Source organism: Triticum urartu, chromosome 3A (genome assembly GCF_056163025.1).
Source record: "Triticum urartu cultivar PI428250 chromosome 3A, HENAU_Tu73, whole genome shotgun sequence".
Taxonomy (NCBI): domain Eukaryota; kingdom Viridiplantae; phylum Streptophyta; class Magnoliopsida; order Poales; family Poaceae; genus Triticum; species Triticum urartu.
Genome location: NC_141875.1, coordinates 57,275,302 through 57,347,390, shown reverse-complemented (window position 1 = coordinate 57,347,390; position 72,089 = coordinate 57,275,302). Strand labels below are relative to the sequence as shown.

The following is a 72,089-nucleotide window of genomic DNA, read 5'->3' as shown; positions in this document are numbered from 1 at the left end:
GAACCTGGGTAAAACATCGTGTCCCCTGCCTCCTGTTACCTTCCGGCCTAGACGCACAGTTCGGGACCCCCTACCCGAGATCCGCCAGTTTTGACACCGACACCTAGTTTATGCATTACTTCATAAGGGGCTGATTTGGATCCATATGTTTCATGCTATGGTTAGGTTTACCTTAATACTTTTGTTGTAGTTGCGGATGCTTGCAATAGAGGTTAATCATAAGTGGGATGCTTGTCCAAGTAAGGGAAGCACCCAAGCACCAGTCCACCCACATACCAAATTATCAAAGTACCGAATGCGAATCATATGAACGTGATGAAAACTAGCTTGACGATATTCCCATGTGTCCTCGGGAGCGCTTTACATATGAACGTGATGAAAACTAGCTCGTATGAACGTGATGAAAACTAGCTCATGAACGTGATGAAAACTAGCTCGTTACAAGTTATCTTATCACAAAAACTATCTGTTACCACTTATTTCAGTACTTGCAGAGAATACCTTGCTGGAAACCGCTTATCATTTCCTTCTGCTCCTCGTTGGGTTTGACACTCTTACTTATCGAAAGGACTACGATAGATCCCCTATACTTGTGGGTCATCAACAAAACTCTCCCGTGAAGCTCTACTAGATCGGAGTTCGTGGGACATCATCGAGCTGAACGTGTGCTGAACTCGGAGGTACCGTTCGTTCGGTACTTGGATCGGTCGGATCGTGAAGACGTACGACTACATCAACCGTGTTGTGCTAATGCTTCCGCTTTCGGTCTACGAGGGTACGTGGACACACTCTCCCCTCTCGTTGCTATGCATCTCCATGATCCTATGTGTGCGTAGGAATTTTTTTGAAATTATTATGTTTCCCCAACAGAGACATATTGGGGTTCAAAGTAGGAGATACCTTTGAAGCCTTAGCCATAAGGCATAAAGCAATAGATGATGATGTAGGATCCCTTGAAGCACCATCTAAGAACACATCTTGTTCCATGAAGTGTTTGGTTTCCTCTACATTGTTAGCACAACAACTCGACGAAATACATGCATTTTTATCATGGCAACAAGATATAGTAAGCATATCATTATGAGATTTAGTCAAGCAATTTCTACATGATATGCACGTACTATCAACACAAGAATGTGAAACATGTAATGTGCACGAAGTGTTAAAGTCCAAATATGGAGCATTGCCACAAGATAGTGATGAAGAGTCATCAACGATAAGCACACTATCATCATTGCAATGACCAACACTACTCACCATAACATTACCTTGTGGCAACCCACATGTAGGTGAAGTAGAAGAAGTTGAGAAGGGAACACGGCCTGTCGTGGTTTTGTCACGGCAGATGTCCTCGTGAAAGGACTTAGTCGTGGAGCCATCGCAACGGGTTATCTTGGAGGGTTTAAAGCGGACAAGGGACGCAAAGAGTTATACTGGTTCGGCCCCTTACGGTGAAGGTAAAAGCCTACGTCCAGTTGTGATGGAATTGCTTGGGTTTCGATGACCAGGGAGCGAATCCGCTTTGCCTGGCTCTCGAGTTATTGTTTGTTGTCCCTAAACCGCCGTCGGGTCATCCCTTTATATACATAGGTTGACGCCCATCGGTTTATAGAATCCCGAGGCCAGCTCATAAACGTGTCCGGCTCGGTCTCTACTCTTTCTATCTTACAGCACAAGTTTACATATCAATGTCGGTTTATGTCTACAGGCCTTAATCCGCCTTTGGGCCCTGGGCCTTCATAAAGCGCCACCGTCTTTGTCTTCATGGGCTTCAAATATAATAACTCATTATGGGGATAACCTGGCCTCTCTTGGCCGGTTTATGCCCAGCAGTAATATCCCCAACATTAGGCCCCAGATTGATTTGAACTGGTTCATGTCAATCTACAATACTTAGGAAAATTTCTTCTTCAGCACCTTCACGTAAGTCTCATAAACCGCCATGACGTCATCTTCCAGGATCATGATAAATCGCCATGTCGTCACCTATTTATTAAAACCGAAGATACCCTTCATTAATGATCCTCCAACAATAGAGGCAACAACTTTGCTGCATATCCATTTTTTGGGCTCCTCGATTTCCGCGCCTGTTGCTTATCTTTTTGTCTTATAAATAGGGTGGAAGGTCCCTTTCCTTTCCTCCCGTTGCCTCTTCGTCTCTCTTCCATCTTGCGTCGCCTCAACACTCGAGCGTCGCTGCCATCGTCAACCTTCGCTTCTGCCTCAACTTCGGCCGCTGTATCACCCTGACCGTACCAGAAAAACGTGGCGTGCCTCCGCGGCTTCAACAGCTTCAGTAAGTCGTTCTTCCTTTCCTCTATAGATTCGCTAGGGTTCACACGAGTTCATAGAAAAACTTCATGGTGTTCTTCCCTTGTTCTTCAGTAGATCCTATGCAATGAACTCCAAATTTGATGTACTTTCATGCAGTAGTAATGATAACCCTTATTTCATCATCAAACCATGTTCTTTGTGCGTAAAAATCCGATCTGGAACTTCACAAACTGCTCAGGCACCAACCTTTTAGGTCTAAATATTCTTCTTTTCCTGACATGAGATAGATCTGAATTTCCAATGTGAACCTGTGAAACTTGTTTTTCCTCACTTAGTCGTTTTTTGCTTCAGATCTGTACTCTCATCGTCTTCGCAGGCGGTTTATCTTTTAGAAAATAATCTGTCATATACCATTAGTCCCCTCGTAAACCGCCAGTCGCCTTACCATTTATAATAGCATCAACCTCCGGTTTAACAATTTTGCATGCTTGAATGCTTTCTCCTTAACCTGCTACACCTTATGCTTGCTAACCATGAGCCTTAAACCGGCATCAATCCTTTCCAGCTCCTTATTCGAAATGGCCAAACATTTGTATGCTTGTAACTGGGTCCCTTCCTGGGTTACTGAAGAGCAATTAGATGGATGCGTCAGAACTGGCGCTTTACCAAAACAAAGTGAGATCCACTAGCGTATTCCCGGTCCAGAAAATCCTCCTACCCCAAAAGACGGCGAGGTAGTGATATTTGTTGATCACATGAGCCATGGTTTTAAACCGCCCGGATCCAAGTTTTTCCGCGATGTGCTTGCCAGCTTTCAGATCCACCCTCAAGATATTGGACCCAACTCTGTGTCCAATATTTGCAACTTTCAAGTGTTTTGTGAAGCCTATCTGCGGGAAGAGCCAACTGTTGAGTTGTTCCGGGATTTTTTTTTTCTATTTAAACTGTCATACTAAATTCGTAGACGGGCCCAACACTGAACTTGGCGGCGTCTCCATTCAGAAAAGGAAGGATGTTAGCTTTCCTCATGCCAAACTTCACAGTCATCCTAAGGATTGGAACCAGACTTGGTTCTACTGTAAGGATACCTCCCCTGAAGATGAGAACCCTCTACCGGGTTATCGTGCTCACCAGCTTACCAACACACACCCACTTCCACAATGACTCACTGCTAAGGAACGGGCCTCATACGCACCACAACTCGCCAAGCTCAGAGCTTTCATGGCCAATCGTTTGACAGGGGTGGACTTTGTTCGTTGTTGGATATCTTGGAGTATCTTGTCGTTAAGCCGCCGCCCCGGTTTAATGTGTGAGTACTCAGGGAACTCAAAAGACTCTCAACGTCATATTGACATTCCGCTAACAGAGGCTGAAGTTACTGAGTCTGTCCAGAAGATGCTGAATGAACCGGAAGTTGTCTGCAGTAGGACCGGGTTAAGTCCCTTTTATACATTGAATAAACCGCTAGCTGTAAGAATTGCCTCACTCCTACTTTGTACCTGATATTGTTAATTGTGCAATCTTTTATATCCTCTTTCCATATTTTTAACAGGGCGACAACCCATTCTGGAAGAAGAAGCCGCGGGATAAACCGGCTAAGACCCCTTGACCTAAGACGAAGGTTGTCAAGAGACCTACCAAGAGAAAGGCAGCTGAACCCATCGGTTTAGACCTTGATGACGACCTTCATGATCCGGACGCAGAGGTAGAACTTGACTCTCTTGGCTCATTTTTCATACATCTCATTGACAATGATTATTATCAGGATGACGTTGAAGGCAGCCAAGCCGATGACGTAGAGGTAATTATCCTTTCCTCCGGTTCAGACCCTCTGCCAACACAAAAAATCCGTCAAGCAGTCCGGAAAGTAAGATTTTCTCCCCCCTAGCTCACTTGGACCCAAACTTTTTTTTGAAGAAGCAGCAACACGAAGCTCACTGCACAACCCAGCACAGCGGCCAAGTAGTCACTTCGGACGGTTTGCCGAACACGCCAGTTCGGAAGCGTCGATCTGAGGTCTCAAACACTTCCGATACTTCTTATCCCAAGGTGGGTTATTTCCGACAGCCTCTTAATCCATCTGATTCAAATTATCAGGGAACGCCTCTTTCATCATCCGGCGAGTCAACGGCCACACAGCTCCCTCCTCTTAAGACTGTCCCTGGGTAAACACTTTAAACTTACTCTCCTTTTTATGCTTTATACTTGCGTGCTATACTAACCTTTATATCTTTTCCTTTCAGAGCCAAGGCCAGACCCAGCAAGAAATCTTGGGTAGATAAACCATCTGATGACAATGTGGCTACTTCAGAAAACTCCAGAACCGAAGGGAGCAAATGTTGATGCCATGCTTGATGATCTGCCACCTCAAGATCATGACTTTGTTGAACAAGTAGAAGTTGATACAACAGGTCATGCTGATAAACCGGCAAGCTCGGTCCCAACTGATGATAAACCGTCAAGTCCAGCTAAGCTGTTGATGAATCGTCAACTCCAGAAAAGGCTATTGGCAACAAGGAAGATGATATTATAATCACTGGCGTTGGCCACACCACCCCTGGCAATCCTGTTGCATTATCAAAGCATAGTGCCAAGGAGGAAATTTCTGCTATGGGCAAAGGCAAATGGAGCACAGACTTGTCAAGCTACGCTCACCTCAACCCCCAAGAACTTCATTCTGGTTTTTTAAACCGTCTGTACACAAACCGTGACTATGAAGCCGGTTTAGTGAATCTGATGAAGGAGCGTTATGAGGTAACTACATAACCTTTTCTCTCTTATGTCCAATTTCAAGTACCAACTCTAGTAGCCCCCAAGGGCCGATTTATGATGCCAATCTAAACCAGGACTTTGTAATACCTCAAATTTGCTTGCTTATCCTCCAAGGGCCAGTTTATCTTTTTAAGATGAACCGGTACTTTATCATTGTAATCTTTTAACTTTCGCCTGTGTAGTCCCCAACGGCCGGTTTATCTTTCCAAGCTAAAGCGAGACTTTAACCAATGTTACTTTGAGCAAATGTACATTAGCCCCCCAAGTGTCAAGAATAATACTTGTATTGTGCTTGGGACTTCGAATATTCACTGCCACCTCATAATATGACCTTCTCTTATAGGCTGAGCTGAGCAAAAAGGAAGCCCAAACCGCTGATCTTCAAGAAAACATCAAATGTCAGCAAGTGGAAACCTCCAAAGCCAAAGAGGAATTGACCAGTGCCTTAGCAGCCATGGAGAAGCTAAAAGAAGCTTTTAACAAGGAACGGGCGGATTGGGGCACCGAGAAAACCGGATTACAAAAAAGAGCTGAAGACGCAGAAGCAGCCCTTAAACCGGTGGTCGAAGAACTGACCGGCTTAAAGCAGCAAATAAATGCCATGACCTCTGCTGTGTTTGGTAAGTCTCCTCATCTAAATTTTTCAATATATATTATCTCATCAGTTGACTGGTTTACTGATACTTGCAATGACACAGGAACCCGCATTACCCACCTGGGCTCTGACATGCGGATGAAGCTGAAGGTCGCCTATACTCTGATAGAGCAGTTATATTCCGGAGCTCAACGGGCCATCTGCACTGCTGCGCATAACAAACCGCATCCAACTTTCATAAAGGAAACCATTGAGAAACTGTCAATGTTGCTTGCCCATTTGGACGAGTTAAAGAGATCAGGTGCAAGGGCAGGTGCGATGACTGCACTAATGCGGGCTAAGGCATGGATATAGGATCTTGACTCGTCGGATATCGGCAGAGGCTATCCTACCATAAAATAGGACGGCTCAGAGTTTAACAATGATGATCTTCGAAGGCTGACAAAAGAAATGCGCCCCATAGCGAGCAAATTGGCCGGAGAAATAGATCTCTCTCACTATCAGTCGGTTTATGACTCTGATCATAAAAGACTTCCTGCGCCAACACATGATGTAGAAGATCTTATTCCGCCAATCCGTAAGCACACCTATGCCCCTGATGTTGACCCCTCAAACCTTATAAGTGATGAAGCTGTGTTCCAAGCCTTAACTGGAATCGATTGGGAAACCATTGACTTCCAGCCACTGGGTAGAGAGGAGGAAGATGCACCAGCGCAGGATGATGCACAGCCTTCAACTCAGCCCGGTGACGAGTCATGATCCAGAGGCCGGTTTAGCCTTCTGCGTACTGTCACACTTTGTCGAAAAAAATTATTCGTTCAGGCATTTAAAGCACCTTGTAATAGGCTAGTTTAAAACACTTGGTCTGCTATGCCATCATGCATACTTATTTTTCCTGACATTGTTAATCCGCCACGCTTTATGCTCATAATCCATAGCAATTTATTCCAACTGTTCCTGCGTACATGAAGTTTGAAAGTATCCTGGCGGTTTACCGCCGGACGGGTCATGATGCCCAGATACATAGCCAGGGTTTATAACCAAGGCTGTAAAAAGATAATCAAATATGAAAATAAATGATACCTGTGACATTGAATCACAATGTTGGTTGACCAACTTTTGTAGTGAAGGCAACAACCCCAATCATGAGTACTGATAACTCCTTCCATATTGTGCCGGTTCATGATAAAACCGTACCGATTTATGATAAACACTAGATTATCCGTATGTAACACTGGCGACTTATAGTCGAAACCAGACCAGGTTAAAAAGCGCCGGATTATGCTTGATCATGTACTGACAACTTGTAGTTGAAAGTTGAGCTGGGTTAATGAACGCCGGTTTATCAAAACCATTATAAATCTCATCAAAGGAGAAAAAACTTGGCAAATAAAAGCATATGAAAACTTGTAGTCGAGGCTTTTCACGGGCTGCCAGGCCCCAAATTCGAGGCTTTTTATGGGCTGCCAGGCCGCTGAGTTAAACCATTTTACAAATCCTTTTAAGATGGACCTCAATCTTTAACCAATCGCCGTTTTAACTTTGACAAGTTCAGGGTCTATGAGATTGACTTGTCAAAAGTTCGGCGGGTCATACCAGGTTTACCTGGACGGAGTGGCTTACTTAAAAAGGCAGGCTAACCTGGGGTTTTAGGTGTATACACCAAGCTTCCAAGCCATGGCTTGATAGCCTATTACAAGTGTAGATTCTTTGTTCATTGCGAAGCAAAGAATCCCCAAGCAATATTTTGAGTTGTGCTCAGTGGGTGCCTATGTTTGAGTTGTTCTTTTGCAACACTCTCTTTGGCCCCTAAGTAATTTTCTTTTTGCCTTTGAGCTGATCAAGAGGTGTAGCTATGGTTCGAATACGACCAAGCCCCCAAGTGATTTTTCTGGTGGCCTTGCGCCGATCAAGAGGTGTAGCGATGGTTCGAGTATGACCAAGCCCCCAAGTGTTTTTTATATAAGGCTGTATAAGCTGAATCAAGGGGTACACCAGACTCCGCTTTATGAACAGAAGCCCCCATGTAACCACACATGATATAAGAAAAACAACAAATACCCCGCTTTAGCTGAGGCTCCGGTTTATTATATTGATCATAATATATACATTGTCATAACTATGTGCATAAGCAGAGCCTGCGGCTCAAGTATAGTAAGGCCGAAGATGAGCTATATTCCATGGTCGTTGGGTCTCCTCATCCGATTTACATGAGTCTTTATGCTCTCGAACATCGATAAGGTAGTATGATCAGTTGTGTAGATTTTTGCTGACCACAAAAGGTCCTTCCCAAGGTGGGGACAACTTGTGCATATCAGTTTGATCCTGGATGAGCCAGAGCACCAAATCACCTTCTTGAAAAGATCTGGTTTTAACCCGGCGGCTGTGATAACGTCGCAGATCTTGCTGGTAAATTGCCGAACGAGCCGCTGCAATATCACGCTCCTCATCTAACAGGTCCAGTGAATATTGGCGTGCTTTCTCATTATCAGCTTCAGCATAAGCCGCCACACGGGGCGAGTCATGACGGATGTAACTAGGGAGAACCGCCTCTGCTCTATAAACCATGAAGAAAGGCGTGTAACCCGTCGATCTGTTCGGTGTGGTGTTGATACTCCATAACACGGAAGGTAACTCCTCCACCCAACAACCCGGCGTCCACTTTAAAGGAACCATAAGCCGGGGCTTGATGCCTCTCAAAATCTCTTAATTGGCTCTCTCTGCTTGACCATTAGATTGGGGGTGAGCCACTGATGGTACGTCAAGCCGGATGTGCTCACGTTGACAAAATTCTTCCATAGCACCCTTGGACATATTAGTACCATTATCAGTTATGATGCTATGTGGAAAACCAAACCAGAAAATCACCTTCTTGATGAATTGAACCGCCGTGGCTGCATCACACTTACTGACTGGTTCTGCTTCCACCCACTTAGTGAACTTGTCAACTGCCACCAACAGGTGGGTCTTCTTATCCTTGGATATCTTAAAGGTCCCAACCATATCTAGTCCCCAAGTCAAAAATGGCCAAGTGATTGGGATCATCCTCAGCTCTTGAGCCGGTACATGAGCGCGTCGTGAGAATTTTTGACATCCATCACACCTTTTGACCAAGTCCTCAACATCAGCATGAGACATTAGCCAATAGAAACCATGATGAAAAGCCTTGGCTACCAGAGACTTTGAACCGGCATGGTGACCACAACCTCCTTCGTGGATCTCACGCAAAATTTCACGGCCTTCTTCAGGAGATACACAACGCTGAAATGCCCCTGTCACACTGCAATGATGTAACTCTCCATTGATAATAGTCATGGACTTGGACCGCCAGATTATCTGCCTGGACGAAGTTTCGTCCTCCGGTAACTCGCCCCGGTTCATATACGCCAAATATGGAACCGTCCAATTCGGGATAACATGAAGAGCCGCCACCAACTGAGCCTCCGGATCAGGAACAGCCAAATCCTCTTCTATAGGGAGCTTGACGGGCAGATTATGCAGCACATCCAGGAAAACATTGGGTGGAACTGGTTTACGTTGGGAACCCAAGCGGCTTAAAGCGTTCGCCACTTCATTCTTCCGCCGGTCCACATGGTCGACCTGATAACCTTTGAAGTGACCTGCAACAGTGTCCACCTCTTGACGATATGCTGCCATGAGTGGGTCCTTGGAATCCCAAGTACCAGACACTTGTTGAGCCACCAGGTCCGAGTTACGGAAGCACTTGACTCGGCTTAAATTCATCTCCTTAGCCATCCAAAGACCATGGAGCAAGACCTCATATTCAGCTACATTGTTAGTGCAAGGGAACATTAAACAGAGAACATAACAAAGCTTATCACCTCGTGGGGAAGTTAATATGACTCCAGCCCCCGAGCCTTCCAATTGTCTGGACCCATCAAAATGAATAGTCCAATAAGTGTTATCTAGCTTTTCCTCCGGTGCCTGCAACTCTGTCCAATCATTGATGAAGTCCACAAGTGCTTGGTATTTGATTGTTGTGCGAGGCGTATATTTTAACCCGTGAGGTCCAAGCTCAATAGCCCATTTGGCAATCCGGCCAGTTGCTTCTCTATTTTGGATGATATCCCCCAAGGGGACAGAACTGACCACAGTGATAGGGTGACCCTGAAAATAGTGCTTGAGCTTCCGGCTCGCCATGAAAACGCCATACACCAGCTTCTGCCAATGTGGGTACCTCTGCTTAGACTCAATAAGCACCTCACTGATATAATAAACCGGCCGTTGAACCGGATACTCCTTTCCAGCCTCCTTGCGCTCCACAACAATAGCCACACTAACAGCCCGAGCATTAGCAGCCACATATTGAGAGTGTGCTCTTTATCAATGGGAGCAGCAAGGACAGGCGGCTTAGCTAGCTGCCGCTTTAGACTCTCAAAGGCTTCATTGGCAGCCTCACTCCAAACAAAGTCATCTGTCTTCTTCAGCATCTGATACAAAGGGGTGGCCTTCTCCCCTAATCGACTGATAAACCGGCTCAAGGCTGCAATACGACCTGCCAAACGCTGAACATCGTTAATACACGCCGGTTTATCCAGAGATGTTATAGCTTTGATTTTCTCCGGATTAGCTTCAATGTCCCTGTGAGACACCAGAAAACCCAAGAGCTTGCCTGCCGGTACACCAAAGACACATTTGGCAGGATTAAGCATCATTTTATAAATCCGGAGGTTATCAAAGGTCTCCTTCAATTCATCTATCAATGTCTCCTCCTTTCTGGATTTGACCACAATATCATCCACATAAGCATGAACATTGCGGCCGATCTGATTATGAAGACAATTCTGCACACAGCGCTGATAAGTCGCCTGGGCACTCTTGAGCCCAGAAGGCATAGATACATAGCAGAAGGCTCCAAAAGGAGTTATAAAAGATGTCTTCTCCTGGTCCTTAACTGCCATTTTGATTTGATGGTAACCAGAGTATGCATCCAAAAAGCTCAAACGCTCATAACACGTCGTAGCATCAATGATTTGATCAATACGAGGGAGAGCAAAAGGATTTGCCGGACAAACCTTGTTCAAATCTGTGTAGTCCACACACATACGCCAAGTGTCGTTCTTCTTAAGTACCAGCACCAGATTAGCCAACCACTCAGGATGAAATACTTCAATGATAAACCCAGCCGCCAAGAGCCTGGCTACCTCCTCACCAATGGCCTTGCGTCTTTCTTCATTGAACCGACGGAGAAATTGCTTAACTGGTTTAAACTTGGGTCAATATTGAGAGTGTGCACAGCGAGTTCCCTCAGTACACCTGGCATGTCAGAGGGTTTCCATGCAAAGATGTCCCGGTTCTCACAGATGAACTCGATGAGTGTGCTTTCCTATTTCAGATCCAAGTTAGCACTGATACTAAACTGTTGAGATGAATCGCCAGGAACAAAATCAACCAGCTTAGTCTCATCAGCCGATTTAAACTTTAAGGCCGAATCATGCTCTGTAGTTGGTTTCTTCAACGAAGTCATATCTGCCAGATCAACATTGTCCTTGTAGAACTTCAACTCTTCTGTTGCACAAACTGACTCAGCATAAGCCGCATCACCTTCTTCACATTCCAAAGTGATCTTACGGCTTCCATGTACCATGATGGTTCCCTTGTGACCCGGCATCTTGAGTTGCAGATAAACATAACAGGGCCTTGCCATGAACTTGGCATAAGTCGGCCGTCCAAACAGGGCATGATATGGGCTCTTGATCTTTACTACTTCAAAGGTCAATGTTTCTGATCTCGAGTTATTCTCATCTCCAAAAGCCACCTCCAGAGCTATCTTACCAACAGGATACGCTAATTTACCAGGCACCACACCATGAAAAATGGTGTTTGATGGTTTAAGATTCTTATCTGTTAACCCCATGCGACGGAAGGTTTCATAATAAAGGATATTGATACTACTTCCTCCATCCATGAGTACCTTGGTGAACTTGTATCCTCCAACCTGAGGTGCCACCACTAATGCCAGATAACCCGGGTTATCCACCTGAGGTGGATGATCCTATCGACTCCACACAATGGGTTGTTCAGACCAGCGCAAGTAACGGGGCACCGCCGGTTCAACAGAGTTTACTGCCCTTTTATGAAGCTTCTGATCGTGCTTGCACAGATTTGTGGTGAAGACATGGTACTGCCCACTATTCAAATGCTTCGGGTTGCTCTGGTAACCCAACTGCTGCGGTTGCTGCTGACTCCCCTGATGATTATAACCACCTTGGTTGCCCTGATTGCCTTGATTGCCATGTCCGCTCTGATTACCGTGAAAACCGGAACTTCCTCCACCGTAACCCGTCCCATGAGATCCGAGGCCTGAACTGCCGTCTGATCCATGATCATACTGAAAAAATCTGAATTTTTGAATTCCTGCATAATATAACAATCCTTCCAAAGGGGCGTGTCGGGCTTATCCCGCGACCCATGCTTCGGGCAAGGCTGGTTTAACAGGTGAGACAGGCGCTCCGGATTGGGACTTGGTACTCCACCACGCAGGGGTGGTTTACCCTTACGACACTGGCCTTTGTCCTGCGCGTTGGTATTAGCCACAAAATCTAAACAGCCATCCACTTTATGCTTACCGCTGTTTCCGTGACCCGTCGGGTTATGCTGCTGCCCTTTGGTGTTGCTGCTCTTCTTTCCCTTCCCAGTCTTGTCGTCGCCAGACTCGGGGTCCTTGGTATTATCAGAGTCGGCATACTTCACCAGAGCTACCATAAGTGTTCCCATGTCATTGCAATGACATTTGAGCCGTCCCAACTTAAACTTTAGAGGTGCAAACCGGCAATTGCCTTCTAATGTTAAAATTGTTGTATCAGCGTTGATGTGGTCTGATGAATGCAAAATCTCCGAAACCCGGCGCACCCAACTGGTTGTTGACTCTCCTTCCTCCTGGACACAGGCAGCTAAGTCCACAATTGACATGGGCTGCTTGCACATATCCTTGAAATTCTAGATAAACCAGACCCTTAACTCGGCCCATGACCCAATGGAGTTAGCCGGCAGGTTTTTCAACCATGTGCGAGCTGTTCCCTCCAACATCATGGTAAAGTATTTGGCACACGCCGTATCGTCCACATCCAGCATCTCCATTGCCATCTCATACCTTTCAACCCATGACTCTGGGGATAAACCGGCAGTGTAATTCGGCACCTTACGCGGGCCTTTGAAATCCTTGGGCAGCCATACATTGCGCAGCACTGGGACGAGACATGGTACCCCCAAAGAACTGGAGGTAACCCCTGGTTCCACCGACGTTGTTGGACGAACCGGGGTAAGTTGGCGGGCTTCATGTTGCACCGCTAACTCGGCCTCTCGACATGCCCTAGCATGATGCACCACATCTTGAGCATCACCCCCGCCACCCGCCGGGTTATGGCCACGGGGCGGATTACAATTCTGCACACTGCTTGATACGGCCGGTTCATCCATATGCCTGCTGTAACTCCGGCTCGGGCGGGGAGTAGAATGAATCCTTTCGCGGCTATATGAAAAAGCCTGCTGCTGAGTCAAGGCCGTCTGAAGGAGCTCCCTAGCCCGCTGTGTCTCAACTGCTACTGGGGACTCGCCATCGATCGGGAGAGCTACCAATCGGAAGCGGCGGCAACGATGTTATCCAACAGGTTAGAGTAATGACCCGGAGGCGTTGAGACGTGCCATGATGGGACATCGTTCTGACGAGGCTGAGGGGGCGGATACATCGCGCGCGGCTGAACCGGTGCCCCTGTGCCAGGTGCCTCCGCCCGGTTTACTGCTGGCTGGTTGCTGGTGCCTGCTCCTGGAGTGTTAAAGAGGTTTCTTCCCTCGTAAACCGGCGGCAGGTGAGATCGGTACCTTCTCCTCATGACATCATCTGACACACTTTGGTCCAGCATAAGCTGATAGGCCTGTGCCTCTAATTCAGCCCGCTCAGCGGCCATCCTGGTGTTCTCCGCTGCCAAATCCACCTTAGCTTGAGCTATCTGATCCTTCACCTTTCCAATCTCCGCCTTATATTGATCCTGGTTTGCCGCGTCAACCTCCGCTGCTAGCAACGTTGCCAAAGTGTCGAACAAATCGGACAAAACCTGAGCCGGTCGTGGTGCAGAGCCCCTTGCTCCGGCTGGTGTTGCCGCTACTGAACTGGAAATTGCCGCTGCGATGGTAGAAGAATGTTGCATTGATTGTGTACTGGCCATGAAGATTGCAACTCAGCCCGGCGGTTCAAGGAGGTCCGGAATATTGTCGCCATCGGAACCACCACTAATCCGGCCATCATGCAGCTGATACAGCGACTCGGTTTCTCTGGTTGAAGACTCGTCATTAGAGTAAACGACGATTTCGCCACCAGATACCGATCTATCCTCAGATTCCGCTCCGTGGATGACTCCCAGAAAGGCACGCTTCACGGCATGCTGAACGCGGGCAGGTCTTGCATGCTGAGTCGTCTCGATGATGTCGGTGCAGACGTCCGGCTCAGGGCCCGGTTCACCGATCTTGCCAATGAAAACGTGTATTCCGCCAAAGGGGGCCCGGTACCCGTACTCAATCGAGCCGGCCTCGGGGCCCCAGCTTGCGTCGTTGATGTAGAGCTTGCCGCGACGACTCTTGGTCATCCGGCCCACAGCGTATCCCTTGAGTCCTTCGAAGTTGCCCTTCAAGAACTCAAAACCATCGTGCGATTGCCCCACGGTGGGCGCCAACTGTCGTGGTTTTTTCACGGCAGATGTCCTCGTGAAAGGACTTAGTTGTGGAGCCATCGCAACGGGTTAGCTTGGAGGGGTTAAAGCGGACAAGGGACGCAAAGAGTTATACTAGTTCGGCCCCTTACGGTGAAGGTAAAAGCCTACGTCCAGTTGTGATGGAATTGCTTGGGTTTCGATGAACAGGGAGCGAATCCACTTTGCCTGGCTCTCGAGTTATTGTTTGTTGTCCCTAAACCGCCGCCGGGTCGTCCCTTTATATACATAGGTTGACGCCCGTCGGTTTACAGAATCTCGAGGCCGGCTCATAAACGTGTCTGGCTCGGTCTCTACTCTTTCTATCTTACAGCACAAGTTTACATATCAATGTCGGTTTATGTCTACAGGCCTTAATCCGCCTATGGGCCCTAGGCCTTCATAAAGCGCCACCATATTTGTCTTCATGGGCTTCAAATATAATAACTCATTATGGGGATAACTCGGCCTCTCCTGGCCGGTTTATGCCTAGCAGTAATATCCCCAACACGGCCAGAGGTGGAGGGAGAACAATCATCCCCAAAAATCTTGGACACACCATATTTATCTTGAAGCTTTGTCCACATCTCATGAGCATCCCGGAATGGCATGAGTTGAAATATAACTACATTGCTCAAAGCATCGAAAAGCACATTAGAAGCTCGAGCATTGAGATAAGAATTTTTCTCATCCTCTAAAGATAATCTTTGGGTATCCTTTGGAGGAGAAAAACCCATATCTACAATTCGCTCTAAATTTGGGTCCATGACCCTAAAGAGATTAAGCATGCAAATTACCCAAACATCAAATTTTGTTCCATGGAAACTAAGTGTGTCAGAGAATCCTAATCCCCTAGTCGACATCTTTACTCTCTAGGCGGTAAAACCTAATAAGGAGAAATGAGGCTCTGATACCAATTGAAAGATCGTGGATGTCGCCTAGAGGGGGGTGAATAGGCGCTTTAAAATAATTATGGTTTAGGCTTGAACAAATGCGGAATAAACCTAGCGGTTAATTTGTCAAGCACAAAACCTACAAAAACTAGGCTCACCTATGTGCGCCAACAACTTATGCTAAGCAAGATAAACAACTAAGTGATAGCAAGATATATGACAAGAAACAATATGGCTATCACAAAGTAAAGTGCATAAGTAAAGGGCTTGGGTAAGAGATAATCAAGGCACGCGGAGACGATGATGTATCCTGAAGTTCACACCCTTGCGGATGCTAATCTCCGTTTGGAGCAGTGTGGAGGCACAATGCTCCCCAAGAAGCCACTAGGGCCACCGTAATCTCCTCATGCCCTCGCACAATGCAAGATGTCGTGATTCCACTAAGGGACCCTTGAGGGCGGTCACCAAACCCGTACAAATGGCAACCCTTGGGGGCGGTCACCGAACCCGTACACTTTGGCAACCCTAGGGGGCGGTCATCGGTACCCGTCAAATTGCTCTGGGCGATCTCCACAACCTAATTGGAGACCCCGATGCTTGCCCGGAGCTTTACACCACAATGATTGAGCTCCAAACACCACCAACCATCTAGGACGCCCAAGCATCCAAGAGGAACAAGCTCAAGGGTACCAAGAACCCAAGAGTAATAAGCTTCTCAACTTGTAACTTCCACGTATCACCGTGGAGAACTCAAACCGATGCACCAAATGCAATGGCAAGGGCACACGGAGTGCCCAAGTCCTTCTCTCTCAAATCCCACCGAAGCAACTAATGCTAGGGAAGAAAATGGGAGGAAGAACGAAGAAAGAGAACACAAAGAAATCCAAGATCTAGATCCAAAGGGTTCCCCTCACATAAAGGAGAAAGTGATTGGAGGAAATGTGGATCTAGATCTCCTCTCTCTTTTCCCCCAAAAACTAGCAAAAATCCATGGAGGGATTGAGAGATAGCAAGCTCGAAGAGGGTCAACAATGAGGGAAGAACACGAGCTCAAAGGATGGGGTCCAATGGGGAACAAGACCCCCTTTTATAGGTTCCCACGAATCTGCCCCTTATGTGCAGAAAACTATAGGACCGGTAAAACCTGTGCACGAACCGGTACAACCGGTACAAGTAGAGGAAAAACCAACCTGTAGGAAAAAGCCCTAAGTGGTACAACAGCCCGGGGAACCGATAGTACCGGTTAAACTGAACTAACCGGTACAACCGCTCCACAACCGCCCAAGAACCGCTCCACAACAGAACCCAGACCGGTGGTAGAGCGGTACAGGGCCGGTACAACCGCTCCAAACACCGGTTGTACCGGTCAACCGGTACAACCTCTCTAAGGGGCGGTACAACCTCTCTATGTAAAACAGGTAAGATCAAAACAGCCACAACTTTCGCATACGAGCTCCGAATTCGATGAAATCACTACAAGAAATATGTCAACTTGTGACCTTCTGTTAGTGACCCTGGAAGAATTGGTCATAGATCTATGACCATTTCAGACCAATTGGTCAAAAGTTGTTCGGGGGGCTCCAAAACCTAAACTATAACGACCATTTTGGTCACAAAGGTCGTAATTTCCTTACACGAAATGGTCATAAAGCAGATAGCACTGGTCCGCTGCATTATTTCTAGCTAATCATGACCAATGTAGATGGGCATAACCTTGTAAATTGTGGTGGGTTGCTATGACTAGGCGCCACCTCATCAGTTTTGCCTATGTGTCATGTCCATGTGGCAGTTTTTGCCCTAGGTTGTGAAGCAACCTATATTTCTGTCATTCCCAAAATTCCCAAAAATATTCATAAATTCTTTGGGTCATATCTTCATCAAATATGTAAAAATCCTTCCTTGCCTAGTTCAAAACTAATTCAACAATATTCATTTTCCTATTCTGTTCACGACAGCACTTTATGAAGGAAGTGCTATTTATATATTCTTGATTGCCCTCGGAATTTTTGGGCACTCTTTCCTATCCAAATCATTACCGCATGACAAAATTCAGCTCCACTTGCCTAGCAAATCTTCCTCGGCAAATTTCCAAAAAATTTGTCCACCTAGAAGCATTGTGAAGGAAGTAACTTTTTTATATATCCAAATGACATGAAATTTATACAGTTTCTTCATATGCCCAAATTATCACCCTCCTCCAAATTGAAGCTCGGGCAAATTATCTATGTGAGCCCAGGTTCAATTTATATTTTATGGCCAAATTGGCACGTTGCAAAGCAAGTGTTATCTAGACCCCTCCTATTAACCTCAAACTCTTTGGGCACTCTTCCATACCCAAATCATTGCCACATGATAATATTCAGCTCCATTTTCCTAGTCAATCTTTCTCAGGAAATTTTCAAAGTTTCTACCTCGAGAGAAGCTTTGTGAAGTAAGTACTAGCTAGGCTTACCCAAATGATCTGAAAATCTACCAAGGCATAACCATACCTATGTAACTTACCTACACCAAATTTGAGCTCATTTTATTCATCCAATTTCTCTCACTAGTTTTCCCAAGTTTCTGTCCATAGAAGAGCATTGTGAAGGAAGTACCACTTTGGCATGTCCAAATGGTATCAATTTTCTATGGTGCTTTCCAATGCCCAAGTAACCATCCTCCACCAAATTTCAGCTCAATCCATTCATTATTTTGAGCCCAGCTTCAACATTCATATTTCTGTCCAATGTGGTACTTTGCAAAGCAAGTACCACCTAGGATCCTCCTTTTGATCTGAAAATTTGCGAAGACATTCTTCTTAGTCGATGATCATCCTCAGCAAAAACTCACGCCCATTGGCCATGTGCATTTCCCGTACCGCTAATCAAACACTTGGCTGCTAATTCATGTTTGAGCATCGATCGGTCTCCTCGTGAGAATCTTATGTTGTAATTTTCTTCCTAGAACCTACCTGGGGAGTGACCAACCCACTAGACATGCCTAGGCTGCCCAGAACACATGGCAACGCCACTGTCACGCGGTGACCACGCGTCGGGCATGCGAGTTTACGCGCTCTAGAGTTGGGGGCCTTGGCCACCGCCCAAACCTCGACGTATCGCCATAAAACCATGTATTTATGATTAAATAGGTACTTATGTAACTATAAATTATTTTTGGAAAAAATAAATAGTAAACTATGAGGCAGCTGCAGTTCAAATTTGACCCGCTTCCAACTGAATCGGCGGGAATTTGTCTTTTTCACCAGAGGTGGATCAAAACTTTTGACGCCCAACAATTTTGTCAATTGTGCATTAAATATGGCCTAGTATTTTATAAAAATGATTTTGTCCAATTTTGCAACAATTATTTGGGAGGTCCTTCACAAAAAAACCTCCTTTTGGGCACTCGAAAAATGGAAAATGGTTTTTTCGTCCAAAGAAAATGCAAACTTCCTTAGGAAACATTGTTTGCCATTCCAATATACACCCTTGTGCACAATATGGGATCATTTGAACAAATTATGACATGAATGTGGCCATAAGATTGATCATTTGGCTTGAAAGCCATTGATCTCCACACGTGATAGCTCCTTTTTTAGAACACTTTTTTAAAATAATTGCCGTATTACAAGTTTGTTATTTTTCCTAGGAGCTTGGCCACATATAATGACACAATGCGAAGATTTCCCAATTTTTTGAATTTTTTTGAATTTTTTATGCCCGTTTCAAAATGCGGTCAAAACGGCGGGAATGACCGTTCTTAGCTAGTGGTTGAATCTTGGAATTTTTTTTGGTGTTTCTATGATTAAATATATACTTATGTACCTAGAAATGATTTTTGGAAAAAATAAAGAGCAAACTACAAGGCAGCTACAATTCAAATTTGACCCGCTTCCAGCTGAATCAGCGGAAATTTGTCTTTTTCATGAGAGGTGGATCAAAACTTTTTACACCCAACCATTTGGTCAATTGTGCATTAAACATGGCCTAGTATTTTATAAAATTGATTTGGTCCATTTTTGCAACAATTATTTGGTAGTTCCTTCACAAAAAAACCTCCTTTTAGGCACTCGAAAAATGGAAAATGGTTTTTTCGTCCAAAGAAAATGAAAACTTCCTTAGGCAACATTGTTTGCCATTCCAATATGCACTTGTGCACAATATGAGATCATTTAAGCAAACTATGTCATGAATCTGGCCATAAGATTGATCATTTGGCTTGAAAGCCATTGATCTCCACATGTGATAGCTCGTTTCTGAGAACACTTTTTTAAAATAATTGCCGTATTACAAGTTTATTATTTTTCCTGGGAACTTGGCCACATATAATGACATAATGCGAAGGTTTCCCAATTTTTTGATTTTTTTTGAATTTTTTATGCTCGTTTCAAAATGCGGTCAAAACAGCGGGAATGACCGTTCCTAGCTAGTGGTTGAATCTTGGAATTTTTTGGTGTTTCTCTGATAAAATAGATACTTATGTACCTAGAAATGATTTTTGGAAAAATTAAAGAGCAAACTATGAGGCAGCTGCAGTTCAAATTTGACCCGCTTCCAACTGAATCGGCGGGAATTTGTCTTTTTCACGAGAGGTGGATCAAAACTTTTTACACCCAACCATTTGATCAATTGTGCATTAAATATGGCCTAGTATTTTAGAAAAATGATTTGGTCCAATTTTGCAACAATTATTTGGGAGGTCCTTCACAAAAAAAACCTCCTTTTGGGCACTCAAAAAATGGAAAATGGTTTTTTTGTCCAAAAAAATGAAAACTTCCTTAGGCAACATTGTTTGCCATTCCAATATGCATCCTTGTGCACAATATGAGATCATTTGAACAAACTATGCCATGAATGTGGCCATAAGAGTGATCATTTGGCTTGAAAGCCATTGATCTCCACACGTGATAGCTCGTTTCTGAGAACACTTTTTTATAATAATTGCCGTATTACAAGTTTGTTATTTTTCCTAGGAACTTGTCCACATATGATGACACAACGCGAAGGTTTTGCATTTTTTTGATTTTTTTTTTGAATTTGTTATGCCGGTTTCAAAATGCGGTCGAAACGGCGGGCATGACCGTTCCTAGCTAGTGGTTGAATCTTGGAATATTTTTGGTGTTTCTCTAATTAAATAGATACTTTTGTACCTAGAAATGATTTTTGAGAAAACTAAATAGCAAACTATGCGGCAGCCGCAGTTCAAATTTGACCCGCTTCCAGCTGAATCGGTGGAAATTTGTCTTTTTCAACAGAGGTGGGTCAAAACTTTTTACACCCAAACATTTGGTCAATTGTGAATTATATATGACCTAGTATTTTAGAAAAATTATTTGGTCCAATTGTGCAACAATTATTTGGTAGGTTCTTCACAAAAAAAGTCATTTGGGGCACTCGAAAAATGAAATTTTTTTGTGTGCAATGCAATTGAAGACCACAAAATCATCATTATTGAAATCCTAAGATACACATATGTGCACAATATTGGGTCATTTAAACATACAACATGAGGCTAATATGTTGAGTGTTTACCCGAAATAAGAGGTTAAAAAATATAAAAGAGACAAAAGAAAGAAACACAATTACATAAGCTGGATTTTGATTGGTGGAACCATGTATGACACGGATCGATGACATGGCAGACATCCTACCATCCATTGCTAGCAATCCCACGTCCATCCATCCATCCATCTGAAGAAAGGAGAAAAAAACCCACCGCACCCACTCCTCGTCCTCGCGAACCCTACCCAACCACTCGTCGCTTCCTCCCCTTCCCATCCCCTCCCCGCCGCCACCTCCCTCCCCATCCCCTCCCCGCCGCCACCACCGACCTCGCCTGTCGCCGCCGTGCACCAACCTCCCCTCCCCTTCCTTCCCTACCTTAGTCGTCCGCCTCCATCTTCGTGTCTGACCGCACACAAACTCCCTCATCCTTCTCTGTTAGGGTTAGGGTTCGCGGTCGGAGCGGAGCAGCGCGGCACAGCGCTGATGGGATGGGTACCTGACGGACGGAGTTGGAGGAGAAGAAGGACCCCGACGTCTTCATCAGCCAACACCAAGACCAGCCATCCATCTTCGACGCCGACGGATCCGCGAGCGACCACCCAGGATCTGCGGCCACGGCGGCGCCAGCGGCTTGGTCCGCGGTTGGTCCCTTGCTCCCTGTTGTTCTCTGCGTGTTTGGTCCGCGGTTGATTTCCGGTCGCCCTTGGGCATTTGCTCCGTGCAGGTGTACAACGAGGGGACCCAAATCGTCATCCGGTGGTTCGAGAAGCCGATCATCTATGACGTCTGCGCACGACCCAACCCAACCTGGTGGAGAACACCTCCGGAAGCTGGGATTGGTAACGTTCTCCTATTCTTGATTCCTCTTTACCTGATCAGATGCGTGATTTATTACTTACCTGGGAGCCAAATCCATGATTGGGAGGGTCCGATTTTAGTTGGCCTTGTTGATGTTCTTTAAGTCTAGCATCTGAAAAGATCAGACACGTGAAGTGATTAATTTGCTAGCTACATGTGGTTGGGGTCTGGTACAAGTAAAAGGGCTTTGGCATTTGTTCATTTCTGAGCATATCCTGTAACTGTGGACTGTAACGGGTCGTGCATATAGCAATTTGGACAGGTTTATGGGGTCTGGTACATGCAAAGGGTTGTGGGTTGTGGCATTGTCATTTCCGAGCCCTGTAATAGGATCGGACTGAACACCTAGCCCACCTTGCCTGGTATGCTTGTATCTGCTACATGTTGTTTTCATCTTGATAGCTAGCAGCCTAGCAGCATGAACTTTGATTATGAAATCTCTATACGTTGTATAATTAATTGGGTCAATCTCGAATTTGTTGTGAATTGTAAGATGCTTTGAGTAAATGTTTTTTTGCCTTCTCGCGTGTAGGCAGTCAGGCGAGATAGCAAGCAGAGGTTCAGTCCGTTGGATTAGGATGGCGACCTACTGATTTGGGTTAACCAGGGGCAAACTATGGCAATATGATTTCTGCCTGACCATCCAGACCATGGGGAAGCAGAGTCGGCTGCTGGCGGGGGACGTGGGCAACGACCAGATCGTCGTCCTCTCCAAGCGAAGGGGACAACTCAACTAGGTCTGCAGCTAAGTCAACTTGACCCTGCTGTTGTTATGATTTCTGTAGTAGAAGCATGTTAAGAGACTTGGCTGTATTCATGGAGGTGCTTAAATATGTTCTGCTTAGCCTTAGGGCATGACTAAGGCATGCCATATGTTCTGTTTGAAGTCACATGCAAATAATCTAACCATATCAGCGGCTTCAGTAATTATATCATTATTGCCTTGTTTTGAGACTTGCACAAAATTACTTGATGGCCAATATTTCAACACAAAACGCTGGGATGTGAAGTGATTTTATGGGTTTCTGGGGTTCTATTGACTAAATCCTATTATTAGTATACTTTTTTGTTCAACACTTGAATATCCTGCTAGCATGTTCATCCGGAATTACTAGATGGTTTTTGTCTGTGCAAGTGGCTTAGCATAGTAAATTAGTATACTTTTTTGATATCCTGCTAGCAAATGATTATTAGCACAGTTGAGTTCCATATTTGTTTTAGGGGTGTGGGGGGTACACTTTTAGGCCTTTTTTGCTCCGATCGTGATTTCTGGATTCTGGCCTTGGGATTTGCCAAATGTTCCAAGTTCAGTTTTCACTAGAAATACTGCGGGTCGTAAGTACAGTAGTGCAAGCTATTCAATAATGGCAAATCTGCCGGTTATTAGCCGTCTTTGGTTAACTAGTTATTTGAGGGACAGTAGGGCGATAAATTACTGTAAAATGCTTAAAATGTGAAGCCTGTAACACTTGACAAGCATAATATACTAATATACTGTACATTACTAGTAGAATACTTTTGCTCTCATTACAGTGCAAACAATTCAATAGCAGGGAACGCAATTACTTAACCATCTCTGACTAATTAGCCATTCAAAAAGCATTACTTATTAGGGGAGGAGTGGGTCTATTACTGTGCAACACTTGAATTCTTAGCACTGGCTAAGCATAATATATTTGTACTAATTCGTGTGTTTTCTGCTGTCTTTGAGAATATAAAAGAGCTCAAGTCCTTCAGTTGTCATTGCTGTCTGTTGTTTGATTTGTCAAACCCCAAGTTCAATTTTCACTAGGAATACAGTTGCTCTTGTCAGCATGCAAGCAGTCCACTAATGTGAAATCTGCAAATATTTTACCATCCCTTACTAATCACCCATTTAATGGTTTAACATAGTGCATACATATATTTTATTAATTATCACCTCTTTTGGTGTCTTAACTAATAGTAGCAATATACAGTATATCTGTCAAGTATCCGATTCACGGACCAATTGGTGAACTGAAGCGCTTGTTCTTGTTGCTGCTGCTGTTGTTGCAGGACATGAAGCAGTGCAGTAGTAGCCAGTTTGCAAGGATGCTCAAGATTGCTGTCTGGTGCCTCACATCTCCTGAAAAGCACTTCATCACCCTACGCGCCCGCTGGTGGCTGCACTGCATCACGCGCAGCCGTGAGTGCGACGCCAGGCTCGTCGTGCCCATGGGGGAACAGGTGAGGCCATCGGATTCTGTCGTTGTCGTCGGTGTATCGCATATTTTTTTAATTTCCTAGTGTTGTTCTGTTGGCTCGTCTCAGTAGGATTCAGTTTGGTGAGGGTTGACATGATTGGTGATGCTGTATTATTGTGTCTCTTTGACTTGAGTTGTTGTACAGTTAGGATCGCTTGTCGTGTCAGGGTGTCTGACTGCAATTTTTGGCTTGCCTGATGCTAAATTCTAGATGGTTTGCCCAAACGATGCTCATCGCGTTTCTGTTAGCCTGCGTTACAACTCATTTTTTTTATTTAAAGAAAAACCAAGTGGCATAGTGGTTCTACTTCTCATAAATTGACAGAAAGGTTCTAGCATGTTTTCATTTGCAAGTAAAACTCGACCTTCTTTTAGTTGAGTGAATATGTTTCTGATATGGAACGTTTTACAGTACATTTCTTTCCTTCTAAATGTGAATTCATGTACATCATCAAGCATTTCACATTTGCTATTGTTATCCGTGCCCTCATGCATTAGGATCGACCCCTAGCTGCTTGTGTATTTGTTTATTGTTTTGTTCAATATTCTTTTCCTAGCTGTTGTATGTTTGAGGATATTGCTTTCATTCTGAATTCACAGCCATGATAATGATTGTTTCTTGTCTTTTACAGGAGCTCCAGGCTCAAGAAGTTGGAAAAAGGGAACGCTTCATCTTTGTAGCTAATTATATGTTCCTGGATGATGTGAATGGCTGTTATAGTATTTCATAGCAGCACTTTTGTAGTTGTTCTAAATTCCTGGATGATGTGAACTATGCATGATTGTAATATATATAATATACTCATTTTGGTTGCCATTTATGAAAATTTGTGTGATTGGGGCTCTCTGGACCAAAATACTGGTTACTTTATTGTTGATACTTTATTGTTGATATGTTGGAAATGAAACATATACTATTTGGGCCCTAAAAAGGCCACAAATCAAACAATGAACAAAAGGCGATGGCCAAGTAAATAAAAAGGCTTAGGCCCAAAAACGAAATAGATCACAAAAAGGTCATGATCCATGAAATAAAAAGGCCAAATTGTTGGGCCAGGCCCATGTAGCTAGAGAAAATTAATAGAGAAAATATATAGTAAAAAGGCTGAATTGTTGGGCTAGGCCCATGTAGAAAATTGAATTGGACCGGGCTGAATCTTGTGCCACGTCAGATTGCCACGCTGGATGCTTACGTGGCCTGGGGAGGTTGCTAGTGACCAAAACGCCACAGTAGACGTATTTTGGTCATAAACATCTACGACCATTCCAGAAGAAAGGTCGCTATAGTCAGTTTATGACGGCCAGCTTTTGACCTTATGTTTTTGGTCACAAAAAGGTCACAAATGGAAATTTGTGACCATTCAGTGACCAATAGTGGTGGTCACAAGTTGACATATTTCTTGTAGTGAATCAAGTTTGTTGGAAAGCTAAAGACAAGAGCACACACAATATTGATAGAAATATCAAGAAATAGCACTTTATAAAATACCCAAAATAAAAAGGTGAGAACCCTTTCTCAATTAAGACCGGTAAAAACTCCAACACCGAAAACACAAAAGAAGATGCATATGAAATCGGTTTTTGATGAACTCGAGCTTGTCATGAAGATGGCCATAAGCCCCAAATCTCAGAAGGAGAAAAATCAAACAAGAACCAAGAGATATGATGCAAGGATGCAATGGTTTGAGCTCTCGACGAATGATACAATCAAGCTACTCACTAGAGAGCCGCCTTTGATAGTATGGCAATCGATCCTACAACCAGGTCTCCCAACTACCACCATGAGACCGGTAAAATATAAAACCTATCAAGGGAAAACCTTTACCTTGCACATAGTCCACTTGAGCTAGATGATGAGTATCTTGACTTTATCAAGTTGGACCATCTTTCTTGATTGTGTTGGCTCGATGAAGACTAGTTGATTGCTCCCCCATACTCCACTATGGGTGAGCCACTCTTCGGCACATCTTCACAAGTCCATTGACACCACAACGGACGGCAAGCTTCAAGCACTTGATCTCTTCATGATGCTCCACTTGAACTTACACACGGCAATCTTGATGATGATCACCACTTGATGTCATCCTCTCCATGGGTGAGTGATATATTCCTCTTGCCGCAAGCCCATGGACACGTACCTAACCCCACATAGAACTCTCACATAGACCATGGGTTAGTACACAAAGCGTAATGGACAATGCTTACCATACCATGGGATCACTTGACCCCTCTCGGTACTTCTTCTACGCTTTGTGAGTTGATCAACTTGATTCACTTTTGACTTAGTCTTGATCAACCTTGAATCTTTCCAACTCTCTTCATTTGGATGATATCTTGAAGGCAAACATAAATGATCACACAATCTTCTTCTTCAAGACATGCTTGCAATAAGCTCAACACTCACATGTGAAGGAAATATACCCTAGAGGCAATAATAAAGTTATTATTTATTTCCTTATTTCATGATAAATGTTTATTATTCATGCTAGAATTGTATTAACCGGAAACATAACACTTGTGTGAATACATAGACAAACTAAACGTCACTAGTATGCCTCTACTTGACTAGCTCGTTGATCGAAGATGGTTATGTTTCCTAACCATAGACATGTGTTGTCATTTGATTAACGGGATCACATCATTAGGAGAATGATGTGATTGACATGACCCATTCCATTAGCTTAGCACCTGATCGTTTAGTATGTTGCTATTGCTTTCTTCATGACTTATACATGTTCCTATGACTATGAGATTATGCAACTCCCGTTTGCCGGAGGAACACTTTGTGTGCTACCAAACGTCACAACGTAACTGGGTGATTATAAAGGAGCTCTACAGGTGTCTCCAAAGGTGAATGTTGGGTTGGCGTATTTCGAGATTAGGATTTGTCACTCCGATTGTCGGAGAGGTATCTCTGGGCCCTCTCGGTAATGCACATCACATAAGCCATGCAAGCATTACAACTAATGAGTTAGTTGCGAGATGATGTATTATGAAACGAGTAAAGAGACTTGCCGGTAACGAGATTGAACTAGGTATTGAGATACCGACGATCGAATCTCGGGCAAGTAACATACCGATGACAAAGGGAACAACGTATGTTGTTATGCGGTCTGACCGATAAAGATCTTCATATAATATGTCGGAGCCAATATGAGCATCCAGGTTCCGCTATTGGTTATTGACCGGAGACGTGTCTCGGTCATGTCTACATTGTTCTCGAACCCGTAGGGTCCGCACGCTTAAGGTTTCGATGACAGTTATATCATAAGTTTATGAGTTTTGATGTACCGAAGGAGTTCGGAGTCCCGGATGAGATTGGGGACATGACAAGGAGTCTCGAAATGGTCGAGACATAAAGATTGATATATTGGACGACTATATTCGGACATCGGAAAGGTTCCGAGTGATTCGGGTATTTTCGTAGGTACCGGGGAGTTACGGGAATACGAGGAAGAAGCAATGGGCCTTAATGGGCCTTAGTGGGAAGGACCAGGAGGTGGCACGCGCCCCTCCCAAGCCCAGTCCGAATTGGACAAGGGGTTTGGGGCGCGGCCCCTCTCTCCCTTCCTTCCCCTCTTCCCCCCCTTTCCCCCCTTCTCCTAGTTGGACTAGGAAAGGTGGAAACCTACTCCAACTAGGAGTAGGAATCCTACTCCTCCTTGGCGCGCCCACAAGGGTCGTCCGGCCTCCCCCTTGCTCCTTTATATACGGGGGCAGGGGGCACCCCAAAGACACACAAGTTGATCCTCGTGATCATATTCTTAGCCGTGTGCGGTGCCCCCTTCCACCATAATCCTCGATAATATTGTAGCGGTGCTTAGGCGAAGCCCTGCGATGGTAGAACATCAAGATCATCACCACGCCGTCGTGCTGACGGAACTCTTCCCTGACGCTTTGCTAGATCGGAGTCCGGGGATCGTCATCGAGCTGAACGTGTGCTAAAACTCGGAGGTGTCGTAGTTTCGGTGCTTGATCGGTCGGGCCGTGAAGACGTATGACTACATCAACCGCGTTGTGCTAACGCTTCCACTGTCGGTCTACAAGGGTACGTAGATCACACTCTCCCCTCGTTGCTATGCATCACCATGATCTTGCGTGTGCATAGGAAATTTTTTGAAATTACTACGTTCCCCAACAGTGGTATCAGAGCCTAGGTTTTATGTGTTGATGTTATATGCACGAGTAGAACACAAGTGAGTTGTGGGAGATATAAGTCATACTGGTTACCAGCATGTCATACTTTGGTTCGGCGGTATTGTTGGACGAAGCGGCCCGGACCGACATTACGCGTACGCTTACGCGAGACCGGTTCTCCCGACGTGCTTTGCACAAAGGTGGCTAGCGGGTGACAGTTTCTCCAACTTTAGTTGAACCGAGTGTGGCTATGCCCGGTCCTTGCGAAGGTTAAAACAGCACCAACTTGACAAACTATCGTTGTGGTTTTGATGCGTAGGTAAGATTGGTTCTTGCTTAAGCCCGTAGCAGCCACGTAAAACTTGCAACAACAAAGTAGAGGACGTCTAACTTGTTTTTGCAGGGCATGTTGTGATGTGATATGGTCAAGACATGATGCTAAATTTTATTGTATGAGATGATCATGTTTTGTAACCGAGTTATCGGCAACTGGCAGGAGCCATATGGTTGTCACTTTATTGTATGCAATGCAATCGCGCTGTAATGCTTTACTTTATCACTAAGCGGTAGCGATAGTCGTGGAAGCATAAGATTGGCGAGACGACAATGATGCTACGATAGAGATCAAGGTGTCGCGCCGGTGACGATGGTGATCATGACGGTGCTTCGAAGATGGAGATCACAAGCACAAGATGATGGTGGCCATATCATATCACTTATATTGATTGCATGTGATGTTTATCTTTTATGCATCTTATCTTGCTTTGATTGACGGTAGCATTATAAGATGATCTCTCACTAATTATCAAGAAGTGTTCTCCCTAAGTATGCACCGTTGCGAAAGTTCTTCGTGCTGAGACACCACGTGATGATCGAGTGTGATAGGCTCTACGTTCAAATACAACGGGTGCAAAATAGTTGCACACACAGAATACTTAGGTTATACTTGACGAGCCAAGCATATACAGATATGGCCTCGGAACACGGAGACCGAAAGGTCGAGCGTGAATCATATAGCAGATATGATCAACATAGCGATGTTCACCAATGAAACTACTCCATCTCACATGATGATCGGACATGGTTTAGTTGATTTGGATCACGTAATCACTTAGAGGATTAGAGGGATGTCTATCTAAGTGGGAGTTCTCAAGTAATATGATTAATTGAACTTAAATTTATCATGAACTTAGTCCTGGTAGTATTTTGCAAATTATGTTGTAGATCAATAGCTCGCGTTGTTGCTTCCCTGTGTTTATTTTGATATGTTCCTAGAGAAATTGTGTTGAAAGATGTTAGTAGCAATGATGCGGATTGGATCCGTGATCTGAGGTTTATCCTCATTGCTGCACAGAAGAATTATGTCCTTGATGTACCGCTAGGTGACGGACCTATTGCAGGAGTAGATGCAGACGTTATGAACGTTTGGCTAGCTCAATATGATGACTACTTGATAGTTTAGTGCACCATGCTTAATGGCTTAGAATCGGGACTTCAAAGACGTTTTGAACATCATGGAGCATATGAGATGTTCCAGGAGTTGAAGTTAATATTTCAAGCAAATACCCGAGTTGAGAGATATGAAGTCTCCAACAAGTTCTATAGCTAAAAGATGGAGGAGAATCGCTCAACTAGTGAGCATGTGATCAGATTGTCTGAGTACTACAATCGCTTGAATGAAGTGGGAGTTAATCTTCCAGATAAGATAGTGATTGACAGAATTCTCTAGTCACCATCATCAAGTTAGTAGAACTTCGTGATGAACTATGATATGCAAGGGATAACGGAAACGATTCCCAAGCTCTTCGTAATGCGGAAATTGATGAAGGTAGAAATCGAGAAAAACATCAAGTGTTGATGGTAGACAAGACCACTAGTTTCAAGAAAAGGGCAGAGGGAAGAAGGTGAACTTCAAGAAGAACAGCAAGCAAGTTGCTGCTCAAGTGAAGAAGCCCAAGTCTGGTCCTAAGCCTGAGACTAAGTGTTTCTACTGCAAAGGGACTGGTCACTGGAAGCGGAACTACCCCAAGTGATTGGCAGATAAGAAGGATGGCAAAGTGAACATAAGTATATTTGATATACATGTTATTGATGTGTACTTTACTAGTGTTTATAGCAACCCCTCAGTATTTGATACTAGTTCAGTTGCTAAGATTAGTAACTCGAAACGAGAGTTGCAGAATAAACAGAGACTAGTTAAGGGTGAAGTGACGATGTGTGTTGGAAGTGGTTCCAAGATTGATATGATCATCATCGCACACTCCCTATACTTTCGGGATTAGTGTTGAACCTGAATAAGTGTTATTTGGTGTTTGCGTTGAGCATGAATATGATTTGATCATGTTTATTGTAATACGGTTATTCATTTAAGTAAGAGAATAAATTGTTGTTCTGTTTACATGAATAAAACCTTATATGGTTACACACCCAATGAAAATAGTTCGTTGGATCTTGATCGTAGTGATACACATAATCATAATATTGAAACCAAAAGAAGCAAAGTTAATAATGATAGTGCAACTTATTTGTGGCACTACCGTTTAGGTCATATTGGTGTAAAGCGCATGAAGAAACTCCATGCTAATGGGTTTTTGGAATCACTTGATTATGAATCAGTTGATGCTTGCGAACCATGCCTCATGGGCAAGATGACTAAAACGCCGTTCTCCGGAACTATGGAGCGAGCAACTGACTTATTGGAAATAATACATATTGATGTATGAGATCCGAAGAGTGTTAAGGCTCGTGGCGGGTATCATTATTTTCTGACCTTCACAGATGATTTGAGCAGATATGGGTATATCTACTTAATGAAACACAAGTCTGAAATATTTGAAAAGTTCAAAGAATTTCAGAGTGAAGTGGAGAATCATCGTAACAAGAAAATAAAAGTTTCTACGATATGATCGCAGAGGTAAAATATTTGAGTTACGAGTCTGGCCTTCAGTTAAAACAATGTGAAATAGTTTCACTACTCACGCCACCTGGAACACCACAGCATAATGGTGTGTCCGAACATCATAACCGTACTTTATTAGATATGGTGCGATCTATGATGTCTCTTACCGATCTACCACTATCGTTTTGGGGTTATGCATTAAAGACAGCTGCATTCACGTTTAAAAGGGCACCATCTAAGTCCGTTGAGACGACACAATCTGAACTGTGGTTTGGCAAGAAACCAAAGTTGTCGTTCCTTAAAGTTTGGGATTGTGATGCTTATATGAAAAAGTTTCATCCTGATAAGCTCAAACCCAAATCGGAGAAATATGTCTTCATAGGATACCCAAAGGAGACTATTGGGTACACCTTCTATCACAGATCCGAAGGCAAGACATTCGTTGCTAAGAATGGATCCTTTCTAGAGAAGGAGTTTCTCTTGAAAGAAGTGAGTGGGAGGAAAGTAGAACTTGATAAGGTAATTGTACCTTCTCCCTTATTGAAAAGTAGTTCATCACAAGAAATCTGTTCATGTGACTACTACACCAATTAGTGAGGAAGACTAATGATGATGATCATGTAACTTCAGATCAAGTTAATACCGAATCTCGTAGGTAAACCAGAGTGAGATCCGCACCAAAGTGGTACGGTAATCCTGTTCTGGAAGTCATGTTACTAGACCATGACGAACTTGCGAACTATGAGGAAGCGATGATGAGCCTACATTCCGCGAAATGGCTTGAGGCCATGAAATCTGAGATGAGATCCATGTATGAGAACAAAGTATGGACTTTGATTGACTTGCCCAATGATCGGCGAGCCATTGAGATTAAATGGATCTTCAAGAGGAAGACGGACGCTGATAGTAGTGTTACTATCTACAAAGCTAGAATTGTCGCAAAAAGGTTTTCGACAAGTTCAAGGTGTTGACTATGATGAGAGTTTCTCACTCGTATCTATGCTTAAGTCTGTCTGAATCATGTTGGCAATTGCCACATTTTATGAAATCCAGCAAATGGATGTCAAAACTGCATTTTTGAATGGATTTCTGGAAGAAGAGTTGTATATGATGCAGCCGAAAGGTTTTGTCGATCCAAAAGGAGCTAACAAAGTGTGCAAGCTCCAGCGATCCATTTATGGACTGGTGCAAGCCTCTCGGAGTTGGAATAAACGCTTTGATAGTATGATCAAAGCATATAGTTTTATACAGACTTGCGGTGAAGCCTGTATTTACAAGAAAGTGAGTGGGAGCACTACAACATTTCTGATAAGTATATGTGAATGACATATTGTTGATTGGAAATAATGTAGAATTATTCTGCAAAGCATAAAGGAGTGTTTTGAAAGAAGTTTTTCAAAGAAAGACCTCGGTGAAGCTGCTTACATATTAAGCATCAAGATCTATAGAGATAGATCAAGATGTTTGATAAGTTTTTTTTCAATGAGTACATACCTTGACAATATTTTGAAGTAGTTCAAAAATTGGAACAGTCAAAGAAAGAGTTCTTGGCTGTGTTACAAGGTGTGAAATTGAGTACGACTCAAAGCCCGACCACGGCAGAAGATAGAAAGAGAATGAAAGTCATTCCCTATGCCTCAGGCATAGGTTCTATAAAGTATGCCATGCTGTGTACCAGATCTATTGTATACCCTACACTGTGTTAAGCAAGGGAGTACAATAGTGATCTAAGAGTAGATCACTGGACAACGGTCAAAATTATCCTTAGTGGAATAAGGAAATATTTCTCAATTATGGAGGTGACAAAAAGGTTCGTCGTAAAGAGTTACGTCGATGCAAGTTTTGACACAGATCTGGATGACTCTAAGTCTCGATCTAGATACATATTGAAAGTGGGAGCAATTAGCTAGAGTAGCTCCGTGCAGAGCATTGTAGACATAGAATTCGCAAAATACTTACGGATCTGTATGTGACAGACCCGTTGACTAAAATTATCTCACAAGCAAAACATGATCACACCTTAGTACTCTTTGGGTGTTAATCACATAGCGATGTGAACTAGATTACTGACTCTAGTAAACCCTTTGGGTGTTGGTCACATATCGATGTGAACTATGGGTGTTAACCACATAAATATGCGAACTATTGATGTTAGATCACATGGCGATGTGAACTAGATTATTGACTCTAGTGCAAGTGGGAGACTGAAGGAAATATACCGTAGAGGCAATAATAAAGTTATTATTTATTTCCTTATTTCATGATAAATGTTTATTATTCAAGCTAGAATTGTATTAACCGGAAACATAATACTTGTGTGAATACATAGACAAACTAAACGTCACTAGTATGCCTCTACTTGACTAGCTCGTTGATCGAAGATGGTTATGTTTCCTAACCATAGACATGTGTTGTCATTTGATTAACGGGATCACATCATTAGGAGAATGATGTGATTGACATGACCCATTCCATTAGCTTAGCACCCGATCATTTAGTATGTTGCTATTGCTTTCTTCATGACTTATACATGTTCCTATCACTATGAGATTATGCAACTCCTGTTTGCCGGAGGAACACTTTGTGTGCTGCCAAACGTCACAATGTAACTGGGTGATTATAAAGGAGCTCTACAGGTGTCTCCAAAGGTGAATGTTGGGTTGGCGTATTTCGAGATTAGGATTTGTCACTCCGATTGTCGGAGAGGTATCTCTGGGCCCTCTCGGTAATGCACATCACATAAGCCTTGCAAGCATTACAACTAATGAGTTAGTTGCGAGATGATGTATTACGAAACGAGTAAAGAGACTTGCCGGTAACGAGATTGAACTAGGTATTGAGATACCGACGATCGAATCTCGGGCAAGTAACATACCGATGACAAAGGGAACAACGTATGTTGTTATGCGGTCTGACCGATAAAGATCTTCGTATAATATGTCGGAGCCAATATGAGCATCCAGGTTCCGCTATTGGTTATTGACCGGAGACGTGTCTCGGTCATGTCTACATTGTTCTCGAACCCGTAGGGTCCGCACGCTTAAGGTTTCGATGATAGTTATATCATAAGTTTATGAGTTTTGATGTACCGAAGGAGTTCGGAGTCCCGGATGAGATTGGGGACATGACAAGGAGTCTCGGAATGGTCGAGACATAAAGATTGATATATTGGACGACTATATTCGGACATCGGAAAGGTTCCGAGTGATTCGGGTATTTTCGGAGGTACCGGGGAGTTACGGGAATACGAGGAAGAAGCAATGGGCCTTAATGGGCCTTAGTGGGAAGGACCAGGAGGTGGCACGCGCCCCTCCCAAGCCCAGTCCGAATTGGACAAGGGGTTTTGGGCGCGGCCCCTCTCTCCCTTCCTTCCCCTCTTCCCCCCCTTTCCCCCCTTCTCCTAGTTGGACTAGGAAAGGTGGAAACCTACTCCAACTAGGAGTAGGAATCCTACTCCTCCTTGGCGCGCCCACAAGGGTCGTCCGGCCTCCCCCTTGCTCCTTTATATACGGGGGCAGGGGGCACCCCAAAGACACACAAGTTGATCCTCGTGATCATATTCTTAGCCGTGTGCGGTGCCCCCTTCCACCATAATCCTCGATAATATTGTAGCGGTGCTTAGGCGAAGCCCTGCGACGGTAGAACATCAAGATCGTCACCACGCCGTCGTGCTGACGGAACTCTTCCGCGACGCTTTGCTGGATCGGAGTCCGGGGATCGTCATCGAGCTGAACGTGTGCTAAAACTCGGAGGTGCTGTAGTTTTGGTGCTTGATCGGTCGGGCCGTGAAGACGTACGATTACATCAACCGCGTTGTGCTAACGCTTCCACTGTCGGTCTACGAGGGTACGTAGATCACACTCTCCCCTCATTGCTATGCATCACCATGATCTTGCGTGTGCGTAGGAAATTTTTTGAAATTACTACGTTCCCCAACAACATGACCAATCTTTGGATAATTCCTTAATAGCACCTTGATCAACTCATAAACTCCTTGAAATCAACACATGGACTTCAAAAAATGCCTATGGACAAATCCTTCCAATATAACTCAATGCAACCATTAGTCCATAGAGAATGTCATCAATTACCAAAACCACACATGGGGGCACCGCATGTCCTTTCACACGTGTAGGCATGGCCCAAGGCCCATGTGCAATGCACACACCCACACAACCCAAGTCACTCTTGCTTCTACTCCCAGAATCACTCTCCTAGACTGGTTTTTGTCCCCAAAAGGACCTTCCAATCTTGGGGTTAGATCTATTGCCACAAGGCCTGCCTACATTGGCTCTCCGACAGGTGCTCATGTTGGCTTGTATCTCCAATGCATGATCTTCTCATTCTAGGCCTCCCTAGTGCTAGCACGATGTGTTTTCCACCATAAAAACATCGCTTAGGGAGCCCCGACGAGGAAGCCTGAGCAAGCGACGACTCGACCGCTTGGCGCAGAACCACCAAGTCTGCACTAGCCCCTCACAAACATACGAAGCAGAAAAACAGTCCACTGCTCCCCAACAGTGAAATAACCCACATGCATGGGAGCTTCTATTTAGCCAACATGGGGTGGAAGGACGGACAAACGGTGCATGCCCTAGGATGGTCGCTTTGGCTCGCTGGCCATTAGGCCTAGTTGGGCCTTGTCCCATCTGGAGTAGCGAAGGGAAACAAACATAGAGGAACAAAAATTTGGATAAAAAGTAGATACTCTTGAAAAATAAAAGATATTCACGATTTTTCTAAAACATTGCAAAAATATAAAAACATGAATTTAAATATTTTCATGAATTTTAAAAAAAATGCTCACGAATTTTGAAATGTATGCAAATTAAATAAAATTTTGAATTCTAGAAAATATTCCTCGAATTTGAAAAATATTCATGAAATTGGAAACTATTCATGAATTTATAAAAATATTTCTGCATTTCAAAATAGTTCTGCAAGTTTTAAAAACGTTCATGAATTAAAAATGTTTTTTGAATTTGGAAAAATGTCTGTGAATCTTAAAAATATTCCCCAATTTTAGAAAATGTCCACGAATTCAAAAAAAATCATGAATTTTAAAAATAGAAAAAATGTAAAAAGAAAAAGGTGGTTCAAGGACATATAGGACTTTCCTAGGGATCAGCGCCGCCTTCAGGTGCGAATATGCCCAAGCACAACCCATAACTAATCCTTGCCCGGATAGTGGGTCCATGAATGCAAAGACGACCTCGATGCCCGAGGAGGCTCCATTCTCAGCAAGATTAGAATATGTTCGCTTGCATTGCATGTACATATGATTTTTCACCGCTCGTGTGCATATCAATATTTGTTTTGTTTCATCGTACCATATCTTTTTCCACAACAACTCTCTCAACCCTAGCCGCCGTGAAGTTTCTCCCCATGCTGCCACATCGGGACCCATCATCTTTCCCATTCGGTGGCCTCGTCGGCTGCAAGAGGAGTGGGGACCCGTCCGTCTGTTCCCTTTTTCTATTTAGGTTTTGTTTTCCCAATGACATTGATGAGGTGGTGGCGGCGGTGGCGTGCTAGAATAAGGTCTCTTTGGTCTCTCTCTACCTCAACGGCATTCGATTTGGCGTCGACGAAGAGCCTATGAGAGTTTGTGTCCCCAGATTTGTAGGCTCTCTTCAGATCAGTTGGTGTGTCCTTCAACGAGAGCAATTGTCTCACCATTGATGCGACGACTTCGACATCTTCTTTTGTGTTGTTTTAGGGCACGGTCTGACTTCTCCAATCATCTGGACTGGTGGTAATGGACTGCCAGCCTGTTTTGTGTAGGGTGATGCTCCAACCGATGCTTCTACAACACTTCCAGATCTCGTCTTAAGGGGTTAGTGGTTATTGCGGTCTTCAAAACCTAGTATGACAAAGCCGCTTACATGTGTCCCTTTCTTTTACCGTTGGAGTGTTGGTTTAGTCCAATTTCCAATCTCCAACGGGTAGCCTACAATCACATAAAGGTTAAATCTATTGAGATGTCATTCCAATGTGTTGTCCATTATTTTTCTTATTTATAAATATCAGATATAAGATGCTTTTCGGGTGTATTTTTCATTTCTTTTAAAAGGCATATGTTTTGTTTTGCCTGGGGTGAGAGGTGATAAAGGGATGGATGGATGGCGCGCGCGAGGGAGAGGTGGCTCGCTGGGAGCCACTGAATTGATGGCGAGGGCAGGCGGAAAACACAAGCGCGTGTGCGTGTCGTCTAGTCTGCCTGCTGCTTGCGCGCTCCCCCTCGCTCGTTGCTCTTCCTTCCTCGGTTGGTCGTGGGTGATCCGTCACGTCAAGTCCCAGCAACAGCAGCAGCTACCCTACGTACCTCCCGTGTTTGAACGACACGGCAAGGTACGTACGTACTCCCCCGCTTTCAGTTACGAGCGCAGTATACTCTTTTTCTAATAAAAAAAGTGATGCGGTTAACCCATGCATGTGATGTCCCCGCTAGACGACCTACATGTCTCCTTCTAGCTAGCAGGAGGGTACTTGGAGAAGCAGCTAGCTATACATGCATGCTACGTAGTGTTGTATTTGTACTTGTTTCTGTGCTCTAGCTGTGCAGGAACAGGTTACTCGAATACGTACGAGGAAGCATGACACGTCTAATCTCCAACAGTGCATCCGTGCAATGTGTGCATGCGAGGAAATCAATGCATCATGCCTCGCAAGAAAATGGTGTACTAGTGCATGGTGTCCGCTGTGCAGTAAGAATATGTGGGATTGTGAGGACGAGATTAATTTTCTCATCAAAAAGGGGAAACTAAGAACGACGACGTCTACATTCTCTGTATGCAACTCGACAGCTATTTTTGTACTACAAGCTAGTATCCTAGTACAAACAACTCATGCATGTCTAAAGGGCGTTTGTACACTACACGTTATCTACAGCAACTTTTTATCTATAAAAGTTTCCACTCTCCATCACCCGAACGGTCCTTATAATGGGCCCCTCTAATCATGACCTTATAGAAGATTTCTCATGCGCAAAGCTCCATATGTTAATGTTATATTTGTCACATCGGTTCACCAAGTAAGAGCGTCTAATCAGTTTGGAAAGCAACAACCATCGTGATCGAGAGAGATGTCAAGAAAAATGATCCATGGTTGGGAATTAAGCACTCAGTGATTGGTGAACCGGAGAGAGTCCATCCGGGCGTAAAGACACAAGTCATTGGCGTGCTACTACTTCATTTTCACAATGTCAATGTTTAACGCGTGTACGTGTGCATAAGTCAAGTTCAAACTAGTGCAAATCCATCACTCAAAAAAAATGTGTCCGCGCAAAAAAATATAGTGAAGTCCATGTTTCTCATATTATGAAGAAAATAGTGATCGGTCTTATATTTGTTTATAGAGGGAATACATTCTTTTCGAGATGCAACTCAGTTTAACATAGGCTACGACCTCATTACAGAAATTTTTTGGATTCTACATGCATTTAATACCATATGAATATCCCCGCAAAAAAAAGTACCATATGAATATACGTAAATTCTTGCTACAATTTGCCCAAGTCTAATGTGCTTATGGAAAAGAAAAAACGTGGCATCATTCTTTTTGTTTCCGAATGAACAATTTGCTCAAGTCTAATGTAGTTATGGAAAAGCGAAAATGTGCATCGTTCATTTCTTTTCCGGATGATTTGAATTTCAAGATAGCACACTATGGGTGCCACACGATGTAGCATCATTCTTAAGTCTTAACCCTCAAACATACTGGATCGACTATTCTCCTGCCCATTTTTGTAGGCAAAGGTTTCTATTTTTTTCAATATAATTTAACTCATAGAAAAATAGTGTTTAATAGGGATTACATTGAATCGTGAATTTGTTTTCACAGGTGTAGATGCTCTACTTACGTATAAATTTCCTGAACTAATATGTTTATTTGGGGGCTAAACGAGAAAGACAAACATGTGGATCTATAATAGACCAGTACATTTATTTTATTTTTGAGGTGCACAAATGAATATATTTATTGAGAAATTTTACATATATGTAGGACACATCTATACATGTACATGTGGAATCTCTTAAAAGCCGTTCCAAAATTTCAATATATATTTTTATGAAAATTCCAAAATACTGCACTCCACTATGAGCCTATAATGTTGTGTTTAGGACAATAGAATTTATATATAGGAGGTAAAGCGTCCTATTGTATTGCTTAAAAAATCAATGCTTCAAATAGGGACTCAAAATATACAAAAGATGGAGAATTTGGATATTTTTTATAGATATTGAATATCTATAAGGATTTTTCTTTCAAAGTAAATACAAGATAACACGTTCGGATGATGGAACCTAGTTTAATTCACTTGTATATATACTCCCTCCAGTCCTTTTTAGTCTGCATATAAGTTTTGTTCAAAGTCAAAGTACCTCTACTTTGACCGAACTTATAGAAAAAAATATCGACATTCACAATACCAAACCGATATTGTTAGATTCATTATCAAATCTAGTTTCATAGTATATATATTTGGCATTGTAGATCTTAATAATTTTTCATATAAATTTGGTCACACTTTGCAAAGTTTGACTTGACACAAATCTATACGCGGAGTAAAAAGGACTGGAGGGAGTACATTACTAAAATTTTGGGCATAAAAATTTGGTTCAAAGGGTAAAAGGGGGTGATTAGTTAGTTTCTTGTATGTAGCACTTTCTTTGTTGTTCTTGAACATAAACCTTGTTCAAATTTTCTATGAGTTAATTAGTAGCCTATATTGTTTGTTTTTCTTGTACATAAAACTTTGTTTCAAATTTATATTAAGCAGAAGCGTCTCCTGTTAATTAATTAAGCTTTTTATAGGAGGGCCTTGGGGGGGGGGGGGGGGGGGGTCAGCAGCAATAACTGAGCAAATTTCAACACAAAACCAAGAAGCAAATAGTAAAATTCAAACTTGTGAAGGAATAAACAAATTCAACACCAAAAGATCCAGACCTGATCTCAGAGCAACACGTAAGCATGAAAAGTAGCAAATCAAATGCCCAAAGAAAACCCCAGTTAATCCCAGCGAAAGAGAAATCTCTAGATGATCGAATAAATACATGTACAATGCACACAACAGTGAGATCCATAAAAAGATCTGGGACCTATAAGAATAGTGCCGAGAATACTGCTTTTCACATGCCTTTACAGTTTACTAACATGGAAGGAGAAGAATGTCTTCAAAACAAATGATGTGATGCCTTCCATAAAAAACTGTTTTAATCTTCGTCCCTTACTATTAAGCATCTCAAGATGATATATCTGGAGCATATATGCAAGCATAGGCCACTGGTGCCTATGACATATGATATCAGATGCAGATCATGTAGCCTTTAATTAGCCCCCAATTAACCCACATTAGCTCAGGACTCCTCAGTCCCTGATGCATGCAAGCATGATCTTTTCACAAATCTATGTGCTGAGAGTGCATTGTTTATTTGGCCGCCTAAAGGTGGGTTCTTTTCTCATGAGCAAGCATGCTATGCGTACTAATGACTGATTGACTGATGCATGGATCCTGCGGAACCGATCGATTAATCATGAAAAGAAGAGAGATCAAGCTAGATCTCGATTCGATTACATATAGAACTCCAAAGTCGACCCAAAGTATGGCTTGCACAACATGCAGAAAGGGAGACACTGACATATATAATTCATGTTGGCTATATATAGATAGATTCATAGATAGATTGCTTCTTAGCTTAATTAACCTGGGAATGAGCTAGCTCGATCCCATCAGTCTCCCCGAAGCTTCCTTCCTTGAGCGTCAAGGCCGGCCAAAGCGCACATATCATTCTCCACATCCATCGGTCTTGAGAGTAGGAGAGGTAATCCACATGCACTGCACAAGGCAAGATTGTAGCACAGATAACACATGAAGCTGCATATATACATATGCATGATTACAGTGCAACAATTTACTCAAACGGGCCACTCACTGTTGGTTGGGTGCGCCAGTTCACATGCTGCTGTCGCCTCCTTCCTTGTGATCCATCACAATGCTCTCTGATCCTGAGGTGGTGGTGATGGTGCTAATGGCGTTCACAGCCCAATTCGCCATGGAGGCGTAAGGGATCTGCACGGGCGCCACCTCAGCGGCGACGCTGCCTCCAGCGTTGTTGCTGCTCCGCATATTGTAGTAGCAACCGGCAGAAAGAGGTGGCTGTGGCACTATCGCGTCCACAAGCCCGAGCCTCCGGAAGCCACCGCCACTTCCGCCGCTGTACATGCCGCCGCCGAGCTGCCCGGGGCACGGCATTGCGGCGGATGAGAGCCTGCCGGTGGGGATGCTGGCCGTGACGACGGGAAGCGCGGTGGGGATGCCACCGAGCTCGCCGCAGGCGTAGCGGAGGAGCTCGGTGTGCGCGGCGTCGAGCTCCTTCTGGAGGCGGTGGACCTGGCGCTGGAGCACGGAGATGGCGCCGACGCAGCCGTAGACGGGGTCCTTGACCCGCGCCTCCGCCTCGTAGGCCAGCGAGCTAACGGCGTCCTCCCGCTGGTGCGGCGGCAGCTCGTTGAGCAGCTTGGTCACGTTGCTGGCGCCGAACACCTTGTGCACGTTGGCGAACTTCTGCGGCTCCTCCGGCGGGAAGTAGGGCGCGAACACGCAACCAGGGAGGCACTTGCGCCGCAGGAACTTGCACGCAGCGCACGGCGCCCCGGCCCCCGGTGTCGTCGGAGCTGCGACCACCACGGAGACGGCGGAGTTGCCGGTGCTCGACGGAGATGCCATTGCCAGCGACCTGTGTATATACACCAATTTAAGAGAGCTGTCAAAGGGTTAGTCATTTTCCCCAGAAAAATATTCGTTTCTTCCGATGCTAGCTAGTTCTAGGGTTAGGGTTTGTCCTGGAGTGAGGATCGTTCTGGGAAGGTAGAAGGAGATTAGGGTTTGGGAGCTTAAGGTGTTCTGATCTGATCTTTGCGAGCTCGACGCAAGAAATGGGGAAAATAGGTGTATCTTTTTCTTTCTTTTTTCAACTTCACAACAAGGAGGCACACAGAAAAACTGTAGATTCATTCATAGCAGTGGGATGATTTGACATATGGCTGCTAAAAAAAATCAATGAAAACAAATGCATGTAGAGCCTGATCCACTAGCTGTATGAAAGCATATGCGTGCATGTATGATGATATGGCACAAGAAGCACAGATTTCCAAGTAAAAATAGCATGATGTTTGCTCAAATCTCAAGAAGCATGAACAATATAATAGTGGCAAGAGAAGGACAGGCTGCAAAATTTTCCTTTCTTCTCAAATTTCTCTGAGGCGCATCTAGCTAGCGAGCTAGCAAAAGACCCTGCTCATCCTTACCTCTTTGGGGTCAACTAGCGGAGAGAAGGATATAGATCTGATGATCTGACGAAGGCGGGCAAAGAAAATATTTGGGAGAAATTTCCTCTCCCCTTGTTGCAGCCCGTCTCTTCCAAGATTCACAAGCTTCACAGCATGGCAAGGAGGAGAGAAATTTTGAATGGAAAAACAGGCAAACAAACAGGAGGACTAGTTCTTGTCTCCTTGGCAGTGAATCAAAGAATTGTAGGAGGAGGAGCTAGCACATGATCAGGCAGGACAGCCTAACTACTGTCTCTCTGGCAGCAGTGATCTGTGGGAGAGAGGGGGGAGATATAGAGAACAGCTTCTCCTCCTACAACAACTGCAGCAAGGGAAAGTTGAGGTGTGTAGACAGGAAAATAGAAAAGCAAGCCAGTATTGAGTGAGGGAGCCAGATAGTTGAAAGAATAATGTGGAGGCGTTGCAAAAGGGTGGGGGACGGAGGGGAGGGAGGGAGGAGAGAGAGGGTAAACAGATAAATAAGGACAAACTGGGATTAATTGGCAGTACAAGCAAAAGTGTGAGGGTGACATTGCCACTACTCGTAAGAATATCTACAACAGTGCCTCCTCATCTCATCACCATTCGCAAATAGTTGCTGTTGCTGCTGGGTACGTACTAGCTCAAGAGTTCGTATGTATACTTATGTTTTCTTATACGTACATACATGTATATATGTATACACACATGTACGGACCTGATAAATATAAGCAAAAATAATTAGCCAAACGTGCCCTTGCTGCAGAATAGTAATACATGATTTTGCAAAAAAAAAAGAATAGTAATACATGTATGTGTGTACATTAACCCAAGAAAAAATATATTCTTTTTTCCTTGAAAAGCAACTTATATGCATGTACTCGACCCCTACCGGCCTATATCATCATGCAAAGGACAAAGCACATGCGAGTAATATGTACTATGCATATTGCTTTGTAATTAATGATGGGTATAATTAATAAAACTAATGGGAAAACATAAATATGTCAATTGCTAGGTAATAAAAACACACTTCCAAGGCTAAGAAAATACACTCAATTACTATTGTCGACAGTACATGATCTTAATCACTCAAGCTATGCTTAAAACAAAACAAAAAAGCAATTAATCATCAGTGCTTCCGGTTTAGAGTAATCATGCACTCTCATGCATAAGTGAGCTTAATTATTCCTAATCCAACGCTTTGCCTAAGCAAGCTGCACAATCATAAACAAGCCGACGATACGTAGACACTCACACCCGTGGCGATCAGTAGCTAGCACAGGCGGGGTGTGCGATTGCTGCTGTTAACCAATTAATCATTTGTTAATTGCTTCCATCTCATAATCAAAAGCGCGGCGGTATAATTGGCAATCATTAGTGAGGAACCCATCAGATACAAGTTAGGTCATTGGCATGCATCGTGTTCCAGTTTATGCCTAAGGAATTAAGTGAGGTTCTTACAAATCAGGTCTAGCTAGCTAGCTACCCCTAGGGATGTTCTCGGTTAATGATTGAATTTGGAGCCGAGCTACATCAGTCTACAGTGTGTAATAAATATCAAACATTGTCCATGTACACGTTAAAGCAATAACCTACTATTTCCGTTCCTAAATATAAGTCTTTTTCCATATTCCAATATGAACTACATACGGAACAAAATGAGTGAATCTACACTTTAAGATATATATGCATGTAGTTCATATTGAAATATTTAAAAATACTTATATTTAGGAACGGAGGGCATAGTTGTCATAACAGATTTCATTGGTTATACTCGTTCTGTCCAAAAATAAGTGTCACTGATTTAGTACAAATACAAAGTTAGTACAAAGTTGTACTAAATCAATGATAGTTATTTTGGGATGGAGGAAGTATATTATATGATCACAAAAGAAAATGAATTCGCTCATTATAAGGCTTTGTTTGATTCTTTCATTTTCTTACCACATGTAACGTCCAGGTTTAAATTACTTAATCCATGGCAAATACAAAGTGCTTACATACAGCAGACAACGGGCAAAACAAAATAAACCAAAAAAAAGAGAAACATTACTTGAAACAATGAGATCATCACCCACTGGTGTGGCCATCACCAACAAGGAAGCTAAGGTCTTATTGGGGGAGGTAAGAAAGAAAGAAAAAGTGCAAGGCATTAGAGCATCTACAATCGGACTGGGCTAATTTGACCCTTTATACATCTGCAGACGCGTCTAGATGTTGTGTTTGTGTGTCCAATCCAAAACCTCATTTGTCCGTGCATACAGTCGTGCCCCCCACTTTCCCCCCTATATGTTAGGTCAGAGGACGGATTGAGGGTTTCACCCGTGAATAGGGGTAGTTTGTGGGGGGGGGGGGGGGGGGGGGGGCTCGGCCTATACATGGACATAGGGGGGAGCATCAACATTTTTTGGATCAATTGTGAAAGCTAGGACTTGAACTTATGACCTTAGGCCCTAATACCATGTTAAGCTGGCAATCCACATATACACTTCAACCCCCTCTCTCACATGTGACAGGGAAAGTCACCACATGGATATACTCAGACGTATGGTTCAAGAAGCCTATGCCTGGAGACAGAGGGGGCAGCAACAATTTTTGGATAAATTGTGAAAGTTAGGACTTGAACTCAATATCTTAGGCTTTGATACCATGATAAGCTTCATGCATTAGTCAATGCAACCAAAAGTCTGAACGGATGGAAAGGACTAGGCAATCCACATATACACTTCGACATATCCAACTCTATACCACGATTGTGCATGACGCGGGTGGAACGGAGAAGGTAACGGCAATTTGGCTCCCGCTGGTCTTGAAGGAACATCCTAGTCTTGGCTCATGAACCTGCCTCAGTCATCTATCAGCTTGCGGAAGGAGTTGCGCGACAAGTTTGTCGCAACTTCCAGGTCACTTGCAAGCCTCAGTGTATATTCAGTGCTTCGGTGCTCTCCTCGTCATGATCCAACGTTCGGGAGAGACCTATGTCGGTATATTCAGCGCTTAAGTGAAGTGTGCAATGCCATTCTAGGAATCTCCCTGCAGGCCATCATGATCGCCTTTCGTTTAGGCATGTAGGGCAAGAAGATGCGGGAGAAGTTGGGTGCCAAGACCATTCTCACCACTATGGAACTACTCCCTCTGTCTCAAAATAAGTGACTTAACTTTGTACTAACTCTAGTACAAAGTTGTATTAAGCTTGAGACACTCATTTTGGGACGGATAGAGTATTTGCCTTGCATATAGTACTTCCTTTGACATATACATATAGCTGCTAGAAAAGGAACATACTATTAAACTAAAACCATGACATTTATTTTGGATGGAAGGGAGTAGGAAATAACTATACTTGATATTAATGTACAATTTGCATCTCATTAATCCAAAAGATAATTAACCTCCGTTCCAAAATACAAGGTACTACCATTTTCAAAGGCAAAGGCAAAAAATTATGTTTGGCCAAATTTATATCAACATCTATAATATCAAACAAATAAAATACAAACAGATATTTTATGAATAGTCCACCCCCAAATTATTGTAGAAGAGTAACCTGGAATAAAGATTTTATTTATTAAAAAAAGCAACAAGATCAACTCATAAAGACTTCCAAAGATACTATTTGCTCCTAAAATTAGTGTGAGATAAAAATAACTTTAAGAGGAGCTGAGGTTAGACTTGTGCTCACGGCTCCGCGCAAGCTAGCGCAGCACACAGCTCCCAGCAGATTATTTAACTGCTGATTTATTTTACTTTCCAGGTACGTCGACGGCGAGAACACGTCGTTGTTGATAAAATAATCCAAAGCACATGTGGCCGTCGATGATGGCCACCAAACGTACTGTTGCATGCCATGCTAGCAGCATCGGCTCAGATTTTGTCATTTATAGAGGTACGTGCCTGAAGTTTATACGTACTCTACGTAATTAGCAATTTTGCATCATGACAAGCAAACCATCTCAGCAGCCCGTAATTACTACTTGCCGCAGAGTTTTCAAAGCCAAAAGGATGTTTAAAAGTAGCCATGATCCAGGCTGGCCAACAATCATACATATCACCGAGAACATTCAAGTGATCCGCGTTGGTATACATCAAGCGTCTGATTTCGGAGGAAGAAAAACAGAGAAAATTGTAGTGACATTGTATATCCTCATGATCAGCTTAATCCACCTCATGTGCTAGTTTAAAGTATGCGACTAATAGCTACAGCAGTACTAAGAGCACTGTGAGAACAGTGCTGTCTGAACCAGCGGTAGAGCTACAGATATGGTTGGGGCAATTGAACTCCACAAAAGAATAGTCAGGTCAATATGAGTGATCAACACAGATGAATCGTGGAAAGGTTGTTTCTCAAGGAAGAAGGATACGTCACGGTCTCCAAGAAGCCAAGAACAGACAAGCCTAGATTCACACCACTAAGCTACTCCTTACCTGAGAACAGTAACAGCACGCCCTAAGATGAGGCAGGCTACAGCACTGCGATATATATATATATATATATATATATTAACAAAGGCTTTTGTAGTTTAATTAATGGCCTCCACATGCCCAGTACAATGATGCCGCATGACACACGCGACGTGATGTGCATCAAACCTAAAAAGGGCTAAATTATGCCATGCGATCGCACAGGCAAGAGATTTGATATCATCTCACCTGGGGGCCATTCATGCATGCTTACATGTAGGGCGTGTCATGCTATCAGTGATTCATAGTAGTAGCATATGATTTGATTAAGATAATGCAGCGTAAGCAGCCACAAGCTAGATCCTCTCCCAAGATCCCCCATCCAGGAAGAACACAAACAAAGATCTCATCCGCAACCGCAAGCGTCTTTCTTGCTTTCCTAGTACGCGCACAATATAAATTGGATGCTGAAATCCACCGGCCATCAAATCGTTGGACCAAGACCGGAGAGCTGCCGCTGAGCTCCGTCAGCTAGGGCTATGGCTTAGGCCCGGCACTTTTGTGCCCTGGCTGTGTGCAATGCATGCATGGGCGCAGCCTTTCCCAGGCTCACGACCTACCTGTGGAACCTATCCACCATGCCTGTCCCTTTATTTGAGCTGCAAGCTAGCTAGCCTGCGACCCTCCCTGGCTGCAACTATTGCCTCCAGCAATATTAACACTCGTGTCGTCCTCCCCGCGGGCGACACGGGCGAAACCCTAGCCGCCACACCAACTCCCCCTCCCCAGATCTCCCCTCCCTCCGCCGCCGCCGGCAAGCGCCACCGGGCAAAGCCCGCGCGGCGGCGGCGACGGCGGGGCCTTCCTTCTTCTCGCAAGGTCAGGGCAGCGCGGGGCTACTTGGCTGAGGAGAGGCGTGGGGGCGCGACGGCCGTGGCGTGCAGACGCCGTTTGGTGCGGCGCGCGAGGCGAGCAGGCGTGGCGAGCGCGGCCTGCGGGCGTGACGGGCGCGACGGCCGCGGCGCGCGAGGCGAGCAGGCGCGGCGGGCGCGGCCTGCGGGCGCTGGCGGACGCGGCGGCCGCGGCGCGCGAGGCGAGCAGGCGGGGTGGGCGCGGACTGCGGGCACGACTTGCGGGCGCGACGGGCGCGGCAGCCGCGGCGCGTGAGGCGAGCAGGCGCTGGCGGACGCGATGGGCGCGACGAGCGCAGCGCGCGCGGGGGCGTGGCGTGCTGGTGCGGGCGCGGGGGGCGCGGCATGCAGTGCGGGCGCCAGGATGCGAGCTCGGGCGCGTGGGCGCTTCGGGGTGGTCGGGGCAGTCCCTTCGCAGATCTGGCGCGTTTCGCGCGTCCTGCGGAGGTGCCTGCCTCGCTGCGGCTGTGACAGTCGCCGAATCTCGTTGCCCGGGCTGAGTTGGTGGTGGCAGTGCGGTGGGGGTCGGCGGATGCGGGTGGGCTCTCCTTCAAGCATGTTCACGCCCATCTCCTGGAGTAGCGGCGCCTACGGGTGGTCAGTGCCGACGGTAACGGCGCCTACGGGTGTCGTCTTCCTCCTTGGAGGTACCGCTGTGGAGCTCGTTTTGCTTTTCGTACCTCATAGCTTGTGGTCTCCGGGTGAAAACATAAGATTTGGCTAGTCCAGATGAAGGGACGGCGTTGTCTTCGATATCACTCCCTCCTTGGAGGCCCAGCGATGATTCCCGATGGTGTACATGGCTTGTCGGTGGAGCTTGGATTTGTGGTGGTGCCGGTCTTTTTTCTTTCTTTTCTTTTTGCACTAGCCTTTTGCTGTGCTTTCCTTCTCGGAGGGTTCTTGTAACGCTTCTTCTGATCAATGAATTTGCAGCTCTATTGTCAACGTTTTAAAAAAAAACTATTGCCTCCAAGCAAGATCCCTAATCTTTCAGTGGAACCAGCCGTGTACAGGCATTTTTGGGTGGTTAACTCTTGCCTAAGTTAGATTCTCTCCCGGGGGGAGAACAGGGACTTCAGCTTTTGAGTGGCAAAAGGACAGGTGCGTGAGTAGTTTTGGTGGGCCATGCATGCATGCCCAATGTTTTGAGGGCCGTGTGGGTGTGGGTGTGGCTAGCTAGGTTGAGCAGGACTGGACCCCACCACGTCGTAGCGAGGCAGCCGTCCGGCTACTACCAGTACCACTACCACGACCAGACCCTGGGCCGGCAGCCAAGAGCCAGAGGTAGATGAAGAAGATCAACCGGCAGAGAAGCGGCCAGGCAGGAAAACTCGCTGGTGAATTAGCACCAGCTGGTGTGCTTGCGATGCTAAAGATCGAGGATGGTACTACGTGCTGCTAGTAAGTGGCGTGTTGGGGGTGGGGTGGGGGTGGGGAAAGCACGGATGGATCAGCGGATGGGTCCTCGCGGTACAGAGGCGAGGTTGCACCGCACTGTGGGAGGGCACAGTCCCTTTGAATTCTGGTCACAAGGGGCGGAAGGGTCGCGGTGCCACGGGCGTGCATGGCATGGAACCCGTACTTTGTCGATCGATTAAGAGAATCCCGCACTGTCTGTCTGGCCCGGCCCCATCGCCATGGGTGGGGTGGGGGTGGGGCTGCCCAGCTGTTTTTATCAGCGCTGCCGCCGTTGCGCTTCAGTTTCCAATCCTTCAAGCCCGGCCTTCCCGATCACAGGATCAGCGCTCTGCTTTGCTATCTGGTGTGGCGCAAACAAGCAGAGATAATAGTTGCCAAATATAGAATCACTGGCCTGTGTGCCTGCAGAGCCCCACGTTGATTGTCGAGCACATGACCGTGTTTCTGCTGCTTTGATTATTATTGGGGGCCGATCATCCCCGGCCGTGACATGATCATCTGACGCCATTTCGTAATAATTATAAACATCACCCTTGGCTGCATCTGGCCCCTGTGCCAGTGTGTTTGTGTGGAGCCCGGGCTATTCCTGTCAATCAGTTTCTGTGTTGGCCTATCACAAGTCCAGATTAATTAGGTGACCGGCATACCAAGGACGATATATTAAATTAAAAGACCTCTTGTGCAGTTTCATCACTCGCAGGGAAACAGAAGAATGTAGATGTTGCGCTGCTTATACACTGAGCCCACCGCATCTTCATGTGTCCAAGGCTCTAAGCTGGTGACTGTTTTCAATCGTCCATATATATCCTCTTGCATGTAAGCCCCTCGTATTTTTTCTCCATCCTCCTTATTGGTGGCATGCATGGCAATCAAGTCCAATCTCAATCCATCTCCTTTTTCAGCAGGCTAAACTTGGATCAAATCCCAGAATATATTGATGAATTACGTAAAAATGCATTTGCTTCGATTGTAAGTTCCCTCCCTCTCAAGTATCTGGTTTGCTATAAAGCATAATCACCATAGCACAGTGCATAGTCCTCCCTCTGCACAAACCCTTATAGCCACCACAAGGATAAATTATTGCACCTTTCAGTGAACTAGCAATACATTGGACTCGCAGTCATGTGATTGGTTGGCTTTGGGGCCGGGCGCTATGATAGGCTCATGTTATACTTGAGGGGATAAAATAAAGCGATAGCGAAAGGGCACGGCTTTGATAATTAAGATTGTTTGGCAGAATCTGCTAACGGGTACGCCCCCACGGCTATGATATACTCAAAAAAGCGTGGCAAAGCAAATGTTTCCTGAGACACCCAATTGGTTCCTTCATGGAAACATCCAGGCAAAGATGTTTGCAGGCCGTGGCCGCGCGGCTGCATGCACTTGACAGCATATCTGATCACAATATATAAAGGGGGGAGATCCATGGAGATAAGAGAATCCGCATGAAAGCAATGGAAGGTTTTAACGGCACTGCTAGCTCATCTGCCAAAGGCCCTTGGGTGGGTGGAAGGGGCGCACTAGGCATATCGATTAGCGGCTATGGAACGAACCATGGGAGATATTGATTCCGCCGGGGTTCCTTTATCTCGCCCGTCCGTACAAGAGTCGTGTGTCTAGATGGAAGCTACCAACGTGCAAAAGTGACGTCTAGCTAGCTCGCTGTGTCCTGGATTTGACATTCTCTATTCGATCTTTATTTCTATACATCATATTTTATTTTACTTTCCAGGAACAGTTACAATCTTCCAAAATTACCATTTCTAACTGTATCCTGCAAGCTACTCGAGACATATTCTTAAAGTTGTAGGCAGAACAGTGGCAAATTTGTGAACCGGAGACATCCATCATGGCGAAAGGCTAAATGCAATGGACATACAAAAGAGATGGTACTACTAGCCTTTCTGCGGTTAGTTCCTTTTCTATTTTTGGAAATGCTGGTAAGTTCTTAGGACAGATTCCATCAAATAAAAAGTCAAGAGATAACTTTAAAAGGAAAAGAAGGCGTGACGGGAATTTAAGCATCAAATGCGGTGCTTTTGTGGGGGGGTCTTTCTGAAAGAATGAGAATCATCATTAGTGATTAATTTTATATTTGATCATTTGCATATTGATTTGATCTTTCTATAGAGCATGATATCATACCAACAGAGCAGCACCAGATTTTATTTGTTTTTCAAGTGTAAGAGGACTTGATTAGACTGTACCTGCAGCCTGAAAGATGTAATGTGGCCACCAAGAAGATTGTGGGATCAAATCCCAGAAAGCTCAGACTAACCTACAACAACCCTTGAGATGCTGGTGGAGGGACTAACAATGACCAGCGACCCACACTGCATTGGAAACTGATAGAGATATCTTCAGACGAAGCTTTAGGTGAGTACCCATCAGGTTCTGACTCGAGTCAAAGGCTCTCTGCATGAACCATATAAAATGCCAGCACATTTTGAGAAACATAGTTCAGAAATATATAGGGAACATAACCTCTCAAGGACAGGGCATATGGCATAATATGATAAGGTTTACCTGTAATGAGATCCAGGTAAACATGCACTAAACTTTTCCATCTCAGGGTGAGGGTGAGGGCTCTGACGACTATCTTTTTTCCAGCACTCTGCTCTTTCAAATTGTTTGGCGATAAGAAATTGTTGCATAGTGCAATCAAATTCAGATAACACAGCAATTTTAATCTCCGGTTATCTTCCACCAAACTGAGTTTACTCTAAGAACCATCACTTACAATGTATCAGGAGACTGTTAAGCTAAAATTATATACAACAAAGGTATTTCTACATCATCAGCTAAGACAGCAATAATATGTGTTCTAGAAAAATATGCTATGGCATACATATCATTAAAACGAAAAGCAGTTCTCCTTATAATCATAGTGCCTCCAGGTTTGCAAGCTTTAGCTGTTTATCTACAGCCAAGTGATCTTCCACCGCAATGCATGTAGAGCGCAGCATGTTCGCAAGAAAAGTTGCGTTCTCAGCTTCACTTCCATGAATATGATCATGGCAAGGAAGGCCCTCTCCACGAGTCAATTGTTCTGCCCATGTGTAGATGCGAGTGGTCAACAACCATAACTTATCAGCGGCAGAGTTTCTAAGGTCATCCCAAATGCTGCTGGAGAGAAAGGAAGGCAGTGTAACAGGCAAATCACTCAGTACGTTTGTTGGATTAACAATGAGAAGTGGCATATAGATACAACAGCTACCACATAGCAGGCCAACAAAACGCAGTGCCTGAAATATTAGAACAAAGAGGTACGTAAGGCAATGAGTGACCATAAGCAATTCATGTTCATGTTTGAGGTCATGCACTGTCAGGACACGTTGCAACTGAAAATTTACCGTGGAGGGATGAGCTGTAACACAACCAATGTCTAACGCATCCAAAAGCCACTGCTTCTTTATACCATTGTCAGCAGAGTATACAGCTGCTGCAACCTCAACAAGAACGTTCCACCAGACGCCTGAAACAATATTTGTTTGTTACCTTCAATGATAGAAGGGTGGGCGGCAGATAAAGAATGGAAAATATAAAGACTGAACACTACTCATAAGCATGGCCCAGCAACAGACAAACAGGAAGGTTCGAAGCACAACTCAAAGCTGAGGGATGCAGTTGCCGGTTACCATCAGCTGTTGTACTCAGTATGGTAGTCTTTATGTTCCCCAGCTCAAGTGCAGAAACGCAACCAGCAAAACACAACCTTGCCCTGATGATAATCTTCCTTGCCGCATCAACATGTTCCCCTTCACTTAAGGATGTGGTACTGTGCACCTGAAAAGAAAGCTGAACGTTAAGTTGTGAAATAGAAATTACATAGGAAGTATACTGCTCGCTGAAACAGATAACTAATGCAAAAATATTTGTGAAGGAAAACTAGAAGAGCACCTGCAGCATATCACTTGACCAACTTTTCTGAGCAACAATGAGACACTTGATAGCAGCATACCACTCATCCACGAATTCAGGTTGACCATCATTACAGAGATTCAACAGAGGTAACAACCATTCGATGCATTTCTTAACATAAGAGAAACTGTCAGTCTCTTCAGAGACCACCTCCACCAGGCACTTACAGATGCCTTTCCAGAACGACATTCTTAACATGCTTCTCTGCTCAGGAGAGTAATCCAAGTATGAAGATGAGTGGGAACAGAAGTACACAGCTAAATCGTCGTACAGTTTCTTAGATCTTGAATCAGAGAAGAGCTTCATTAGGTGTGACAAATATTGGAGCAAAACAGACTGCACGTTCATTTCTAATCTCCTGAACCTGGGTAAATCTGTCAGATCATCCAAAAACTGCAGAAGAGGACTGATATGATCGGCATGAGCTAGAGAAAAATATAAGCATTCTTCCCTTAATAATGTAGGATCTCGATGATTGTTTGACTTATGAGGAATTTGTGCCTCAACTTTCATGCACCGCCGTACTATAACCCCCCAGTCTATAGCTGGCACTCTAGGAGCTTTAGTAAGGCATTTCAGAACTGTTGCAATTGTATTTACTGGCACCACATCACCAGGCTGTAGATAGTAAAATAACATAATAAGTCAATAAAAAATGCTCATCAAAACAATAATTGCTCGTCTAACTCCACAACCCTATAAATAGAAGAGGATCCACACATGACGCCAAACTGTAAACTTGCTTCGCTAGGAAAATATTCGTGCACCATCAGCCAAATTATCAAGTTCGAAATTTAGTATCCAATAACCAAAACTACCATCTATGACGTAGAAGAGCATATGCACTTATTAGATCTTTGCATCAAATACAAGAACAACTTAATACTCCGTATAAGATATGCATGTTTATCAAGAGGAATGCAAAAAAAAAAAACCTGTATGGGTATTTGGCATCACCAGCTTTTGAGTTTTCAATGCACATATTAGAATATGTAAACTGCGAGTTGAATAAAGTGTACTCTCTTTTTCTAGAATACTTTCTTTAATAAATGTACAACACAAAAGCCTGATCTTAATAAGCGAGAGCTCAAGTTATTCTTTCAAGAAAGATTCAGATCAAACCTTTTCAAAGTTAAGATCCCTCAGCCAGAGACTTAAGTTCCACACTAAGCTTTCAGCAGAAAAACTTGTTGATTGACTGGAATCAACGGAATTTCTTTGAGAAGAATCATTAACATTAAGACTCTGATTCTTTAATAACCACCTACTTCTAAGAAATGATACAGCCCACGCAGCATAATTCCGTATGTGATTATCCTCTGCGTCCTTGGCAAGAAGAAATATTTCCTGAACCATTGACGTTGAAAGAGTCTCGCCAACAGGACTTGTAAGTAGAGGACCTCGCACCAAAGATGACTCCTGTGCCCATGAAAAGGATTACTCTAACGTTACAGAAAAGTAAAGAGTTAGGGTATGCAGGCAAGGGGAGAGACCTTCTCATGCTTTATCTGTGAATTCATTGATTGCCAACCAATCCCAGTGAGGTCTACAGCACCTGCACCAAAAGCGTTGACAGCACCAAACATGCCTCCCAAATGGACAATAGGAGGATACGGATGGGTGTATATATTTTTAAGGGTGTCGAGAAACTTCTTAACATCAGCAAATTTCATGGCATGCACCCCATCATTCAATATGCCAGACAGCAAAGATCCAGCACCGATACAGATAGCCATCAATAAATTCTGAAAGACAGTTCCAGATTTCTTGAGGTTCAGGAGTTCAGTAGCTAAAGAAGTGTAGCGATTGAACAGAGCATCCAAATCATCATTCAGTAACTCCACTCTCTGGCAAAATGCTATGACAGATGGCAGAGCAAGGCAAGAGCCCATACATAGGGATACTGAATTTACTTCATCAAATAACACAGAGCTTGAATCAACATCTGGTATCCATGATATCAATATATTCTTGAGTTCAATAACGTCTTCATAAGCTCCAAGCCTATACAGAGCAACAACAGAGTTTCCCAGACCAAGAACAAGTCCCGCAATAGCCCAAGGATCATCATCTAAGCTGTCACAATTTTCTTCCATTCCTTCCATGGAGAATGTTCCACAAATACTTAGTTTCTTGAGAGAATAACATGAGGATGGACATAGTCTAACTAATGAAGCAGTCACAGTGTGAAGAATTTCTTTAACTGATGCACGCTCGTTGAGTTGTGTAGTTGCTTCTAAGTCTGAATCAGATTTATCTGCTCTGGTTAGAAGACCTTGGCAAGCATAACCTAATCCCAGTCCACAAGCTCCTTTTACAAGATAACTATCAGCATTTGAGATAACCTGGATCCAGAAGGGCATAATGCATGGTGAGAAACTTAAAACATATGCTCATTATATCAAATAATAATATTCCAATAAAGCATGTCAAAAGGAGATGCCATCAACTGCAGCATGTGGCAGCATGAAAATCTTGAATGAACATATACTAGGCATTGTTTGCTGCATGAAGCAAGGCCCCATAAGCTCCTAACAGTACGGTGAAGCTGGCTGGAAGCAATATTTATAGGTACTACTAGCAAACGCCAAGCAATCTGTCACAAAAACATGTCTGGCAGCTAGGCATGCGAGTGACATGTGAGTCGGTAACATTGAATGTTTGTGTGAAAGTAAATCAAGAGATATGGTTCATGGCATCTAGTTCTATACTTTTTAGAAAAGAATAATCAACCTAGTACAAAAAGGTTGAAATATCATGGAGAGCAAAATCATGTACCTCAAAGAGTCCATTGATAACCTGAAGCTTGCTTTTTTTGTCCGTGGGATGAAAACAGTTGAATATTAGTCCCAAAGAGATAGCTGCAGACCACTGTTGGTGCTCATGCTCATATTGCAGTAACCATTTCAAAAGAAAATCTGATGCAGATGAGATTACTAGATGGGCAGTTGGAGGAACTACCTGCCAGTAAGACAAGATGCAGCGATTACATCAAAATTGAGAACCACTCAGGAACACATCAGAAACACTGTAGAGATACAGACTGTATTCTTCAGTGCTAGAAGGCCAAAAGTGAGCCAATAATAATAATGCTTAGAATATACACTTAAGTCAGATGTTGATTTCTGTGTGTATCGAGTGTATTTCTAGAGTTGTGTTTTTCATATGTTTAGCTGAGCCGTGAATGCTAGAGAAATTAGAACTTGTTCACATATTGGTAGAGGAGCACACAAAAAAAGGCAGCTCGGTGCACGTAACTCCCGCTTGCGCAGGATGGGAAGGGTCCCACCACTTTGGGTCTTTTGTACACAGCCTTTCCCTACATTTCATCAAATGGCTGTTTCCAGAACTCGAACCCATGACCTCATTGTCACAAGGCAACAGCTTTACAGCTGCGAGGAGGCTCCCCTTCGCTAGAGAAGGAGATAGAGTGAAAACTCTGGTCAAATCAATTAGAACGGGGAGTAACCATGAGTACCAGCCACATGCACACCATAAACCTGTAGCATCTGTGGACACCAGTGGCTTTTATATTCTTTTGGTAAAAAAGTGTAGATTGATAAAGTTAAAGGCTTAAAAACCGATATTGCACAGTTGAATAAATTGCAAAGGTTAAAAATCCTGCATCCAGCAGTGATGAGTGCATTCTATGTTTGAGGCATGAGCCAACTGGCCACATGGCGTTGAAGGAGAAATTAAAAACGCAGGGTGCCAAAATCATCAGAAGTACTCCCTCCGTTCTGAATTACTCGTCGCAGAAATGGATGTATCTAGATGTATTTTAGTTCTAGATACATTCATTTCTGCGACGAGTAATTTGGAACGGAGGGAGTACATCATACTGCTGCAATCATAATCACACTTGAGAATGACTAAAATATCAATAAAAAAATTTACCAAGCACAGTGCTCCAATTGCAAGAGTAATGTTAACGGCAACTCTAGGATTAGATACAGGAACGCACTTGCACAATATCTGCAATCACAATTAGGAAAACTTAGGGAAAAGTTATCATAAACAGAGAAAGGAAGCTAACTTTGTTCATGAAAGTAAAAGGAGGAAAAGGAAGATAACAAGATGGAAGGATGGATTCATGTGATAGTAAATTCCTGATAATTTACACCTAAATGAACGAAATCATATTTAGCCTATGTCGAAATAACAATCATAATCCATAGATTGTGACTCTTTTGAGTCAGCACATTGCCGATAAAAAGTTTTAAAGTAAACATTAGATTATCATTTGAGTAAACAGCAGCCATGACATGTACTGATGTACCTCAAAATCTGCATACATGCATAGAGAGAGTTGTCAGTTACAAAAATCTAGGTTCTTTTTATTTGCATCAGTGCCCCATCATCTAAACTGACACTTTCTTAGTAGCATTTGTGGCAATTCAAGAAAGGTTTTCTCGAACAAAGACATCTATAAAATTGAAAGAATAACTAAGACATATGTACGCACCTTAAAAATGTCGTTAGCTGCTTTTAATGGTTTATTCAACTTTGAAGATTCTTTAGTGTCGAGCAAAGTTACAACTGCCTGCATCCAATGGGAAACAAATGATTTCCATGAATGCAAGGCAAGAAGAGCTACCACGATGTTTCTTGATATAAACATAGATTCAGCCATCTCCATTAATGCTTGCTCATATGCAGCATGTACTCTAGATAAATCCTGTGAATAAAAAAATGTAACTGATCAGTATAGTATACAAGGACACACGTTTTGGCAATTATAGATGAAAACATGCAACTTCAAAGATGCTACCTTAGATTTCCCTTCACGAAGGATGTCTTCTGAGGAAAACTTGATGGTTAAAAGAGCTGCACCAGGCAACCGATGGTGTGCAGATTTTTCTACAATTCAAAAAGTTTAGCTGATTAAAAGCTGAAGCTACCATTAGAATGTACTCCCTCCGTCCCAAAATTCTTGTCTTATATTTGTCTAAATACGGATGTATCAAGTCACGTTTTGGTATTAGATACATCCGTATCTAGACTAATCTAAGACAAGAATTTTGGGACGGAGGGAGTATTAAACATAGAACATAACAAATTACATATGTTTTCATACTCCCTCCGTCCCAAAATAAGTGTCTCAACTCTAATACAACTTTGTACTAAAATTAGTACAAAGTTGAGACACTTACTTTGGGATGGAGGGAGTATATAACATAAAAAGGACAAACATTTTAAGAAACAGGATAGTGGACAAAACATCAGGCATTCACCTATTTAGTTGTACAAAAATTTAACTCATTTGCGTACGACGAGCATACCTTTAAACACGGCCTGAGGGAGAACGTCCAATAACTTCTCAAATTTGTGCACCATGGTTCTTTTATCTGCAGTTACTCTACGGCGGTTTCTGGATGTATAGGGAAAAAACTCAGTTAAGGATGTACATGTGCATCTGAACTGGGTAAATTCAGAAAATATACTAACATGTGCTCAAATTTGATAATCTCGACTTGAAAGTTCTCCATGGCTTTGAGAACTTCCATATTGTGTTCATTAGTAAAGCTCTCATAGTTTCTTCTCCAGAAATCAGGAATAGAATCTTGAATAAGTGAGATCTGAAATTACCAACCAAAAATTAAGAGAACGTGCAGAAGCTTTGCATATCTTTTCATTAAATACTGCTAACTTATAGTTACAAGAGATACAACGCATGGGTAATTTACCAAAAGAAACACACAGAATACCAAATGTAAGAAGTAAACAGAATGCAATTTTCGGTCAAAGTATAACAAATATGGAGATGCAGACAATAACACAACAAAGTGCAGCAGAACCTTGTAGTGGGACAATGAGTGAAAAGCAGTTCCTCTTGCTTTAATCCAAAGACGATCAGCTTCGGCGTTACTTTTCTTATATGTACCAATGCTCCACAATGTTTGTATCAAGTTCTTTGATGTTTCAGAGTATGCTTCAGCATCCATTGCTCCCCATCTCAACAGAATGCATAAGCTGAAAAGGGGAGGAAAGGGAGATAAGAGTCAGACCAAACTAAACTGGTGTGCACATAAGCACATTTGCATTAAATGCATCATTCCAGTGACCTTACCCATTCGAAACCGTGGGGTTGACTGAATAATCTGTCAGCTCCTTTGATATAACTTTCCAGGCGGTATAAAAATCTGCATGCATATGAGCTGCTTGCCTCAGAAGTGAAGTTCAGAAGACATGAATTCTTAAGATTTAACCACTGTCTTTGCTAGCTTTCAGATGACATGACTTCGTATAACATGATATTTCGAAGAGGTCAACAATCTAATGTACTGAGTGACAATCAACTTACCCACAATGTCCGCCTCACAGAGATAGGAGAGGCTCTCCAGGCCAAGAGCTTGAACTACAGAATCACGGCTCTCAATACAAGACTACAAGGAAAGTGTTAGAACGTGGACCAAGTCAAGAAAGAATGCATGATGAGCCAAAAAGGATGACGAAAATACACACCGAGACAGATAATATGAGATCAACACCTCTATCTGCGTTCTGCTTGCAAACATCACGCACTGATGCAGCAATACTTGTGAAAACTTCTCTATCAGTAGTGAAACTGGAAAATGTTTCAGGATCCAGAACTCCCTATTTCACAAAGCGGAAATTAGTGTTGATCTTGTAATTGAACAGCGAACCAGTAATACAAAAAAATTGCAGATTGACAAACTTTAATTAATCATACTAACTAATGGTATGCGTATATTCAAGAACATTACATTGAATGTTTGCTTAAAATTCAAGAATGGAGAAGAGCTTCAATTATTTTATTTATTGCATGGCATGGTTTTAGCTAACAACTTGGCATTTTCATAACTTAAACTCTAGGGAAAGGTGACATGATGATCCACTCATCAGTCTCGATTGGATTGTCTTTGGAATTCAAACGACATAAAGGTATAAAGTTATCACTCTAGCCATTCAAAACTGCTTCAGAGACATATGGTATGCATAAGTTTCAATATTTCATAACATAAACACTCATAAGCAATGTATTAAAGCTTTTGATAATGGCCAAACAAGATTCTAATATTCAACTTATTGTGTGCCCTTACTTGTAAGTTTGGAAATGCCCAATCTGTGATAAACCATATCTTGCAAAGCAATCGAACAGCAATAGCATATAGAGTCCTGCGTGTTACCATGCAGGAGTAACATGAAGATATATTAAAATGAATAGCATGTAATAGGAAATAAATACTATTGCGTCAGCACATACTGTTATGATAGATAATGCCTAATTCAGCTTCAGCTTATTGCTCACAAATAGTTGTATGTGGACAAGTAAAAACTTATAAAATATCAAGACAAAAGTTTCAAAAAAAAAACTAGATCCATTCACTAGCGCCCAGGGCTTCTTTTAGAAAAATGGGGCACCCTGCGGAGGCTGAGCCTCGAACGCAGATGGGCGAGCTCCCAGACATGGGCTCTAGCCAACCGAGCACTACTCAGTTCTCCATCAAGACAAAAGTTTCTTGTATTCAAAAGTATTGATGTTTGTTAAAGGCAACCAACATTCATATTTTCCACTCGTCTATCACTTCTGAGTTAAAAATGAAATTGTGAATAAGATACCTACTTATTTTCCTGATATATATTGGACAGGCTTCTAAAAACCATATATTATGGGCAAGTTGTTGACGACTTGTTACTGCATGCAGAATAGTCACATGCTCTGTATTTAAAAACTGCACGTCATTTTGTTATGTGCTAAAAACAATGATTTGGTTCACACTGTCAGCTGCTTCTTAATTTTTCTGAAACTGCCCAATCCGTGTTGGAAATGAGTTGGTTCCTGCTGTATGCATGATGAGGTATGTTGCTCTGTTTCTTATTATATGAAGAGGGTTTGTGGACAATTTTCAAAAACCATAAAAAGGTGAAAAGAAAGTATATGCACTCCACGCCAGAACAAGACAAGCCAGCTAAAACAAGCAAATACAAAAAATAACAGGAAACTTGAGTTGAACCCAGTGATGTCAAATTGGATGAAGAATTGAGATACTTACGATTTTGCATCCTTTTTAAGCATTGGTGATATCAATTGCAGAGCAAGTGGAAGCACAAAACCATGTGTAGCAAGTGATGGCAACGACTCAAGCAAACTGAGCTGCAGATGATATAGAAAAAATAAATGTCAAGTACATTCCTCTGCTTGCAGTTATTCTGTTTATTAGATACTGATATGAATCAAGATACACGTTGGGGTAACTAGCGTGCACACGATGGCCAGACAGCATGGCAGAAAGGCGGAGGAGCAGCAGAAAGAGGAGACCATAGAATATGTTAACTAGATGGACTCTTTCTTGGGTAATTTGTATATACATGGCTATCTCTTTCGAAGGGATGGCTAGACTTGGCCACTAAGATGCAGTCTATACCTCTACGGGAATTAATCATTTTTTTGCGAAAGAATCATATTATGTTATATCAGAAGTATCCAAGTATATGAAACAAACTGACAGCAAAAATAATTATTCATACTCCATTTTTCAACTAATGATACAGAAGTCAGCCCGCGGAACATGACTGCACGGTTGCTGCAGCAACCTATTATGAAGGCTGCCAACGCTGCCCTACATTAAGGATGGTATTTCTCACTCCTGATTCCAGATTCTATGGTGTTAACAGCTGTGGCTTCCCTATTATCAACACTTAATTAGATAGTGAAGATCGGTGTCAGTCTAGTCTAAGTAGTGTGATAAGGATTTTGCATCTTTTAAATTTATTTATTTACGAATTCATGTATTCATAAACCACTAGCGTACAAATAAAGGACAAAGATGAAATTACAGCACTGACCAAGCTATTTGCTGAGAAGTTATCATTGCTGTACATAATCTTGCAATAGAAGAGTATAACTAGCAACAGCGGCATTCCCAGTTTCGAATCTGATGCGCCAAGATTACCCAAGGAACGAGCAGCAGAAGTACCAAGTTTTGGGTGCATTACCAAAACAGATACTACAGAGCTTACAAGCGATGATATTGCTACTGCAAGTAATTAGACAGAGTGAGTTTCATACCCATTTTAAGGATTACACAAAGCAGAACTACAAGGCAATATGTAAATGTACAAGTACATTCTTCAACCTGATGACATCGTTTTTGAAGATGAGCCATCCAGTGTAAGCTTTTCTCTGGCAAGGACTGACAGATACTCGTTTATTTGGTCTGTCCAATAATTAGCTTCTGAATAGTTCACAGCCGACTCCGGCAATCCCTTGCAAATTGCATACTTCGTAAAAAAGAAACCTGAAGATGACTGCAACCAGAAAGCAGAATTAATACAAACATATATATGAGCTACAAACGCATAATGAACCAGCTATGAAATCAAAGCAGCATTTCTTGGGAGAGAAGTTAAGTGCACAAGGAGCAAACAATGGGCAGACCTGTACCCACATGCAAGGTTTTGAGTCGCGACTTGGCGAGTCGCCGCGAGCCCTGAGGCTCGGCGTATAGTCGACGAAAGTCGCTGTATAGTCGCCATAAGTCGCGAGTCGCCCTGATTTTTGGAAAACGACTTGGCGATTAATCGGCGACTATACAGCGACTAATCAGCGACTCAAAAACCATGCCCACATGAAAACAACATTTTCTCTCTTCCAGATTTGGAAACAGGGCCAGTAGCTGTGTGAATATTGACTCAGAGTAACACTAGTATATAGGTGTACCTAACATAGATTATTAACAGAAATAGGTTGCGAGCAAATATGACTGTACCAGTTATCCCGCATTTTGTACAAAATTGTAAGACATCAATCAGTGAAACAGACATGGTAAGCAAACTGCTATGCTGATTCAAGGTTGGCTACTCGACCTTGAGCTCTAGGGATACCATTCAGTTTGTGACACCCTCAGAACAAAGCAGAACTCTCTTTATGAACTCTCTTTAAGCGATAAGGCGCCCTGGCAGCACCTTAGAAACATGCCCGCTTTAGGCGCTTAGGTGTCGCTTAAACGTCAGAGCAGGTGGTGCTCGCTTTAGGCACTTTGCCGCATTATAAACCATGGAATAAACACATACATGCATAAAAACAAAGCTCTAACATGCCACATCAGCAGTTCAATTGTTGAAGATGTGAAGTGTAGAATTCCCATCTTCTGATAAGTGGTAACTCAGTTGTCAATACAAATATTTCAACGCATACATCGTGTGCACAAGGAACAAAAAGGTATGTGATCATCTCTATCTCTATCTCTCTACTAGGTGCTTTACATAAAAAGGCGAAAACAAGCAGAGTTGCAGCATAGCAAAAAAATAAGAGGTAAAACATCACCTCAGACCATAGATGATGTACAAGTTTAGGAAGGATAAAGGTAGGTCTGCTTATGTGGTGGACCATTGAAATGTCTTGTTGCTCTGATGAACAAGAAGCAGGTAACTCCAAAACAAGCAAGCTAAATCTTGACAGGACATGGGATGCCACTGCTTTAACAGATCTCGATGGAGAAATAACGAGGTTGATAACTGGCAGAACACAGAGTAGCTCCTCACTGAAGTGATGTACCACTTCATTTGTTTTGAGCGCTGCAAGCAAAATAAATCAAATATTATGAGGAGCCAAGGTTTTAGTGTCTGTCATAACATGAAAGAAAACCAAATTAAAAATTGAAGTTGTCGCTTGCAAATGAGAGGGGGAAAGGGGATTCTAAAATTTAGGAATGTACCATTTTCATGTCTCCATTCAACCAAAAAGGCCAGAAGTTTCAATCCAGCCAGTTGCTCAGATTCAAACTCCAGCGCACTGAGAATGCAGGAAAGAGAACTGAGAACACCAGAAATTTCAGGAAGATAGCATAACCCAAGGTTCTTTTGCACCGAAAACAAATATTTTGATAATCCAAGAACTGCACAAGACATTCCCAGAAGTTGGTGATGAAGTGAACATTGCGACAAAAGTATTTCTAGCAACTCCACACTACTTGCTTGGGCATCATAGGCTGGCTGTTAAAAGAAGCAAGTTATAGCACAAGTATGATGCATTGCTGATACATAGGAATTATATAAGCATTTGAACTGAAGAAACTAAAGAAAGAAAATTGACCCTAGAAGGCTATAACTAACTGGTCAGTTGCCTAACTGGCTTCCTACCTCAGTTCCATCAATGGATGATGAACCATAGAGGAGGCTCATGTGTAATTCAACGTTAGGTAAGTGCAGCACCATACTAATCAGTATACTAGGCAGTTAACCTTCAGTATAAACGTACTATGCCCAGGTGTATTCCATTAGCGATTGTATAAATATATAAAATCAGCTCACCAAGCATTTCCATAACTCCTAGGTTATAGTTGACAAAAGATTTATAAAAGGCAGGAGCAAACTGTTTGGTTCTGTGTTCTAACTCCACAAGCGTAGCCTAGAATATGAATTTCCTGAGTATCTAATTCATAACCAACATGACTGCATTTTAAAATATCAGTAAGACGGGGCTACAATTATTTACACAAAATAAGCAGATAGAACATAGAAGAGCAGTACCCTTTGAGCATGAGCTAACTTCCTCAGTAATATCACATATGCATCGACCAAGCACTCCACAGAACTAAGCCAGAGCCGCCCTTCCTGAAGACAAAGAAATGCAGGCAACGTTATGTGCAGAGTAAGATAATTTCCCCCTTTGAGGCTTTGACAGCTACAAAATGCACTGTCAAATACAGTCCCAGCTATGTACTATCTACTGAACCCGACTATAAATAATAACATTAACATCCATAGGAACAGGAACCGTAACACCCACAATCGCTCGTGCCACAACAATCATTGCTCGAACACAAATGAAATGCAAAACGACTGTGCTGTTGTTTATGTGCCCTAGATTCCTCGCAGGATTGCCAACAACTGCATTCCCCAGAAAAACGAATACCACCATCCATGAGGGAATAGACCAAAACACATACCTCCCCATCCCCGCGGCCGAAATGCAGCAAGCTCTGGCCGAGCAATTTGAGCACTGGGACCGCCAAATCCGATTTGCCCGCTGCAGTGGCCGCTGCGGCAAGCGCGCCGATTAAATCCCTCGCGAACGCGGCGTCCCCCTTCCTCACCACGGCAAACATCACGAGCGGCCTCAGGAACCCCACCACGCCGTCGACCCCCTCGGCGACCATCCTGGCCGCCTGCCGCGACAGCTCCGCGCGCGCGCCGTCAGCGCCCGACGCGAGAGCCTGGACGAAGGGGTGGTTGTGGGGCGGGAAGCGTGAGTCAACGGGGCCCGAGCGGAGGACGCAGGAAACGAGCGCGGCTACGGCCTTGACGAGGCATGAGGCCAGGCGGGGAGACGGGGAAGCGGAGAGGGATGCGATGAGGAACGGGAGGGCCTCGTCGGGGGCGAGGAGGTCGGTGCGGGAGACCGCGAGGCGGGCGAGGGACGCGGAGGCGTAGGCGGCGACAGCGGCGTGCGGGGAAGCAAGGAGGGAGGAGATGCCGTCGTGGGCGGCCGCGGGGAGGGGAGGGGGCAGCGTGAGGAGGTGGCGGAAGAAGGCCGCGACGGCGTGGCGCTGGAGTGTGGGGTCCGGGACGCGGGTGCGGTCGACGAGGCGGGAGAAGGCCGCCGCGCCGGACGAGGCGGAGGCCATGGCGATGCGGTGGCCGAAGACGGAGATGGCTGTGGACTACTGGACTGTTGTAGGAGACTAGGAGTAAAAGCTACTCGTACCAGGCCGATCGAGTCGTCGAGATGAGTTGGGCTAAATTTTTTTTTAGTGGAAGATGGGCTAACTGTTGCGGCCTGACTCGACAATCTTGGCCCTAATCTTCTACGTCTCCCTTGAAAATATTACCTAGTTAACGAGCGCTCAACGCCACTTGGCGCGCTCTCAGCCATCCGTCACGTTTCGCGTTTTAGACGCTTCCTACAGATTTTTTTTAATTTTTTCGCAAACGTTTTTGGCTTTTTAAAAGGCTTTTCCGGATTTTTTTCGATGTTTCGGTTTTCCACCGGTCTTCCTTAGCTTTCAGGATCAAAAAAAAAAATTGCACGAAAAAAACATGTTTTCTTTTTTTTTCTTTCACGAGAGTCACAGTTTTACTTCCGCGAAAGGTACGGTTGTGCTTTCGCGAGAGTCACGGCCGTGCCTTCCGAAAACGAAAAAAAACGTGTTTTCTGCTTTTTTTTCTTCCGCGGGAGGCATAGTTGTGCTTTCTCGAGTCACGGCCGTGCTTTTCGGAAACTAAAAATGAGTTTTTTGTTTTTTTCCTTCTGCGAGAGGCATGATTTTGCTTCCGCGAGACGGCGAGAGGCATAGTTGTGCTTTCACGAGAGTCACGGCCGTGCCTTTCAAAAAGAAAAAATGCGTTTTTTTCTGGATTTTTTCTTCTACGAGAGGCACGGATGTGCTTTCGCGAGAGTCACGACCGTGCCTTTCGGAAACAAAAAAAAAACGTGTTTTCTTTTTTTTCCGCGAGAGGCACGGGCGTGACTGGTCCATAGGCTTAATCATGGCAGATCCTGTTTGACACTCGCAGGCGGAGAGCAACTAATTGAGAAGTGCTCGTTCGGGAGCTTAGGGTCACGTGGGGTGGGCTCAGAGCGCGCCAAGTGGTGCGCTCAGCTGCCGCCACGTGTCACACTTGGGCTCTCTTTCCAGATTTTTGTTTTTTTTGTTTTTTCGTATGCGTTTTCAACTTTTTACATGATATTTTTTGGGGGGTGGCTTTTTGATTTTTCACCGGTCTTTCCTAGTTTTTGAAAAAAAATAAAAAAAAATCTATGATTTTTGCTTCCGCGAGAGACACGGTTTTCCTTCAATGAGAAGCATGGTTTTGCTTCCTCGAGAGGCACGGTTGTGCCTATTGAAAACGAAAAAAAACATATTTTCTTCTTTTCCTTCACGAGAGGCATGATTTTGCTTCGCGGGAGGCACGAATTTGCTTCCACGAGAGGCATGGTCGTGCCTCTCAAAAATGAAAAGAAAAAGCATATTTCTTTTCTTTCGCGAGAGGCACGGTTTTGCTTCCGCGAGAGGCATAGCCGTGTGTCTCGAAAACAGAAAAAATTATGTTTTTGCTTCCATGAGAGGAACAAATTTACTTTTGCCTGAAAAAACGCATTTTCTTTGTTTTCCTTACACGAGAGGCACAGTTTTTCATTCGGGTTTTTTCGCCGGTATTTTTGTGAAAAAAATGCTTATCAAAACCTATCAACACAGTATCTAGTTTTGAAGATCTCGACGTGAGGAATTCAACAATGAAAATGGTTTGAGATTTGGACGCACGAAAAAATTTAAAAAATGGATGGATGAAAAAAGAAAAAACTCTGAGTTGCGACAAGTGGCGTGCTACAAGGTGAAAGTGATCTTTGGAAGTAGTACTCCTCTATTAGTGATTTCCCCGCATGTGAAAAGAACGATATTGGACCGGCCCACGGTCTCTCAGCTTCTTCTTCTTCTTTTCTGTTATTTTTCTGTTTCTGTTTTATTTATTCTATATTCTTTCTTTTCCTTTTTCCTGCTTTTTTGTCTTTCTTTTTTCATGTGTATTATACAAAATTTATTGTTTGTTTATATATAAAACGTTCATTGTGTATTTAAGAAAACTAGTAAGTGTGCACGTGCGCGCACGTTTAGTCGTAGTACAAATTCCAGCATTCACCATAGTCAAATCGGCAATTATTTACCATTGGACATGAATGTATAGCTATCTAAAATAAAGAAAATTAGTTAAGTAAAATAAAAATTCTAATATTGTATGAATATAGCAAAATCAATAGGCATGGTGAATAATGTACCAATACAATAATAGGCTAAGATATACAATAATACCCTATATTAAAATGTTCAACACTTTTCTACAAATGTTCAATGTTCAATGAGGAACCAGAGGGCCTCATCGGGGCCGAGGAGGTCGGTGCGGGAGACCGCGAGGCGGGCGAGGGGCACGAAGGCATAGGCCACGACGACGGCGTGCGGGGAAGCGAGGAGGGACGAGATGCCGTCATGGGCAGTGAATTGGAGAGAAGGGGGCAGCGTGAGGAGGTGTCGAAAGAAGGCCGTGAAGGTGTGGTGCTAGAGTGTGGGGTCCGGGACGCGGGTGCGGTTGACGAGGCGGGAGAAGGCCGCGGCGCCGAATGAGGCGGAGGCCATGGCGATGCGCTGACCGGAGACGGAGATGGCTGTGGACTACTGGACTATTGGGAGACTAGGAGTATAAGCTACTCTACCAGGCCGATGAAGCCGTCGAGATGAGATGGGCTAAATTGTTTTTTCTTGTTTTTCTTAGTGGAAGCTGGGCTAACTGATGCGGCCTGACTCAACAGCCGTGGGCCTAATGCTCCCTTGAAAATTCAAAATATTACCTTCTTCCTGACTGGTCCATGGGCTTAATCATTGACAAATCTATTCTAAAAAAAATCATGGCAGATCTTATTTGACGCCTGCAGACGGAGAGCAACTAATTGAGAAGCGCTCCTTCGAAAACCTAGGGTCGCGTGGGGTAGGCTGAGAGCGCGTCAAGTGGCGCGCTCTCAGCCGCCGCGACGTGTCGCACTCTGGGCTCTCCTTGCAGTTTTTTTATTATTTTGCATGCGTCTTCTGCTTTCAGATGGGTTTTTTCTAGTTTTTTTTCTTTCGGGTTTCCACCGGTCCTTCCTAGCCTTTGGACAAAAAAATTGAAAAAAAATCACGGATTTTGTTTTCGCAAGAGACACGGTTTTTCTTTCATGGGGGACATAGTTTTGCTTTCGCGATGCCTATCGAAAACGAAAAAAACGCGTTTTCTTTTTTTTCTTCACGAGAGGTATGGTTTTGCTTCCATGGGAGGCATAGATTTGCTTCTGCGAGAGGCTTGGTCGTGCCTCTCAAAAACAAAAAAAGCATGTTTCTTTTCTTTCGCGAGAGGCACGACCGTGCCTATCGGAAACGGAAAAAATGCGTATTTTTTCTTCAGCGAGAGGTACGGATTTGCTTCTGCCGAAAAAAAAATATGTTTTTTTGTTTTCCTTACACGAGAGGCATAGTTTTTTCGTTCAATTTTTTTCGCTGATTTTTTCATGAAAAAATGTTTGTCAAAACCTATCAATACAGTATCTAGTTTTGAAGATCTCGACGCAGGGAATTCAACGATGAAAACGATTTGAGATTTAGACACGCGGTTTATAAGATAAAACGTTTAAAATATGGATGGACGAAAAAAAAACTCTCAGGTTGTGACAAGTGACGTACATACAGCATGCTACTTATTGCAACCTAGGAAGGTAAAAGTGATTTTTAGAAGTAGTACTCCTCTATTAATGATTTCGCCGCAGGTGTCAAAAGAACGAGGCTTCGCTGAAGCTTGCCTCGCAACACCCTATATTGGGCCGGCCCACGGTCGCTCAGCTTCTTCTTCTCCATTTCTGTCTTTTTTCTGTTTTTGTTTCATTTATTTTATATTCCTTCTTTTCCTTTTTCCTGCTTTTTTGTCTTTCTTTTTTCATGTGTGTTATACAAAGTTCATTGCTGGTTTATATACAAAACGTTCATTGAGTATTTAAGAAAATGTTCAACCTATATTAAAATGTTCAACACTTTTCTACAATTGTTCAATGTGCAATTAAAAAATGTTTAGCATATATCACAAAATGTTCAATGCATATTTTAAAATTGTTCAGCATATATCAGAAAAAATGTTTAATGTGTATTTAAAATTTGTTCAGTGTATATTACAAAAGGTTCAATGTATATTAAAAATTGTTCAGTGTATATTAAAAATTGTTCACATTTTTAAATTTTTGTACACCTTTTAAAAAATCGTGCTTTAAAGGTTTTGTTTGAATTTTGAAATCTTTTAAAAAAATTGAACATTATTCAAATTTTTAGGAAAATTTGTTAACATTTTTTGCAAGAAATGTAGAATTTTTTCAAAACAAAAATGAATCTGCCGTCGTAGCTATTACTTGTATGTTAAGGCTGCCTTTTGGCGAGCCACAGTTGCTAACTCGACCGTTGCACTCGGTGCTAGATTTTTTTTATTTCATTTTTTAGGGGAAAAGCTAAGCTTTATTTACCAAATACCACTTGAAGTGGGATACAATAAGGATCGTGGTGTTGAAACCAAAAATGGCGCCCCTCATCCAGAGAATTGGAAAACTTAGCTAAACGATCTGCTTCTTTATTTGCACTTGATGCTAGCTTCCGAGGGGCCGCACCGTCTTGAGCTCCTCCTCCACCCCGAGCGCTCCACAACTCACTCGCCTTGCCAGATCCCCTCTCTCCCCGGCTCCGCCCCTGCTCCTCCTTCTCCCTCTTCGACTAGCAGCTAGCCCCCCACTTCGTTGTCCCTCCTCGTCGTCGAGACACTCGGCCATTCCGTCGTCCAATCCACCAATGCGTCCCCCGGGCGAGATGGGACGTGTGCCATCTCGATAGTAGGGGGTCGAGCCCCAATCCTAAACGACGATTCATGGATTGACTGGATCGGCTGCCGGAGAAACAACAGTGGATTGCAACCCCACCACCACCCCTCTCTGAGCTCACATCTCAAAAATCAAAGGTATCTCTACTCCTAATGGAGCACTTGGTAGTTGTTGGGGAACGTAGTATTTCAAAAAATTACCTATGATCATGCAAGATCTATCTAGGAGAAGTATACCAACGAGCGGGGAGAGTGTGTCTACGTACCCTCGTAGACCGGAAGCGGAAACGTTTAGTAACGCGGTTGATGTAGTCGAACGTCTTCGCGATCCAACCAATCCAAGCACCGAACGTACGACACCTCCGCGATCAGCACAGTTCAGCTCGATGACATCCCTCGAACTCTTGATCCAGTTGAGGCCGAAGGAGAGTTCCGTCTGCACGACAGCGTGGTGACGGTGATGATGAAGTTACCGGCGCAAGGCTTCGCCTAAGCACTACGACGATATGACCGAGGTGTGAAACTGTGGAGGGGGGCACCGCACACGGCTAAGAGAAATTTTGGTGTGCCTTTGGGGTTCCCCCCTCCAACGTATATAAAGGGGGGGAGGAGGCCGGCCAAGGTGTGGCGCGCCAAGGGGGGGAGTCCTACTTGGACTCCCGGTCCAAGTAGGATTCGGCTGCCCCCCTTTCCTATTCCCATAAGGAGAAGGGAGAAAGAGGAGGAGGAGGGAAAGAAAGGCCCCCCCAACCCTAGTCCAATTCGGTTTGGGCTTGGGGCGCGCGCGCCTTCACCTGGCCGCTGCCTCCTCTCTCCACTAGGGCCCATGAAGGCCCATAAACTCCCCCGGGGGGTTTTGGTAACCTCCCGATACTCCGAAAAATACCCGAAACACTTCGGAACCATTCCGGTGTCCGAATATAACCTTCCAATATATCGATCTTTATGTCTCGACCATTTAGAGACTCCTCGTCATGTCCGTGATCTCATCTGGGACTCCGAACAAACTTCGGTACATCAAATCACATAACTCATAACACAAAATCGTCATCGAACGTTAAGCGTGTGGACCCTACAAGTTCGAGAACTATGTAGACATGACCGAGACACACCTCTGATCAATAACCAATAGCGGAACCTGGATGCTCATATTGGTTTCTACATATTCTACGAAGATCTTTATCGGTCAAACCGCATAACAACATACATTGTTCCCTTTGTCATCGGTATGTTACTTACCCAAGATTCGATCGTCAGTATCATCATACCTAGTTCAATCTCGTTACTGGCAAGTCTCTTTACTCGTTTCGTAATGCATCATCCCGTAACTAGCTCATTAGTCACATTGCTTGCAAGGCTTATAGTGATGTGCATTACCGAGAGGGCCCAGAGATACCTCTCCGATACACAGAGTGACAAATCCTAATCTCGATCTATGCCAACTCAACAAACACCATTGGAGACACATGTAGAGCATCTTTATAATCACCCAGTTATGTTCTGACGTTTGATAGCACACTAAGTGTTCCTCCGGTATTCGGGAGTTGCATAATCTCATAATCATAGAAACATGTATAAGCCATGAAGAAAGCAATGGCAATAAACTAAACGATCATAGTGCTAAGATAACGGATGGGTCTTGTCCATCACATCATTCTCTAATGATGTGATCCCGTTCATCAAATGACAACACATGTCTATGGCTAGAAAACTTAATCATCTTTGATAAACGAGCTAGTCAAGTAGAGGCATACTATGGACACTCTGTTTGTCTATGTATTCACGCATGTACTAAGTTTCCGGTTAATACAATTCTAGCATGAATCATGATACAAGGAAATATAAATAACAATTTTATTATTGCCTCTAGGGCATATTTCCTTCAGTAGCCTGGTATGGTTTATTTTCTCCTGGTTTTTCTTCGTCTCACATCCCAC

At 43.7% G+C, this 72,089-nt stretch overlaps 2 protein-coding genes across 4 annotated transcripts; both read right to left on the bottom strand.

Moving 5' to 3' along the window:
* Positions 1-40,351: 40,351 nt before the first annotated feature.
* LOC125547923 (LOB domain-containing protein 10) lies at positions 40,352-42,606 on the bottom strand. 2 transcript variants are annotated; one of them, XM_048711657.2, is made up of 3 exons: positions 42,152-42,606; positions 40,777-41,607; positions 40,352-40,679 (listed from the first exon to the last, which is right to left on the bottom strand). In XM_048711657.2, exon 2 carries the CDS (start codon positions 41,568-41,570, stop codon positions 40,797-40,799), a length of 774 nt encoding a protein of 257 aa, XP_048567614.1. In that variant the 5' UTR covers positions 41,571-41,607; positions 42,152-42,606; the 3' UTR covers positions 40,352-40,679; positions 40,777-40,796. The 2 variants fall into 2 exon arrangements, with proteins under 2 accessions (XP_048567614.1, XP_048567613.1); XM_048711656.2 differs by having other exon boundaries at positions 40,777-41,580.
* An 8,945-nt stretch (positions 42,607-51,551) lies between these two features.
* On the bottom strand, positions 51,552-65,454 carry RST1 (ARM repeat superfamily protein). 2 transcript variants are annotated; one of them, XM_048705962.2, is made up of 24 exons: positions 64,722-65,454; positions 64,303-64,386; positions 63,489-63,765; positions 63,098-63,348; positions 61,908-62,079; positions 61,618-61,808; positions 60,825-60,925; positions 59,871-59,946; positions 59,272-59,403; positions 59,111-59,192; positions 58,877-58,949; positions 58,605-58,779; positions 58,255-58,385; positions 58,089-58,177; positions 57,578-57,666; positions 57,272-57,484; positions 56,704-56,781; positions 55,585-55,767; positions 54,300-55,151; positions 53,929-54,225; positions 52,786-53,424; positions 52,524-52,671; positions 52,239-52,360; positions 51,552-52,130 (listed from the first exon to the last, which is right to left on the bottom strand). In XM_048705962.2, the coding sequence occupies exons 1-24, from the start codon at positions 65,397-65,399 to the stop codon at positions 51,768-51,770; spliced, it is 5,496 nt and encodes a 1,831-aa protein (XP_048561919.1). In that variant the 5' UTR covers positions 65,400-65,454; the 3' UTR covers positions 51,552-51,767. The 2 variants fall into 2 exon arrangements, with proteins under 2 accessions (XP_048561919.1, XP_048561920.1); XM_048705963.2 differs by lacking the exon at positions 64,722-65,454 and having other exon boundaries at positions 63,489-63,565.
* Positions 65,455-72,089: the final 6,635 nt, after the last annotated feature.

Bases quoted from the DNA above. Each gene is read 5' to 3' on its own strand.
- RST1 (XM_048705962.2), bottom strand. From the start codon at position 65,399: ATGGCCTCCGCCTCGTCCGGCGCGGCGGCCTTCTCCCGCCTCGTCGAC. The intron at 60,926-61,617 runs GTCAGTGCTGTA...TATCATCTGCAG, and splicing joins ACTTCTCAGCAAATAGCTTG to CTCAGTTTGCTTGAGTCGTT. The intron at 54,226-54,299 runs GTCTCTCCCCTT...TCATGGGCACAG, and splicing joins CACAGATAAAGCATGAGAAG to GAGTCATCTTTGGTGCGAGG.
- LOC125547923 (XM_048711657.2), bottom strand. From the start codon at position 41,570: ATGGCATCTCCGTCGAGCACCGGCAACTCCGCCGTCTCCGTGGTGGTC.